Source organism: Sinohyriopsis cumingii, chromosome 6, assembly GCF_028554795.1.
Source record: "Sinohyriopsis cumingii isolate HCF-2022 chromosome 6, ASM2855479v2, whole genome shotgun sequence".
Taxonomy (NCBI): Eukaryota; Metazoa; Mollusca; class Bivalvia; order Unionida; family Unionidae; genus Sinohyriopsis; species Sinohyriopsis cumingii.
In genome coordinates, this window is record NC_142966.1 from 5793052 (window position 1) to 5865140 (window position 72089).

The 72089-nt window shown below is 36.5% G+C and overlaps 2 protein-coding genes across 2 annotated transcripts in view; both read left to right on the top strand.

Annotated features, from left to right (window-relative positions):
- LOC149796310 (cathepsin L-like peptidase) overlaps positions 1–5327 on the top strand; it is a 10409-nt gene extending 5082 nt beyond the window's left edge. The window contains exons 4-7 of the mRNA XM_089960959.1: positions 337–460; positions 2441–2541; positions 3633–3904; positions 5006–5327. Of these exons, the coding sequence (XP_089817085.1) occupies positions 337–460; positions 2441–2541; positions 3633–3904; positions 5006–5105 (597 nt within the window). The 3' untranslated portion in view covers positions 5106–5327. The remainder of the gene's footprint in view (positions 1–336; positions 461–2440; positions 2542–3632; positions 3905–5005) is intronic.
- Positions 5328–31796: 26469 nt separating this feature from the next.
- Positions 31797–44935, top strand: LOC149796311 (cathepsin L-like peptidase). The gene is made up of 8 exons (XM_089960957.1): positions 31797–31951; positions 35408–35538; positions 36141–36246; positions 37474–37632; positions 40565–40688; positions 41563–41663; positions 42818–43089; positions 44614–44935. Exons 2-8 carry the CDS (start codon positions 35408–35410, stop codon positions 44711–44713), a joined length of 993 nt encoding a protein of 330 aa, XP_089817083.1. The 5' UTR covers positions 31797–31951; the 3' UTR covers positions 44714–44935.
- Positions 44936–72089: the final 27154 nt, after the last annotated feature.

Sequence of the window (72089 nt, forward strand, 5' to 3'; positions counted from 1 at the left end):
AGAACTTGGTCCAGCAACCAAACTATGACACAACATTAGAGTGTTACCAGTTGTGCTACGTTGTATCATTCCAATTATTCATAGCCATACAATTTAGATTAAATTGTTCTGTTTTAAACGTAATAATTATAACGAATATACGTGACGTAATCTATAATGATATGTCAATTTAGAGAAGAATAACTTTGATTTGGAGTTATAGTCGTCACCAGATTCTGAGTGTAAAGCATACTGATTCGTAAAGGGGGGGTGGGGTAACTTGTCAAAGTGATCGAGAAGTCCATGCTCTGTACTGAGAGTGTGAATGACAAATATCTTGCTTTTGTGATATTATAGGGTCAATGTGGATCCTGTTGGGCCTTTTCAGCTGTTGGATCCCTTGAAGGACAGCATTTCAACAAGACTAAACAGCTGGTGTCCCTTTCGGAACAGAATCTCGTAGACTGTTCAGGAAAAGAAGGTACTTAATTTTAGTTATAACATGTAGGTGTATAATGCATTCTCAGTAGGTGTATGGGAAAGTGGACATACATACATGCATACATACCAACATACATACATACATACATACATACATACATACATACGTTGCCCCGAGTGGCCGAGTGGTCTAAAGCGCTTTCCGTTACGGATCACTGCCATCTCACCTCTGTCTGCGTGGGTTCGAGTCACGGATTCGGCCAATGTGGGTATGTGAGAAAGCTTGCCAGTAGCTTCTCGTGGGTCGGTGGTTCTTTCTGTGGTTTTCCCGGGTTTTTCCTCCACCATTAATACTGGCCGCCATGTATAGCCTATCGTGTGCTGAAAAATTGCGTCAAACCATACAACATACATACATACATACATACATACATTTGGATTTTTTAACTTAGCTTTAACAATTTTTCAGTCATGTCGCTACGATGTCTGCATTGTGGCAGATTATAGTGATGTCTAGCACTGGGACATCATGCCGCAGACATGTAGCATGATGTCCCACCGATTCACATTCTCCTGACACCAGGCCGAGCAGTCCTAACACTAACCTCTTAATGCTGAGAGGCAAGCGAGGCAGCTGTTAGTACCATTTTTGTAAGTCTTTGGTATGACTTGGCCTGGGATCGAACCCACGACCTCCCGCATCCGAGGGAGACGCTCTAACGACTAGGCCACCGGAGCGGCATACATACCTACATACATTTATACATACATACATACATACATACAATTTCTGACTAAATCTGTCTCAGCATCTGCTTTTAACGACAGTTCATTTGTCTCATAGTAAATTACTCGTATATTAAATTTTTTAACTTATGAATGGATAGCTGTCCAAACTGCTGTTATTTATCAGTGCTACCTTTTCAACTGATGTAGTTTGAAAATTTAGACTTGTTTGTCAGTCTCTGCAAAGACATAGCTGTGTTTCAGATGTTTCCGCTTTCTGCACACATATTTAAATATTAATCGACATTGTGCGTTATAATACAAATAGCCTACGTTACTAGCAGGGAATCAACAAACATTGAGTAACCTCACTTTCACTTCAAAAACTGTGTTTCTCAAATATCTTTAACCTTTTAATCCAAATGTCTCTGACAGATAGGCATTGCAAATTCTTTTCAGTTTGTTGTGAATACGTGAGAAATGTTTAACAGGAGCTGAGGTAGCTCAGTGTTAAGCGTGCCGGATTCACGACCGAAAGTTTGCAGGTTTCGGATCCTGCCATCGGACTAGCCTGGGTCAGCTACGGTGGTGTTGCCTTGGAAAAGGCACTTTACTTCACACATATCTTGTGTCCTAAAGCTTGTGTTTCTGTGTCCTAAAGCACTAAACCAAATAAAATTTTGACAACATAGCAGTTAGATGCTTTATTTCTGTGAATCCCACTATTGCAGATCGCTGATGTCTATGAAGCTACAATACAGAAAGCATCCACTGTCCTCGGGATAGTGTAATGATTCTGAGTAACACACTGTCTTCACACTTATGTGGTCGCCTGATTGATCACAGTGCGGCATATGCTTCTCCTGTTCTTCAGTTTTCATCGCTTTACGTCCGCGTTTAAATCTAAATAAAGACAAATTGTGCAATACGATATGTTGTAAACGAATTGGTTTTAAAGCGAATTATGAAGATCTTTGAAAGATTCGCCATTATCACGCCCGCTGCACACTTACAGTCATGAATCCGGCACGCTTAACACAGTGCCAGTTCTGCTCCTGTTAAACATTTCTCACCTTTTCACAACAAACTGAAAAGAATTTGTTTTAAATCTCCTTTTATTATACAAGTTGGGCTTCTTACATGATAAATCTACTAAGCCAGCAATGAGGCTGAGTTGTTCGGGGTAGTTAGGCATATAAATTATCGTTTCTTGTGATCTGCAGATAGAAACTCATCGCTTTAAAAAAAAAAAAAAAAAGATTTCTCAGAACATATGGTACATTTTCATGACCAGGTAATATGGGATGCCAGGGAGGCTTGATGGACCAGGCTTTTAAGTACATCATCGTCAATAAAGGCATCGATACTGAAGCATCTTATCCATATAAAGCACAGGTACACACACACACACACACACACACACACACACTTTCTCTTACATACATTTGTGTTTCTAATAAAACAATGATCCGTTAGTCGTTGATATCTCATCTTTATTTACAAAAAAAATATCAGACGTTAATGGAGAAGCCCCATTAATTACTAGTATCCAATAATAACCTAACCGAATTCCATTGGTTATTGGCTCAATTATGTGCGTAAAACTGGATGATAAGTAACTAAATTGCGTTAGTAAATATAGCTGGCAATTGCCTAAATGACATAAGTTAATATGGCTAGTATTTGGTTAAAGTACATACCGTAAGTAAATTTGGCTGCTTATTTACAAACTTACGTAAGTGAATATGGTTTGTAATTGCTTAACGAGTAAGGAAGTGATTTTTTGTTCTATTTTGTCCGCGTAAGCAAAAGGAAGATACAGCTATGACATTCGTGATGGTGACTGTGGTTGCGTCAAAACACTTAAAATGCATTCTATTTTAAGATTTTGAGTCATGTAACTTTCATCATATAGGGGTTATGTTGAGGTACAGTTTATCCTAAACTTTTAGGACATTTTCAGGTATTGATGAAACATCGAAAATGATTTTCCATTACATACTGTTCAAAAAGTAAAATAAACTAATCCTAAAATTTTGTTTTTCTTTACACCATGTTTCAATATTTTACTTTAAGACCATAATGCTTGTATATGCGTCAATCTGATCAACTCGAAATGACACGCATGTCCATCACCATGAGAACTCTCACTTCTTTATCCACCATTATTACTCCCACTAACCCCTTCCCCGAAACTTTCATTCACCTCCGGCTGGGTGTATTGAACAAAGTCACGTTCCCCGCATAAGGTAAAAACAACAGTAACTGCAGCCAGGATACATACTGGGAAATGTCCGTTTAATCTTTCAGGTAAGATAGAGTATACTCTTAGGGACAGTTAATATAGGACAGTGAATTCTATTACGGACTGAAACTATGGGATATATGGACAGGTGGATATGGTGTGGGCGGGCAACAGTTCTAAGTTCCATGCGATCTTGAGTAATTCGGCCTTAGAGTTTATGTCAATGTATTATATAATTCAGGATCAAAAGTGCAAGTTCACCCAAGCCAGTGTGGGAGCCACCGAAGTTAGCTGTATGGATATCAAATCAGGTAGTGAAGCTGACCTTCAGAAGGCTGTAGCAACAGTTGGTCCCATCTCAGTTGCTATAGATGCCAGCCACAATTCGTTCCAGTTGTACAAGCATGGAATCTACAGTGACCCACAATGTGATCCTCAAGCTCTGGACCATGGAGTCCTAGCTGTAGGATATGGAACTCAAGATGGCAAGGACTATTGGCTAGTTAAGAACAGGTCAGTCGGAATTATGTGATAGTTTGGTTTGCTTTTACTGTGTTTGCTGTTGTTTTGTTTTGTCTTCTATGCATTTTGCATGTCTCTCTGTCTGTCTGTCTGTTTGTATGTTCCTACGTACGAATATCACATTAATAAATGCACGAAGTTACTACGAGTTAACCAAATATTGCTCATATCTCAAAATATGCATGTAGATCAAACACTACAAATGAATAAAACCTTTACAAACGGTAATTCTACGTACTAACGATTCTAGTAATGAAGTATACATACTGCACATAATTAAAGTACAATATCTTGACGTAATAGATTGCGACAATCGGGCAAATAAGTCACTGACCCTTCCGAAGCTTCTTTTGTAATTCCCAGAATAACACTGTTTCCCGCCAATTTTGAATGACGTAGGAGTAGCTTATAACTTCCTTATGTAATCCCCGCAAGATGGTTTAGCGACTACTGACGCTTAGTTTCAAGACACTCGATTTAAACTTGCGATTTCAATGGTGACCACGCCTTGCTCGATTCCGAGTGGATGTCGATTCTTCCATGGTCTACATAATTATCAGACATTGCCCCCTCCCCGGCATTACATAATTATCAGACATTGCCCCCTCCCCGGCATTATGTTAAGGGTGGATTTACGACCCCCACCTGATATTGCTTTGAGCCAACTCCGAATTCATGCCACTTACCTGTGAATCTCACGCAGCAGAATAAGGCGCCAGTAACAACTTCATATGGCCATGTTATATATATATATATGGCTTCCCACCCGTCTTTTTGATGTCGGCTTACACTGGCAACATTGATGAAGCGAATAATTAGCCTTAGTGTCTAGCATATACATGTTACAATCTGGCTATTGTTCCGTACTCATAACGTGATGATATAATATGTGTGGAACACACAGGGACAGATACATACATACATTTCTAACCATATATCCATCCAAACATACACACATATGTACGGACGGACATACATACATACATACATACATACATACATACATACAATCATACATACATACATACATACATACATGCATACATACATACATGCATTGACTTAGTTTTGTGTATTTATTTTATTTTACAGCTGGGGTACAAGCTGGGGTATGCAGGGTTACATCATGATGGCCAGAAACAAACACAACATGTGCGGCATAGCCACCAAATCCAGTTTCCCCACAGTGTAGGACTGTTGACTCAGCAACTCATTCTGATGTGTTATATATGCAGCATAATAGAATTATATCGTGTTGTTTGTTTTTTTATTTAAAAAGGAAGACGACGTTCATTTCTCAAATTGCGTTGTACATGAACAAGAATAAGAGATGGAAGACCCGGTGCAGCAATAATTACATTTGTGAAATGACATATTTACAGGAAAATATTAAATAAAACTAATCCTGAAAACATTGTTATCTTTGTGACTTTGAGCTTAACTTAGTCATGTGAGGTGATTTTCTTGGTCCCATTACAAGTTCAATGTCTGATGAACAAACAGTAAAAGGTATTTATGATGAAATTTGTTGCAGCTTTATTTTTAAAAAGTGAATGACAACTAAATTTATTATAATTTGATTGGTTCAATGTAGTTTAAGTAATACACAGTGCATACTTCCCTGGCTCCTTGCTGGGTCCCTATTTGTCTACTATGGTTCTGTGCCCAGACATGATGTCATTGCAGCCAATATATGTTAAAAACCTAGTAACTAAATTTAGATACGATGTCATGTTGAATCAATCAGATGACAAGAGTTGAAGCATATGATCAAACATTGTCATTTAGGCGTCATTTATATAACTAATTCACCTGTAGAGATGCATTCCTTTCAGTGTACATGCTGAATTTACTTTTTAATTTTATTTGCGGAAAGAAACAGTCATTCTTCTGTTTGCTGATACCACTTATTAATCTCCATCGTTTGGGAATCATACGTATATTCAACTCACAATGACTTCTCGTATATCAAGACGAATTGTTAATTGCTTGACCAGCGTTCGTAATACAGAACTTGAGCAGGGCGTCATCGCTGCGAGAAATTCAACTTGGGCGGACATTCCAGAAAATTGGACTGCATCAAACATTGGTTAAACAGTTAGCTGAGAAGAACATCAAGGCCTTATCTACAGTTGGAAAGAAGCATCTTCTTCAACTGTACAGAGCTAATGTGCAGCTGACGGCTGGTTCTTCTTTGTGTTCAAGAGCATCATCATGTGACCAGACGGGTGTTTCGTGTATTCACGGCATCGTCACGTGTCTTGCAAGCAGCTGATACACCATGTGATGTAAAGATGTCGAACGTAGCAGCTGTCAAGCAAAAGTTAGCCGAATTACAATCATCTGTCGCCGCATTGACACAATCTTCCACAACGACTGCCATATCACCGCGAAGTACAATAGCTTCACAATCTTCATGGAGTCCGGGGGAGCGTTGTGGTTTGACGGGTACGTGGTGGTGTTGCTGCAAATTACGGCGGTTACGTTAGATGAAAGTAATCACTCCTTGATGGACCCTAAGTATATTGGCACGAGGGAAGCATGGATCCATCAGACGCACTATTCTTTTGGCATCCAGAATCATATCTCCTGGATGGCTCCGTCTTTGATAACAATGCAGCTCTAGAGGAAGACAACTTCCCTCCCTTCTGTGACGGTCGCAACATAATCGTTGACTTGTTTGGCGTTTGAGCTAATTGCAGACAATTTCGTTAAAACAATCAATGGATACGCGGCGGAGGACTTGCAGTTCATGGAGGTAGTGCGTCCTAATTGTCGCTAAAAAATTCAAGAGGTTTCATGGACTCTTCCAGGATGACGCCACTAGATTAGCGACCTACTTTCCGCCATATTGCGAGGTCACCTTGAATAATGGAGGCTGTTTTCACCACGACGGTCGTAACTAAGCATTGCAAATCGATTTAACTACGTGGAAACTCCACAGAACTTTCCTTTTTTCAAATATTTGGTACTTTTCATTTGCATCTTTTGCAAACCATTATGCACTATTTACATATGTCTTGTCTATTGGCTAGGCGCACAAACTGAACAATATCCTTGTTCCAACCAATTATTTTCTTATTCCAAACTAATGCAATTGCTTCGTATACTTTTACTGCACACAGATGCCAGACTACCAATTGACAATGTATTCTATAAAAAGTCCTGCTAGGATTCACTCACATTGAATTCTGTGTAGCTCTATTTCAGTCCATTGCTCAACTTCCATTTCGACCATTCCTGTGAGTTGGGGTATGACAGTAAGACAACTTGGTTGCAGAAACCCAAACTTAACTTCAGTTCTCTCAGTTTCAGATCAGTGACAATGGTTTAGTTTTCGAGTTTAAGTGCTAAAACACTCCAGGGGTACCCTTTATTTCCTTAAGTGTCATGAACACCCCCACCAAATTTACAAGACCACAGCCCAGGCCATGCACTGCTTCAATATTTAAAAATACTGGGGTGTATTTTTGGACCCACTCTCCCTTAATTGTGAAAGGGTTACCCATCCCTATGCAGGAGTTCAACCAATCCTTACCCACATTGCTCTTGGTGTGTGGTTTTAATCCTCAATTATTCAAGACTCATAGTTTTAGGAATGGGACAGCAACAGAGAGTGCTAAGCGGGGTCTATCAGACAGTCTCTATTCGGGTTTTAGGTAGGTGGCAGTCTGATGTCTTTATAATTACATCCGCCTGACCGATATAACTTCTTGTTTATAATTTAGTGCTGACTTCGTATTTCTACACATTAACATAGCACTTTCTACTGATTGGTTCTGCTTTCCAATTTTTGTGCACAAATCCATGCAGCCATCCAGATCATACAGGCACTGCACTTCGTTTGGGTTCATTGGAGAGCATTTCACTTCATGTGGGTTCATTGAAGACGTGACCTTCGTACAACATATTATTCCATTAGTGATCTGTGAGATGGAATACAAGCATTTCTGGATATTGTGTGAGCAGTTCGGCGGTCTCGTGGGTTCACTAGGTTTTAATACCTTAATGGTATTATGAATGTATTTTTGTATGCACATTGTCCAATTATTGTGTGCAGATTATTTGGAAACAGATACCACTTGTGAATTACTTCTTCCGTTCCTGAACGTATGCCACCCGCCCTCCGTTGTTTAGATCGCCATCTTCATCTCTAAATGTCAATATGAAACCTTGTTCTAGTCCTCGTCATGTCACACTGTTGTCATGAGTATTTTTGTATTCGTCAAGGAATTCATTTAAAGACATCAACAGTTCTACAAGCCCTGGGATATCAACATTAAGTGGAAAGAAGTTCGCATAATAGCAGTTATTGTGCCATATTCATTTTTATGTTGGACCATGCGTGTGTCGTGCTGGAATTTCACATCAATATCCTACGTAATGAATTATCTTAACTTCCATGAATTTGGAATATCAAAGCCAGAAATATGATGCTAGTCCATAAATTAGACTTCAAACCATCCAGTGGAGTTTATTACTGAAACAGCGGAGATGCAGGATAGTGATTAAAATCAAGTGCCTAGTCGTCACTTTTCTCTTGTCAGACATTTGTTGAAAAATACGTTAGAACTAGTGTCACTGTTCATTATTTTAAGTTCTTGGTTATGTAGAACTTGTTATTTTACTTTAACGTGCGAAATAGTATGCAGTTGATAGGACTATTTCTAACCGTATTACGACTCACTGCATCATCAGTACCTTATACTCTCGCTCGATATACATCAAAATTCACTTGTCCGTTTCGTTCATTTCGACTTAGTCATGCAAATAAGATTACAAGTAAAAACGCACACCACGGATATTGAGAACAACTTAATTCTGTCTAAATTTGTGTTCAGAGGGATTTTTCCATGCAGTTTCAATTGTCGACTTTGCTACCACCATGGCTAACCTTGAGAAGGACAAACATTGATTGGCTAACTGAGGTCATGTGATCTGAATATGATTCTATAAATACGAGTGCAGACAGTGCACTGGCAGATAGCTGTCAGAATGGCTAAATATGAACATGTAAGTATAAAAGAATTTTGGTCATGTATTCTAAATCCATCACTTATATATTTTTACATAACCGATACTAACTTTGGCACTTAAAAATCCAAAAACTGAATCAAATTGTTATGAGAAGTTTTAAATAGATTTGTTACACGATTGCTATTGAATTTAAATGCTTCATAATTATTAAATAATTATGTATAAAGCCGCGGCTATCTCCTACCACACTGCCTAAGTACACCAGTACCACAAACACAAAATTTATTGAGATCACGCTACTATGTCAGAATGTGTTACAGTCAATCTAGTAAATTTAGCTGGTAATACACGAATGAATTTAATAATATAATTAATTTCACTATAATATGGTGCATTGTAACGTAGTCTTTTGACATTTTCAGAAATTTAGTTGAGAAGCATGTTCTATCTGACTTTTATTACTTTTAATAAGGATTTTAAGTCTTAAACTCTGGTCTTTTCAATATATAACACGAGAAACGTTACAATATAATTCCCTCAATTTTATCATCAACAATTGATTTTAATTTTTTTCTGGTGTCTCTGATGGGGTGGTGCTTTAAGTTTGTACTTAGTGTGTTTAATGGGTAATCGGGCCCAGCATATAATTGGTCACTCAAGCATCTAGATTAAATGGATAATATTATTGTTTTGATAGAGAAATTAATCGAGACCTGGGCGATTAAATTTATATTCAAACTGTCTCTCTCCAGCCGAATTCTTCGTAACTTATGAGTGCCAACATGACATAGCACTTGACCTATTTGAATACAAAATGTGAGCGACCCTCTATGCTGTAGTCCACTGTTGTCTTGAAATGTGGAATTCGTTATATTATATACATATCTGGATATTGCATCGGACTTAATCGTGTTCTTCTTGCCAGCAAGAAAAGTTAATATTTTGACATTTATTCAAACTGTGTGAGATAAATTTTTCTACGACTGTCTTTCAAATTCTTTACAATTTTTTGTTATAAGCAACGCTTGTCCAACCTACCATAGCGTGTACTTCGCATTACGGAATGATGGGTTTAAGTCAAATTAGCTGTTCCTTTTATAAAACTGCGATGAAAGATTTGGGGGATATCTTCCTTATTTATTCATTACTTGTCGTAATAATTACTGTGGTATATAATACCTCTCTTATTAGTCAGAATAAAATTAACAATTATTATGATTGCATTTTGAATATACCAATAAAAAGTTTCAGTCATATCGCCACGACATCTGCAGTATGGCAGGTTATAGTGAAATCTCTCACTGGGCCATCATGCCGCAGACAGGTATTATCCTGCCCCACCCAGTCAAAATTATCCTGCCACAAGGTCGACCAGACCTAACACTAACCTCTTAATGCTGAGCGCATATCAAGGCTGCTATTAGTACCAATGTTATGTCTTTGAAATGACTCGGCTGGAGTTAGAACTCGCGACCTCCTGCACCCGAGGAGGATGTTCTAACAACGTAGGCCACCGGAGCTGTCAATTAAGATTGGAAGGAATCAATGCACACATTGAATGAAAGGCTTAAAAGGGACAGTGTTTATGTTTGCAATATTATATGGATCCAAAAGTCATCTGCTTGCGATTGGCAAGAAGAAATAAAGGCAAATACGAATAAATACTAGCGTGTTTCATCAGCAGGTTGTTGCTGATTGAATGGAATATTTTAGAGCTTCATTAAGTTTCTAACGATGACGACCTGAAATTAAAACTACCAATAATTAGAAAAACCGAAACTGAGGTCCATTTCATGACAGTGATATTAAATGTTAATCTAGTAAATCCTAGTCTACATTACGGAGTGAACGGTGGTCACGTAAAAAATAATTACCAACACATTGTCCGGGCTAGAGTGTAGAGTTTTGAGTCAGTTGGGTGTTTTCAAGCTGTGCATGGAAGAGCCCAAAATGCATGAATGTTTCACAAATGCACAAGTATTATCGTAAGTATATTGAGGAACAAGGAAATTACATTATTACTTTCTTTGTTCAAAATATGTCTGCCATGTATTCCTGATAATTAAATATTTTGAATCTATTCAGAAGAAATCAATTTAACATTATTTCAAGCTAGTAAAACATAATAATTACGGAAGTTTAATTTCAATACATACTATGTACTCCTGGTTTCATTTAACATTAATTCTATTGTTTTTTGGCAGTGCATTATGTTGTCTATGGGAGGTAACACGTTATTGGACATATGCGCACATAGTCTTCCAGAAAAGGACGCTGCCAAGACTATGATGTGACCTCTAGATCGTCCAAGACTTAGGCGGCCCATCCTCTCCGGTGATTAGTACCTGAAAGCTAAGACTGATTCCCACTTGTGTTGCAAATTTATTCAAGGTGGCACTCTCCCTTGCATGAACGGCGTTTGGGGATGGCAAGTGAGGCGACCACCCCAGGCCCCGCTCTTGAGGGGGCCCCATGCTTCAGGCCCACGGTCGTCCTTATGAGTTTGTCAGGCTATATTCTCTAGCAAATTAGAAACGCTGATACACGCCGCACGTAATGCAGGCAAAGTTACGAAGTCAACTTATTCAACTTCGTAACGCAATTAACAGGTGACACTACAGATGGAGACAGATGCAGCCATTTTCTCAACGCCACTAGCAGCCAACGGTTGTCCGATAACTTGGATTTCAGTTTTTCACTCTGGCCCTAAGCAGTCATGGTTGGCCCTAGGCCCCGCATACTCCTAACACCGTCTCTGCTCCCTTGCATGTGTCACTTTAGAGCAGTTCACTATTGTTCATTTTACATCCATTGAAATCGAAATAAAACGTAAATCTCGGTCGTAATTTCGGTTACCTACTGGACAGAGACCAGGCTACTTGAAGCAGCAGAGGGTGAACCCTACAAAGAGTACATATCCGCACTTTTTTATTTCGATGTCTCTTACGCCTACAGAGAGTACAGGTCCGCAATTTTTATTTAGATGTCTCTTACGTCAACAAAAAAGAACAGGTCCGCATTTTCTATTTCGAAGTCTCCTACTATCTGCGTTAAAAATGTTACTGGCATCACAGACCTTCATTGACCTTTAAACGGTCTTGTTTGAAGTTTATAATAAATTCTTGTTGAATTTTTCTGTTAATCATTACCACGCTGATGTTGTTTACACCGTCTATACCATTGTTTAGTTATCTCACGCACATACATTTTTATTTTATTTTTGTAGAGGTATTTTTCTACTTTTTTAATAATATCACGCATTGTGGAATTATAAAAACTGCGGAAGAGATGCAATATATATATAAGATGATTCTGCAAGATTGTCAGAACAAAAGAGCATAAAATGGTCATTGACAAACTGTGAAGAATTGTCAGAAACTCAAATACAAAAGTTACTGTAAAATGCCTTCCGAAGGACTCTGAGCACGAGCTTGTACAACGCCTACCCGTACCATATTCAGAAAGGTTAACCGCTCAACATTTTACCGACCATGAATGAGATTTCAGAGCATTCTATGAACAATACTAGACGAAGAAATACAATGACTTACAAGAGATTATCAACAAGCAGACAATGGAGATCTATAATGTTTACTCTGAGAAAGTACAATGACATCGAGGATAAATACACCGAGCTGAAAACATTTATAAAGATCAAGACACTAAGTGAAGAAAACTCAAAAGAAAATTATCATCTAACCACGGACAACAACAAACTAACCGCATACAACAACACACTGACAACTCAAGTAGACAAACTAGCTACAGACAGCAACACACTGACCATTTAAGTAGACAAACTAACTACTCCAAATATCACACTAACTGCTCTGAACTCGCTCAATGCTAAAACGAATACAACTCAAACCAACGTGATGAAAATATTCGTTTGCAAGAGGACAATAAGAGGTTAACGAATCGGAACTACGGACTGGAATATGATCTTAAGAAAAGCACAGGAAAAGGTAACACTCTCATTAACGATCTTAAACGACAAGGATAGTTTGTTAGCTAACGTTTATATCAACTCCAATACGATACCGGGACCAAGAATCATGTAGATGAATCGTTATAAACGCAGTCGCAGTTTTCTGCGCATGCACGAACAAGTTCTTAAACTTAACGATGTCCATGTCGACGGGTACCAGGTCTAATATGTGTGCGTGTGTGTGTGTGTTTCTACTCAGTTAAACACCATCAACAGGTCGCAGTCTTTTCTGATTACTTTAGGAGTTTGCGTGTATCGTTGCTTCATATCAATCACGTCTGTGTTCTTGTGTCTACCTCTGGAAACTATTTTTGCTGGAATTGTTTGTTTATCCAACATGACATCGTCACACACAACAACATTCGCAATAACATCATTGAGATTATCGACGACAGTTGCATCATTTATATCAGTGATAAATTCAATGACGTTATTATTTTCGTTGAAAACGACTATAGATTTCTGAATCGCTTGATCAAATTTGTATATCTCAGTATCGACCCATTCTTGATGCAAAGCATATGATCCTCGACATTCTATGTGTTTGTACCCTGTATTTTCCATTCTGCACCTATATAATCAAGTTATTTTAGTGAAGACTTTCAAGGTCTTGTCTATAAAATGACTAAAATTCCACCAATAAACTTCATCTCTGTTTTTTTCTTAAGCTACAAATTGGACAAACTGTCAAAAGATTCATTTTTCTTAAATGTTACTTTTCATTGTCAACCTCTGACTCTATATATCTTGTGTCACCCATTTCTAGACTGGTTCCCTTTTGTCCTTAGAATCGGTAACGTGAGTCCAGAAGACTCAGGAATATCGTCGTCATTTGTTCTATTACCATTCTCTTTATGGTGTGTCGGGGTGTTATGCCGTCACAGTGATAGGTGTTATGGTTGAGGTGGGTGCTCCCAATATACTATTTAAATTATCATAGAAGTCCCACCCAGGCTCGATTTTGGTTGGAAGTTAAATTAGTGAAAGATAGTTGTAAAGCTCTAAGCCCCCAGTCAGCAATCCCAAGGTTAAATGATTGAATATAATCAAAATTAAATGCAACGAATAACAATTAAATAACGAGTCAATAGTCAAATGTTTCAAATTTCCCAAGTACTCTCCTTCGACTCAACCCTATAATAGCCTATTGCACCATTTGATTAGTATTATGAGATAGCTTTCCACCTGTCCTTGTATTCTTCTCTCCTATTTCTCCAATTCCATCTCCTTTTCCTTCCGATATTCTCCAAATTCCTTCTCCAACTAGACTTCTCTATACTCCTCCTCCTTATCCACTTTCTCCTCCTCGACTCGTTTTCCTCCTACTCCTCGACTCTCTCTACCGACTAGACTTGTCCTCTCCGACTGCTTTTCTAGTTTCACTTCCGTCTCCCATCTTAGACATTCAAGACTAAACTGAACCGGAAGTTCTGTCCCCCCAAAAACTTTCTGTGAAAATACAAAGACGGTATAATATTTTCCTTAGGTGGCGCTCTGCAGTTTCCTATTTTGCATAGGGTTAGAATTTTAAAGAAAAATAATTTACCAGGATTTCTTCACTGGTTATACTGGCTATATAATAAAGACTTTGTTTATCTTTTAATTCCTTTTATTTTGATGTATGATTGATGGGTGTTATTTAGGTTCTAGAGTATACAGCTTGGGCTCACTTTAGATATGCTCGTATAAAATAAAAAAAACTGCTAGCTCTGCATACATTTTCACTTCCTGGACTTCAGAGGTAAATTGTAGGAAAAAGAGCCGATAACTTTTTTTACTTTTCAGATATTTTGTAATTGGTTCATTGGAATATCAGTAGCTGCTGTTGTCTACTTCAGCAAAATTCGTTTTCCCTATTTTAATAACTGCTACATTTAGTGTACTTTTGATTAATTCTGGTTAATTTGTCGAGCACATGTGAGCATACATTTTGTTATACCGTGTACTTAGATCATGTACAATTTACACAAGTACAGTATCCAAAGAAATGTCAGCCATATTACATAAATGTAGCATAGAGGTATATCAAAATTGTCTCTATTGTGCTTGTTACAAATGCAAACAACTTCACCTTACATACGTCACTCTCTGAAAAGTACACTCTCACACTACACATAGCGTAAAGGCTATTAAATTGCTTCGGTCACGCATTTATTCACATCGATATACTCATACGTTCTTGTATGGTAAAACAGCATCGTAATAAAAGCACGATATCAATTTCTTCTCGTATATACATCAGTAAATTGCGTCACATCAGTACATATTTCTAATTCCATTATACTATACAATATCACAGTAATCAGACGAATTTCTTTACATTACAACTCATACAAAGTACACAAATATTTAAATATCCAATTCTCTGATATATTCATACTCCTTATCAACTAAATTGACACACTTCAATCATTTTTCAAATTCGCAATTCAAGCATGTGTAAATTTTATAGGTGTTTATCCCTCGAGATGAAAGCCTGTACTCCAGACCAATAAAAACCTTACAAAGACTAAACAAACCTTACACGAATAAAGGTATTCGATTTGACATGTGATAAAGGAACATCTCCCGATTACAAATTTGTTACAAATTTATATTTGTCTCCTTAAACCCCAAGATATTTCGCCGGGAACTCTCCAAAAATTGAAATCTAGAAATAAAACAATTTGACAAAGTAACAGTCCAGAAGTTTATAACTCGTAAGCTATTGGTCGTTTCTATTTAAATTGCGTATCTGGCGTTTGAAAAATTATGAATTTCTTTTATCGTGTGCCAATCTTGGTCCAAAACATGATATAAATTAGCAGTGTTACATACTTTTGAGCCACGAGAATGACGTCAATAATTATCTTTACTATATCCGCCATCTTCCTGTTTGCATTATGTATTTGACAAACGTTATTCAAAACTATGAAAAGACGATAAAATACCGGTGCTAAAATCAGGAGAATATTAATTTTTAATTAGTATATTGGTTCTCCATACAGAAAGGTCGGACGAATTACGGTTACACCATATGACTGTAACACTATGTAAAGTATGTTATTGTTATTGTGGGGTTTAACACCATTTTTCAGCACAGGATAGGCTATACATGGCGGCCAGTATTAATGGTGGAGGAAGAACCCGGGAAATCCCGGAAAGAACCACCGACCCACGAGAAGCTACTGGCAAGCTTTCTCACATACCCACATTGGCTGAATCAGAGACTCGAACCGGCGCAGACAGAGGTGAGATGGCAGTGATCCGTAACGGAGAGCGCATTAGACCACTCGGCCACTCGGGGCCCCTGTAAAGTATGAACATTGTTACAAACTTTATGCATTTGATAGTAATAAGTATAAATAATAAAATAATAATGTACAAAATAAGAAAACATATTTACTACACAGGTAGCTAGCCAATATTATAAATCCTAGTGAGCGTCAAATTTCAGAGCGATAAACGACAAGATCTTCACACACAGGAGTTAAATCATGAATGAAACCCATTTCATTATCAAAGGAAAATCGCGGTTTTGAGTATGATTTGATTGGTTGTTTCGGTCTACCCTAGTCTCACTGAATTCTCGTTCTAAGAACAAGTATGCCCAGAGGAATGCTCAAAAACGAAAGGAAACAAAACAAAAAGAAAATTAAAAGCTAAAAGTTTTGTTCGCAAAAAAAAAAAAACGTAAAAAACATTTGTACGGCCGTAAACTGACGAAAAATGAAAATATTGTACAATTTACGGGTAAACGGTACAAGCTGACACATGAAATTCTAACACATCACATGAATAAATGCACTACTTTACTACGAGGTAACCTATCAGCAAATGACAAAAATTAATTTAGACCACAAGCTAACAATCTACATATTTCTCTACATAATACTCAAATACGCCTGTAAATGAACACTACAAAGGTAAATTCTACGTACTACACGATCCTATTAATTAAAGTATACATACTGGACATACTTACAATTACAATGTCGCAATATTCTGCAAAATTCTTTGGGCGGATTTTTGTTGCCCCCCGCACCAGAAGACAGATCCCTCCCCCCCTCCCATTTTTCACAAGAAATAAATTAAAGGCGTTTTATGTACGTATGTTGTCCCCGAAGTTATGCATGTTTGTCTTATTTTTAATAAAAGAATTTCGATCAAAAATTTGCTTAACTAGTAAAAATGTTGTGGAGGTATTATTTTTTTCTCGCCTAGTGTTATCTAAAGGGTTGTTCGTCCAGTTGTGGGCTTTGTCCCCCGTGTCGGAGTTTCTTCCCCTTTTTTGTGATCTGTGCCAAAGATATCCTAAGTCCCGTGTGTGCTAGATGTGGTTTGCTAAATATTGTGTGCATGCTATATATTTAGATGTCCGGGAGACAGTCTCAGTCAAATTATATCCCAGTTTTCTTATCATTCAAATCTTTTTGACTTATAAATTGTCCAAAATTTTGGATAATTTCTTTTTGCTTTTATTTAAATGTTTAAATTTTGTACAGGAAACGATGTATTTCAAGGTTTATAAAAGCAAAGATCCTAATGTTTCACATGCGTGATCATAGTGTGTCGTTTTCTCTTTGTATCTTAATTGCTGAGAAGGCTAACCCCGAGTAAGAAGCCGCATTTTCTTTATTCGTTGATGCATCCCTTATCTGCTACTAAGAGAAACCTCCATATGATAAATAGAACCAAACTAATGCACGACATCCAAGCTAACCTAACAACTTGCTAACCTCCTACCGCAGAACAACTCGATAACTGTCTGCGTTCATTACATAACAAACAGGCCCCAGCTACCAAGTGCAGAGTAACAATTCAGTAGTGTTCTCCATGGTATAGCAGTGTTAGGGACCAGCTTCGCACTGCTAAAAGAGACAGCCGTAAAGCTAAGAGGCTCTGGCTTTACATCAAACTCACCATTCAAAAGCAAATCTATGAAGTCGCCCAGAAGAATGTGACAAATATAGTTCATGCAGCGAAATCAGCCCACTACACTAATAAGCTCATGGAAAGTTTCAGCTGCAAAGAGCTCTTCGAGATTACTAACAAGCTAATATCAAGGAACAAATCAATCCCACTTCCAACTACCTTCTCTTCAGTCGACATTCCGGACATAATTGCAAATTTCTTCCATGACAAAGTACAAACCATTAGAGATAAGCTTGACACCACAATTTCAATTGACTTCTCGTCACCATACAGTTAGGATACAGAATTTGAGCGGCAACCATTAGCAGCATTTGAACCTGTCTCTATGGATTTTGTACGTACAATCGTGATGAAGAGTGCACCAAAGTCATGTAAACTTGATCCAATTCCAACATCGCTGCTGCTTGAGTGCTTAGATCCAGTATTGCCTTCACTAACTGATGTTATTAATACCTCTCTCTCAACTGGGGAATTCCCATCATTTTTTCAAAACTGCCATAGGAAAGCCTCTGCTGAACAAACCAACACTAGACCAATACGACTTAAAGAACTACCGCCCAGTTTCTAATCTCCCATTTATATAAACAAATGTTAGAAAAGGTTGTTATATCCCAGCTTGTATCTCATCTAAATTCAAACGGTCTTTTTAGCAATGTACAATCTGCATATCGCCCTTATCACAGTACTGAAACTACTCTTCTAAAAGTAGTTAATGACATTCTCTCTGCGTTGGAGGGCGGAAAGATTACGGTCCTCACACTCCTTGATTTGTTTGCAGCATTGGACAGAATAGACCATGATATATTACGTCACCTTTTCCAGTATGTATTTGGCATTCATAATACAGCCTTACTATGGTTCAAGTCCAACTTGGTCAACATGACACAAATTATATCTACAAATGGAATACACTCCAGCCCAGTTGATATATGTTGTTATGTTCCACAGTGGTCTGTCTTGGACCTGTTCTCTTCATTCTGTACACTCAGTCGCTCTCAAGTGCCATAGATCATCATCCAGTGTCTCACCACTTGCATGCTGTTGACACCCAAATATACAAATCTAGCCACCCAACTGAAGTTGATGTTACCATCCATGTTGTAGAGAGGTGCATTTCTGATGTGAAATCATGATGGACATGTAACAAGCTGCAGATGAATGATAATACAACTGAGGCCTTTCTGATCACAACACAAAGACTTTCTCATTCACATCCTTTACATCAAACAATAAATATCACCAACGCCAACATTAAATTCACACAATCAGTATGAAACCTATGTGTTACTCTGGACAGTACTCTCACATTGCACCAACATGTCATAAACATATGCAAGGCTGAATATCTTCAACTGTGACGCATCAGCTCAATTCGCAAATATCTTTCCGTTGATGCCAGTAAAACACTTGTGTGTTCATTGGTACTATCAAGACTGGACTATTGTAACTCAATTCTATATGGTTCATCTCAATATCTACTCCAGAAACTTCAAAAAGTTCAAAACACAGCCGCTCGGATCATCCTTAGAGTACCACGATCAGAGCACACTTCCCCACTGCTCTGTACCCTACACTGACTATCCATTCGATCCAGAATCAAACGCAAAATGTGTTCTCTGTGCTACGTTTCACTGTTGGACTCTAGTCCAACACTGTTGGACTCTAGTCCAACATACCTATCTGAATTCACCCATGTGTACACACCAGCAAGATACATACGCTCCTCTTCTGAAAATCGTATATTCATTATTCCCACTATGAAAACAAAGTCATATGGACAGCGTTCTTTTGGATATCAGGGCCCTGCAACGTTGAATGAATTACCCACTGAACGTAGACACAAAGACACAGTGATCATATTCAAGAGGGCTCTCAAAACTCACTTATTTCGACTGCAAGAACAAACTTAAAGACCTAATAATATTTGCTACCTGAAATATTCTCAGCATGTTTTTTTTATTATTATTTTTTAATGTTTTTCTAATTGCATGATGTTTGTTTTTGTCATATTGTTCTTATATGTTTTTTTTTTCACCTTGTATGTGTTGTCTAATGCTGTAAAGCGCATAGAGCTTCAAAAGAATAGGCGTTATACAAAGTCCTCATTATTATTATTATTATCTGCGGGATCTTAGCAGTCTCATTTATCATTAAAGATATAAAAGTTCCAAAAGGGCCTTATTTTTGGGTTAGTAAGGGTTACTCTTGGTTATTTTACTCAATTTATAGTTTGTCCCCGTATAGTTGTTCTGCTTGTCCATTTCCAAACATGTTGGGTTTTCTGACGATCTTTCGAAGGCCTATTCACTTCGCATGACGCCATGTCACATAGCCCTTCGGCGTCTGTTCGTCACACTACTCCCACATGGATGTTCCCTGTATCTCTTAGTTAGAAAAGAGTGCAAAGGACAGGGTACTGTATCGGTGCTTTATTAACATTATTTATTGCAAACAGTTACTTATTATTGCGTTGTTGGTTTGATTTTATTGTTTTCTCTAAATAGTCCGCGATAGTTTGGTTTCGTATATTGATACTGTGATATGAGAGATGAAGGCCGGGATGCAGCCCCTATTTGACGTTAATCGTCCCTAGTTGTACGCTTTACAGAAGCCCATCCCGCATCTCCCCTCACCCTCACCACGACAGACAACTTCGAAGAGTATATTTATTTTTAAAGAGAGTAGTCTTAGTACGGAGTAGATTTTTAAAAAAAATGTCATTTAATTATTTTTATTACTTGACCACAAGATAGTAGTTGCAATGTAATCAATTATTTTTAAAACCACTTTATTTTCAAAATTTACATCTAGATGTCAAATATTGTTTCTGTTATAGTTGTACTTTTTACATATTTCGATAATTAGCAAAATTCGAACAAATAACATACTGACCTGTTACGTAGCTTTGTCTTTTCTTAGAATCTCATCTCTAAGTTTTACCGCTAAATTACAAGGGGCTTTCTTGGAGTAACCATATATTGCTCAGCCAACTTCCAAGGGGAGACTAAAGTTCCGCTTGCTAGTTAGAAGTTATAATTCGGACCGAAATTGTTATCACATCCTTCGTCTCAATTCCGATTGGATGTTGCTTGGACCTGATCCAATCAAACTTAGCGGGCAATGTCCTTCTCGCTATCTGTCCAAATGGGGACGGATTTAGAACACTCTCAAGTTGCTCGCGGTTCCTCTGATCTTAATACTAAGCTGTAACACATAAGTGGGAAGTCGCTCGATCTATAAAAAAAAAACCTTGAATTTTAGTTCTGAAATAAAATTTAGCTGCGAAAATAATTTCTCTCAAATGGCAGGGACAAACCAAACTGGAAAGGGCGAAACAAAGTGAGTAAGTAAAGTGTTTTTTGTTTATCTTAATTCTTATACCTATAAATTTTTTAACTGACTTTTTGTGCGCGTACTCCGGCTGGGGAACGTAACACTAATTGTATTGTGTTATTTTTCATTATTGCATTGTTTGAACGTCAGTCGTAGCTAGGATTGGGAAAATGTATCGCTTAAGTGGATTAGTTTCACCTTATTTCAAGAGATTGAATAAGGCGTGACCGCCTATAATTGGATCTGGAATAATTTCATATACATTGAACTATTAATTAGTAGTGTGAGACCTGCATTCTGTACAAGGATTTACACTATATTAATACTACGCAACGAATTGGAATCTGCTCGACCAAAACGGAAACAATGGCCGCAAGAGAGATACCGTCACGGTCCAAGCTCAAGCAATATATCCAAACCAGTGTGGAAAACAGAAGATTGATTGTACTTCACCTGCCAGGTTGTCAGACGCTGGACTTTGGGGATGCCGTACAAGCACCAAGACAAGCGGAGGTTCTAACGGTTCTACATGTCAGAGGGGTTGATATAGTACAAATACATGGTGTTCAAAATGGAGGACGGAATAAGTATATAAACACCAAGCACCAAACTCCATTACTCAATATGGCATCAATAGAAATAAAGGGAATGGCAGCAGTAGTAAGAGAGACTGAACCCTTCATAAGACATATTGACCCTAAATTTACAGAAGCATACGTAGTGGGACTCCCACTCGAAATGGACACGGTACAGGTGGTTCAAAAAATAGAAAAGAAATTCCAGCCAAAAGTGTTCACGCACAAAATGGCCACTATCTGGTTATTCGCACCCATCAGATCCAAAATTAGGATAGTGTATGTGCAAAAAGAAGATGCGAAACAAATCCCTTTATTCTTTTATGTTATGGGATTTAAACTCAGGAGTTGGTACAGAGGGTCTAAACAAGTCCGGCAATGTCCAAGATGTCTCCTGACGGGGAATATACCAAGAGATTACCCAGGCCCAGGTCAAGCAGCACCAGCTGCACAACAAGAAACAACAGCAAACAGGGCAACATATGCAAACAGAGTAACAACACCATTTTACATACAAATGCAGGAACAAGCTGACCAGATATTAAAACTCATACAAGAAGTCAGAGCGGAAAAAGGGCAACAGGAGGAAGAAACAGCCAGCCCACTTCCAAACATGGACCTGACGGAAATAAGGATAGATGAACAGAACACGCATAAATGGCTACAAGAACTAAGTCCAAACAAAACGGAAAATTTGAAAACTCCAAATACACTGATTCTGAGTAACAGATTCGAATGCCTATCAGGGGAAGAACACATTCCAGAAGAAGAACAGGAGAAGGAAACAGAGAAGGACATAATAGGGTTCCAGCCTTTAACATCTACGCACATACCAAGGATGATGAGGATAACAAGGAAAGCGGTAGCAGGTCCGTAATCACCCATTGAGGGGGAAGGTAAAAGAAATGAAAACAACACATTAAAAAGGGAGAAACGAGACGGAGAAGAAGATGACTAAACCAAAAAATAAACGAGAGGAAGCAATTGAGGAAGAAAACATTGGACACGAAAAATTAAACCGGAAACGAACAGGACCACGAAGATGAAACTGAAGATGAAGAAGGATTTCAAACAGGAAATGAATACGAGAATGACACTGAAGATGTACAAGAGACAGAAATTAAAAATGACACGATATCAAACACAGTTGAACAAAAAAGTAACTAAAATGCCAACTCAGGAGAAGAAAACTCTCTCACCAGCATGGCCAGAGGGGGGTCCGAGACCAGTGCCCCCACTAACAAATATATCTCTAAATTTTTGGAAAATTTACAAAAATAAAAACTTAGACAATAACCATTAATGCCGCTACCTGGAGGAAATATAAATGGAGGGAAAGAACTTCCAAGTTTTTTCAATAAATGTAAATGGAGTAAATCAGGAAAAACTATCCAAATTCAGAAACGATCTAAACTATGACATTTTACTTTTACACGAAACCCATAACGGTTTTACAAAAGAAGTGATAGCATAATGTGAAAGCCATTTAAATGGAATTTTATTAAAAAACGATTTTGAAGGGAATAATGTGAAAGGGGGTGTTGCCACCTTAATTAAAAATAAATCGGGAATAAAATGGGAGAGGATAAATGAGAGTAAAGAATTTAAAGGTAGGCTACTTCATGTAAAAATTGAACAGTACATTTTATTAACTTATATATGCCTGCCAATAAATACCCAAAACAGGAATTCCTTAGAAAACTATCCAAATATTTAGAAAGATATACAGTGGAATATCTTATACTAGGAGGGGATTATAAATGGGTAGGGGCAAATATAGATAGGGAAGGGGAGTTAACAACCAACGATATAAGGTTCAGGCCAGAAGTGGAAAATTTTATTAATCTACATAAATCTACGTATGTATACAGACGATTAAATATACTTAGCAAAGAATATACTTATCAATATAAAATAAATAAATGAAGTAGATTTTATATATTTTTTTTTATATGTACAAACTATAACGAAGAAACATACAGAGAGGCAGGGATTATATATTTTAAGGTCTCAGATCATAAACTGATATATATTACAGTAAATTTTAAATTTAAAAACAACTGGGGTAAGGGGCACTGGAAACTAAATAATAAATTATTAGAGGATCAAAATTTTATTAAGGAGATAAAAAATGAACTAAAAATAATTATTGAAGGAGGGAATAGTGACATCATTAGTGTGCGTGATGAAATTAAAATAAAAAATGAAAATATAGCTATTAAATTTTCGAAAACAAGAAGTAAAAAACTAAAACTGGAACAAGAAGAGATTAAACTGCAACTACGGGGAAATAACACAGTAGAAATGAATAAAAAACTAAATGATAAACTGAGTAAAATAATATAATATAATACTACGGCAGACATATAAGAGCAGGAAAATACACATATATGTATAAAGAAACTGAAGGGCTATATAAGCAGGAGGAAATTAGGAGGGGGAAGGGATGGACAGTTTAAAAATAAAATGAAAATAAACGAACAAGTGATAAGCATTAAATCCTACAACATATACAAGATTACTACACCAAACTGTATACATCACAGGGAATTGAAAATTACAAAATAGAGAACTACCTGAAAAACATTCAGTGCGAGATGATATCATCAGAACATAAAGGCGGGCTACTTCATGTAAAAATTGAACAGTACATTTTATTAACTTATATATGCCTGCCAATAAATATCCAAAACAGGAATTCCTTAGAAAACTATCCAAATATTTAGAAAGATATACAATGGAATATGTTATACTAGGAGGGGATTATAACTGGGATGGGGAAAATATAGATAGGGAAGGGGAGTTAACAACCAACGATATAAGGTTCAGGCCAGAAGTGAAATATTTTATTAATATACATAAATCTACGTATGTATACAGACGATTAAATATACTGAGGAAAGAATATAATTACCAATATAAAATAAATAAATGAAGTAGACTTGATAAAAAAATTATGTACAAACTATAACGAAGAAACATTTAGAGAGGCATGGGATTATAGATTTTACTGTCTCAGACCATAAACTGATATATATTACAGTAAATTTTAAATTTAAAAACAACTGGGGTAAGGGGAACTGGAAACTAAATAATAAATTATTAGAGGAGCAAAATTTTATTAAGGAGTTAAAAAATGAAATAAAAATAAGTATGGAATTAGGGAATAGGGACATCATTACGGAATGGGATAAATTTAAAATAAAAAATAAAAATATAGCTATTAAATTTTCGAAAACAAGAAGTAAAAAACTAAAACTGGAACAAGAAGAGATTGAACTGCAACTACGGGGAAATAATACAGTAGAAATGAATAAAAAACTAAATAATAAACTGAGTAAAATAATAGAATATAATACTACGGGCAGACATATAAGAACAGGAGAATGCACATATATGTATTAAAAAACTGAAGGGCTATATAAGCAGGAGGAAATTAGAAGAGGGGAATGGATGAACAGTTCAAAAATAAATGAAAATAAACGAACAAGCGATAAGCATTAAGTCCTACAACATATACAAGAATACTACACCAAACTATACGTCACAGGGAATTGAAAATTACAAAATAGAGAACTACCTGAAAAACATTCAGTGCGAGATGATATCATCAGAACATAAAGACTTATGTGATGATTTCATCACTCAAGAAGAAATAGTTAAAACTATACAAAGCTTTACTAAAGGAAAATACCCGGGTGGAGATGGGCTAACTTCAGATTTTTACCTAAAATCATGTTGTGAGCTGTTACCCATTTTGGAATGGTTTTACAAAAATATTTTACATAGAGACGATGAAATGACTTAAAGTATGAGGGAAGGGATCATAACAATATTATATAAAGGGAAAGGGAGACAGAGAAGGTATAAAAAGACTGGAGGCCCATCTCCCTCCTAAACAATGACTTAAAAATATTAAGTAAAATTCTAGCGGAAAGAATGAAAAAGGGAATGGGGAATATGATAAATATAAATCAAACATGTGGTCCAAACGGTAGGGATATACAAAATAATATACTTGGTATTAAAACCATTATGTAATGTATTAACGAAAGTGGCTAAAAAGATGCCATGGTAATTTTTTATCAAGAGAAAGCTTTTGACAGATTAGAACACAACTACATACAAAAGTTCTAGAAAACTTTGGATTCGGAAACAATTTCCGGAAATGGACCAAAATCCTGTACAATAAAATAACTTCTAGAGTGCAGGTAAATGGAGCCAAAACAGGAAAATTTGACATTAAAAGATCGGTGAGGCAAGGTTGCCCACTATCCATGCTATTATACGTAATAGCAATTGAAATTCTAAGTATAAGCATTAAACTAAAAAATAACTTTGAAGATATTAGAATATCAAATATAAAAGAGGAAATAAAAATGCTGCAACTTGCAGATAATTGCACTAACGTTATAAAGGACCAAAATTCCTTTAAACACCTGATCAAGGAATTTGAAAAATTTGGAAACGCATCACGATCTCAAATTAATCATGAAAAAACTGAAATATTTAAATAGGAAACTGGAGAGGAAACCACCAATGTTCACCCCGCATCTAACTAAAAAAAAGGTCAAAGCACCAGGAATTTATTTTGGAGAAGGTGAAGAGAAGGACAACTGCAAACAAATAAGATAAGCCATTGATAAAATGTGAGAATCTGTTCACTAACGCCATTATGTCTTATGGAAAGAGCACAAGTAGCGAAAACGTATATGTATGCCCATATAAATTATATTTTAAAATCAATAGAAATTAGCAATATAGTACCAAACACAATTGATAAAACCATAATAGATTATATCTGAGATTTTTTTCACTACATTACGTAAATAAGGAAACACTATATAAGGCTAAAGAAGGGGGTATCACTCCCCAACCCCATACTACTTAAAACCTCTAACATTTTAAATAGGTTTAGAAGATTAAGTGCAGACCCAAGGAGTCCATGGGAAGGTATCTATATATACCATTATGGATTCACATTAAGAAATAGGGCTGATACATATATAAAAATAACAAATTACCTAAAAAATTGGAAATTCCTAGAAAAGTTAGAAACTTTAAAGAGCAATTATTAAAATACACAAATAAAAAAGAACTATGGGATAGGGACGAAAAATTAAGTTATAACTGGATAAGAGAAGAAATTACAAAAAAAACCTCAAAATTAAAGTAAAAAAGAAAATATATATGTAAATTGGAATAGAGCATGGGGGCACTGAAATAAACTAGGCTCCCTAAAAATCCAAAGCCTCTGCTTCAGATACATGCATAATGCGTGGTTGACAGGAGAGGTCGCAGTGAGACGGCATATGGTCAGAGTACAGCCGAAATGTCCACTGTGCAAAAAAGGACCATTTTCCAAATTCCATGTTATAACACAATGTCCAGTATCACAAAATAATAGGTTAAAAGTCATAACTGAAATTAAAACACAAAATCCATACAAACACCAAAATGTAATATATATAGACGGAGATTTTACAAAAAAAATACTCTGTATGAGATTACAAACTATATCTAAATACAATGAAGGTCTCTGGCCAAGTTATAGTTATTGAGAAATGACGCAATGAAAAAGAAGAGAACGGAGGCAATGATAACTACCAATAGTGGTTATTTACCCTAAAGGGACATTGCCTCTTGCTCCCTCATTAAAACTTTTAATACTAATATATTTTCATTTTATCTTTGAGAAAACCAAGGACAGGGACCACATGTGGCGAAAGTACGAGATGAGGATGCCATGGGGCTATGTCCCACGGCGCTACGCGAAGTGAACAGACCCAGGTTGAGTCCTGAAAAATATCCACATGGGGATTATCAGGACGTACATATCAGAGAAATATAGATAGTACCCTCTACAAATACTAACACCTGTACAGTCGCTAGACTGGACTACAAACCCCATTTAGAAAATAAAAATCTTTCGGCATCCTTTTTTGGAAATAAATTAATTTTATAAAAGGCAGCAAATTTTTATCAGGGTGATGTATACAAAAATAAAGAAAATACAGAGCCCTCAAGAACACTGGTGACCTTAGCCAAAAAATAGAAATGCGAAGAACGACTCACATATAGCATACACTGCAACAATAGGTTTTTTATCTTCAGAAAAGTATCGCACCGTTTGTTCGACAAAATTCCAAATTGATTAAAACAAAAAATTTTAAAAAAATTGATAAACAACATCCATTTATATGGATCAGAGGACAACTGGGGCACTAATTCGATTTAGAAGGCTATATCAACATGAATACAACTATAGCAATAACAACTATATAGCATAGTCACAAATAGCATACACGGGATAGAGGAGACCCCTAGCCAAGGTCATAAAAAGCAATTAGGAGAGGGACTCCGAGTCAGGTGATAGAAACTTACTCGGAAGAACAAACCTTTTGAAAACACTTGGAAAACACTTGGAATAAAATACCCGCCAAGAACTCATTTTAAATTTGTATTCGAAATTCTTTTCTTTAAGCTTAAAAAAAAACATAGAACATATCTGGGGGACTCAAAAATACATAAAACAATTTCTACTTTTCGGCTAGGTGGTGGTGGCACCAGAAAGAAGAAGAAGAAACAAAAGATCAAACGCCTGTGCCGGTCCGAGTTGCCGTGTCTCCTCTCTTGTCACAGTAACCTTGCGTATGAGATCAACTCTAGCCTGCGGAAATGTTTAGACATCAACATATGGCTTGTAATAATACCTAGTTTATACACGACTTACGAACTGGGGCTGTGCAAACGTGGCACTCTTTAATGAATCATCTTCTTCTGACTTCGTTTCTAACTGGTATGAGGCTACACAAAATTTATTAATTTTCTCATTAATAAAAATGGAAGAAAAACAAAAACAAACGTAGATAATTAAGCCATTGACATAATTTGATGCTGGTTTGAAGAACGAAAAGAAGACGCATGGAGTTAATCAAATTTCTGATTTGACTGAAAGTGTTCAAGCGTGTGTAAGAGCTATTTCACAAGGCAGATAATTGCAAATTATAAATGCAGAGTGGACAACTTCAAATGAATTGTCGCCAATGTTGAGTTAGGCAGTTTTTAAACTTGTGTGTTCACTGTATAGTAGACAGCAAGAGGTAATATATCAAAATATCATCGTCAGAATGTATAAGAGCCAATCTCTCAGACAAGTGACCCAATGGAAATTTTGCAGTCCATTTGAAGTTTAATCAAGAAAATAGTTGAAACCGCAGATGCAATATACATTATAATTAGACTTTGGCCCTCTTCCAGGCACCAAAGAATCAGAAGTAGAAAACTTCTCACAGATGACCGCAAGGGTAACATAACTAAAACTTTCGTTAATATCTATCCACGATATATGATGAGCTATAAAAATGGATAGACTGACGGGTGGATAGACAGAGTTATGGGTAATAAACTATCCCGACGCCTTTTAAATTATTAGGCTTGCGAAAAATAAAGAAAGAAAAAATATTTTTTGAAAGCCCTTGACGATTGCTATGTCTGTCGATCTGAGAATGGGACCTTGCTCTCGCATTTAAAAACTATTATGTCGAAATGCAACCGAAATTGTCAATTAATTTTAGGAATCTGCTCTACTGACAAGACTTTAGAAATTTAGATAATATTTGCAAATATATACACGGTAATAGACACAGAAAATAGCAACATAGACATGCACAATAATAGACACAGCCAATATTAGCATAGACATACACGGTAATAGACACAGACAATAGTAGGTTAAACATACACGTTAATAGACACGAGAATTGAATAACTTGCAAAAACGTTTATTTTCGACTTGACTTTTTGTGTGGATACAAAATGTTTTTACTGTCGAAAGTAAGCGTTAGTAATCTGAAAGAAAATTGATGTATGGGTGGATGAATGTCTCGTCATCTATACCGTTCAAAAACGTTCATGCATCTTTTTCAGTAAGCGAATCCGACCTATTCATATCGAACAGACATTGACATAATGGAAATAACACAATAATAAGGAAGCATGATTTGATGTGGTAATGTCGACATTAGCTAGAATGCGGTCTTATCTACTAGATAAATTAACGAACATGCAAACAATTTTTTACAGAAATAACAATATCTTAATGAAATGTTCGAAACGGCCACGGATGTTCACGATATTGCATGCGATGTTCAACATGGCCACGGATGTTCACAACGTTTCATGCGATGTTTAGCATGGCACAAGGAGCAGTTTTATTGAATTCACCGATTCAGTTGTTCTTATCTCCTGAATAGTCCTATTTTCTATCCGAGAACTAGTAACATACATATAATCATGGGGGCAAATATCAGAAGATGTCAACAAGTTGGGGGCAAATACCAGAAGATGTCAACAAGTTAAGACAGATAAGATGGCAAGATGTGTTGTCAACATGTGCATACATATGACTTGAAATGTTATATTTGGGAAAAGAGGAGAACTCCAGTTTGCAGCAAAACTGGCCACACATAATCATTTGAATCTGACCACGGTTGTTTAAGAAAACCTAACACTGTCTTAAATATCATGAGTAGTTATATTCATAAGGAAACTTGTGGTTTATACCAATCGTTATTTTGAAAACAAGGAAAGATACTCTGGTTTAAAACAAAGATAAAACATTATTGCTCTGGGTTAGTATTTAGGCTTTCTTTTGCTTGTATGGATGAGAATGGAAAATCACCCTATATGAACACTTCTGTAATAGAATAAGCAAATTCACAGTGATGAGCCTTAATTTCGCCCTATGTTGGACACACACACACACACACACAAGCGCGCACGCTCACTTACGCGAGTGCACAAGCAAGCACGCAACAGCAAACACACTCAAATATTTTACATAAAAACAACTGAGATATAGTGGATAACTTTTTTTAAAAAATGACCAGTACACTTGTGACTTTGTGTTACCTTGCATGGCAAAAACATGGAAAGGAGAGGGGATATTCTTTCAGCAACTGGGTACAGTATTCAGAACTTCTCGCGTAGATGGACACGTTGGTTTGTGTACAATATAATGCCTTACCGTAGAGTAATGAAAATAATTACACCACTAATTTCTGTGAAACTCATGATGTAACCCATTAAATCCGGATAGAATATTACAAAAAGACATCAAAGGCAACGTAGGTGTCAGATTTCTACTTTCAAAAACGTTTAACGAAATTATGTAATTAAAATAATTCTAAAATATGGAAACCTTGGAATGGCTAATGGTTTGAATTTGACTTATTTGGTTTGTCGACAACAGTTTAAAGGATCTTTTTTTTATCAGCATGCCTAAATAATGATTGATTCCTACCACAGCGCATCAGTGAAACGAGACTGTATTTAACAAAATCCTTGTTTCTAAAATGGCAGTATATATAAATATACAAAGTAGTAGAATAAATTTGTTTACTCTTCAGTCGTGTGTCAGTGCTGTAAATTTATTAAAACGATATTACTGATAGCTGTAGATATATGATTTTGATTTGGTTTGTTTTAGTGTTCAACGGCACAGCTACACGTTACACGGTGTTGATGCAGTTGGAAGTTGTAAACATAGGTATTGACTAATTTACATTGTATAAAGATTATATTCACACCGGTGATTCAATAGGTTCTAGTGAATTGAAAACGATGGATACGAAAGTGTTATTATCAAAAGAACTGACAGTCCACTATATGCATTTTGCAGCGAATTTTACCGTGTACGCCATATTAATTGAATAAGAGTGAGCAGGGACCTAATTTTGAAAGGAAGTATAATTAGGAAAAGAACGAAATATAGGGCTATTTTGTCAACATCAAGTTCTATCGGAATTTACTTTAGAAAGTCAAGAATACCGCCAGGTTTCTATGACAACAACATGCTCCTACTGCTCTCGGAACCGGACAGTTGAGGTATACAGCGTACGAATTACCGTTGCGCTGTCTGTGCCCCAAAGCGTTATCTATCAACCCAAGTAAATATCTACATTTCTTGGTAAAAGTCAAACACGATTGTGCTACAATAAACTAAATTAATCTCTTAAGTTATTTATCACTGAATATTTTATAGATGGACCTATTAATATGAAAAGTGGGGTACGTGTGAACTATCCATTCTCGTGACTTTATCTCGGCTGATGATAGGCAGCTGACACGCCTATCTGGAATGTGATGGGTAATATGACCATCACGTGCTGCGACTGGTTAAAAGCCGAGTAGCGCGCAACAGATTATTAGTTTGCTGTCCCTGTGCTGAGCAGTGATCTACAGAACAAGGTAAGGAGTCACACACAAACACACACACACACACACACACACACACATATATATATATATATATATATATATATATATATATATATATATATATATATATATATATATATATATATATATATATAATGTCAGTTCAAACAAATGTACAATAATCAAAATATTATAATATATATATTTAACCGGAGGTGGTGATAAAACCTTGTATTTGGACCAAAAACTTCAAACAACCACAGCACAAATTTGCATTGTAATTAATTTTACCTGATTTGAGTACTTACATGTCATTATAATTGCATTGTAATTGATTCTACCTGATTTGAGTACTTAGATGGCATTATAATTGAATTGTAATTAATTCTACCTGATTTTAATACTTAGATGTCATTATAATTGAATTGTAATTAATTTTACCTGATTTGAGTACTTAGATGGCATTATAATTGCATTGTAATTAATTTTACCTGAGTTGAGTACTTACATGGCATTGTAACTGCATTGTAATTAATTTTACCTGAGTTGAGTACTTACATGTCATTTTAATTGCTGATTTAAAAAAATTAATACACTGCCACTGCTACTACCAATTAAATATTTTGTTTGGTTTTAAATATTTAATAAAATACAAGGAAGTTAAACCAAGTTAACGCAACTTGAAACAGCCTATTGAAATGAGCATTGAAGTCGGATTACACATAATTAGATGTGTTTGGTGATTAGCCTCTGGCGGAATTCACCACATATGCTACGACAGGAAATGATAAAATTGTGTTGATTGTGATTGAGTCTCTTTCCGCCGCCATACTATTCCATGTGAATGAAAGTAGTTCAGAATATAGTTCTCGATGGCGACGAATTACATCCCCAATTGTATTTGCGACTTCACAGACATGGCCATATATTTTCCCATTGGTGTTATGAGACAGTAACCTCATCCTTACAAGTAGATGTTTAATGGGTCTATTCAAAGATAAATTCAAATTTTCTGGAAACATACATCGACATACTGTGTACTGCTCATTGAATTCCCACCACCACTGCTAGATATATTTTTAGCTTGCTTTAATTTAATCTCAGGTCTCCTAATTTTGAAGAAACTATGAAAACAATTAGTGCTGATCTAGTAAAAGGAGAGAGCTCATCGATTAGATGCCAAAGGGATTACATTAACCATAAGAATACCTCACGAAAATTGTATATATTTTGTTTCGTATTTTGCTGGGCTGTTCTGTTGTCAGACATTTTAGAAGCTATTTTCTTCACTGTTTCTTGTCAGAAGGAATGTGGAGATGAAAATGAACTCATCAGTAGTAAAGAAGCTTTATTTGATAACGCGAATGTCCTCACGTTGTGCAACAAACGATGAAACATTTCGTACAGGTCTCCCCTGACAACAATAAGTACACACATTTTCTAAATTCTATTCAGATAAAGGATAGAAGCAATACACAAAGTACAAAAGTATATTGTATTTATGATGATTATGTACAAAGTTTATATTATCGTTTTGGTTCTGAATCATGTCTAATTCGCTCCAAATGTGTGTGTGTGTGTGTGTGTGTGTGTGTGTGATTTGGATTTTTAACGTAGCTATAACACTTTTTCAGTCAAAACGCTACGATGTGTGACAGATTATAGCGATGTCTAGCATTAGGGCATCATGACGTAGACATGTAGCATGGTGTCCCACCTAGTCACATTATTCTGACACCAGGCCGACCAGTCCTAACACTAACCTCTTAATGCTGAGCACCTAGCAAGGCAGCTGTTAGTACCATTTTTGTCTTTGGTATAGCTCGGCGGCGATCGAACACACGACCTCCTGCATCCGAGGCAGACTCTCTAACCACTAGGCCACCGGAGCGGTCTGCCCCAAATAGTATAAATATCGTGTAAATATTGTGAACATGACAGCGAAAGGGGCGATTCCAATGTAAACAAAAAATATGGAAAATAAAGTTTCGAAGGAACCAACTCTATTGATTTGTGCAACTAAAATTTATACTGACGTTCATTCATAAGTTTTAAAAATAAGATTTGTTTATGTATACATATTTCCTTTTGTTTCACAAACGTAAGGTGGTATGCATTCCATCTTTCAATCGCATTACCTATATTTGTCTTTTTGCGATGGAATTGCCGAACCCAACATATCTTAACCGATGTGAGGTAAGTTTGGAAATATATTTAGTAATCATACAAATTGTTTGATTGTAACACTGTGATGGAAAAGTGATTCAGCGCGTTCTTGAATGCTCGGCAACCCCCCCCCCCATCAAAAATACACTAGGTGCTTACATCTATTGTCGCTGATCATTATATTCCTACATCTCTCTCCGAGATTATTTAACGACCCGACGGAATTGATTGTTAATGTATGTACAACGATATCTGAGGGCGCCAAGGATTGTGTAATTGATACGTCAGTTTTGTCTAACACTTATTTATAATAACGAGTTTTTACCTCGGCTTCTTTTATAGATAAATGTATGTATCGTATTATAATAAATCTACACTAACGTTTATTGCAAAAGATCTATTAGACGACTTCGGCGATTCTCAGAAATAAAATAAAAATAGCAAAGCAATCAGCAATATCTGTACATTCAATGTTGACATAATTTGAGTCGTACAATACGAATCGAAATGGTCTCGTTTTGATGTGATAAACGTGAACTGAGATTATTTACCAGCTCATTCATTTATTTATGTTGGACTTTTTGTTTGTTAAGACCCACTAAACCAAACGAGTAACTTCTTCCATCTGCGAGCGTGCGAAGTTTTTTAACATTACGCTTTAGTGTATTTCACCTGGCCAACCGACGCTTTATACCATACAGAAATTAAAACAAATTTCAACATTGATTAGGCCGTTTTCATAAACGGTTAAGCATATAATGAGTGAGAAAAAACCCACCAAGTTACATTAACTCTCAGTAAAAAGACGGGATGTGTTTTATTAATGGGCAAACGTGTATATTTCAATGTTAATGATAGACGTAGATGTGTGTAATAAAGTTGATAAAGATGATGCAAAGAATAAATGATTACAGCAATTTCAATAGTGTTGGAATAATGCATACTACTAATACAACTTAAGCTGTTGGCATTGATGATCATGAATGCTCTGTCTTTAATGTTTCTGCTTTGAAGTTCCAAACTAGAATCATTCTTTTGGCAAATCGGGTATAGGGTTCGAAGAAAGAAAAACGGATCAGTTCGACTTATAAATATTCTTGGACAGTTATATATGAAGTGAATAAAGGCTTTGCATCTAAATTGGCTACTCTACTTTGTTCATTTATTTATTCATTTATTTATTTATTTATTTATTTATTTATTTTAAATATTATTTTTTTATTTTTTATTTTTTTATTATTTATTTATCGTATGATTGTTAAACTAAAGAGTTAATGATCTTGCTTAACACACTCACTGTTTATTATTCTTCTCGTTTAGATGCTACGTGTTTTTCTATTGGTTGGGTTTCTGGCCCTTGGGCTATCATTCAACGTTGAGTTGGACGACGAGTGGGAGCTTTACAAGACAACGTACAACAAGAACTATGTACAAAAGGAAGGTCTTGTCAGGTAAGACATTTATAGACATAAATGTTTTCTTATAATTTCTCCAATAGTGTTGCTGTTTTCTTATGTAAGCAATGTTTGCATTAAGCTCCATATTCAGAATGTTTTTGTTTTTATACATTCGTGAAATCGATGATTTCTCTCCAGTAATTCCTACATTTTTGTCATAACAAGGTCAGCATGTACTATTTTAACGTTCTACCAATAACGCTGAGATACTGTACTTGAATTTCACTGATACCGTCGAGTTTACAACCATGTACAATTAGGAACGCATTCTCTTCCTGGATTAATATTTATATATATTTCAGTAGGTTGCAGTGACCGACTTTTCTTGTGCATGCGACTATAATAGGATTATAATCGTGTTTTGGGCGAGCAGACTAGACTCAACATTACGCTGGATTTGTTTTAAAATTATTTTGTTTCATCGTTTTGATTTTGATTACTTATATCGAAACTTTCAAAAGGGGGGAATTGGGGGGTTTGAAGAAACAATTTCAAAGCACATTTTAATTTTTATTGAAATGTTATAAATTTAACGCTTATGTTGAAAATCATGTACTATGATTAAATTCTTGACAACACTTTTGTTACGTTTTTAGGCGCTTTATTTGGGAAGATAACCTAAAGCGTGTCCAGCAACATAACCTGGAGGCGGACCGTGGCGTGCACACTTACTGGCTCGGAATGAACGAATATGCCGATATGGTCAGTTTTTTACAGATTAGGCGAATTCCGATAATTCATACAAGTAAATGATTCATAAGGTCTTTTAGAAATTGCATGAAATGAGAAAAGCAACGTACGCCACCATATTGTTTGTACTACAGAAATGAAGACCTGCTAATGCCATTTTTCTGAGTGCCATAATAATAAATATGTCTATCTCCTAATCAAAGTTCGTGTCATGATAAATTCAGGATCTCAAATGGGTAATGATTTATTACTGAGTTTAGGAAACGACTCGAAACATTACTTAACGCGTTTCATAAATTTAGTATTAAAACATTACCCATTTGAGATTCTTTCCGTCGCATAGTTTTTATTTCAGTATGAATTATTTAAATAGAAAGAAGAAGATGACTAGTTTCATTCATATTGACAAAATTAGTCGATGCGTACTATCTTCGCACCTGAGTGATGATGAAAAGCCTGTTTTTAAGTTGTTTTTTTTCTCTCACGATGTTTTCTATGCAACTTTTTTATAACGCTTGCATGGTTATGTATGTATGTATGTATGCATGTATGTATGTATGCATTTATGTATGTATGTATGCATGCTTGCATGTATGACTGACTGACTGGATTTCCTTATTTCCTCTTCAGTTAATTTTTCATTAGTACAAAAAAGAGACAGGAACATAGCTTGACATTAATGGATTTACAGTACACTAAACATGTAATATATATATATATATATATATATATATATATATATATATATATATATATATATATATATATATATATATACAAAAGTAAAGAAAAAGCAATATCAAAACACATGAGCGAGAGAACTCGTTGCAAACGTGATACATAAGTAACTGAGATTAAGAGAGTAAGTTAAAGGAATGGGAATTATTTACATTGGACTGGAATGATTTAAATGGATTATCCCATTGGCTCTCTCTTAGAACACCTGTAAATAATTGATAAGATAGAAATTAACCTAAATTATGAAATTGCACATTTCTACAAAATTTTGACTTCTTAATACAAAATCCAATGAAGATTTTATCTTGTTCTTTCTGATTACCAAACTGCAGATTAGTTCAATTGCCGCATAAACATACATTTTACTATTCTTCTTCTTCTTCTTCTTCTTATTATTATTATTATTATCATTATTGTTGTTGTTGTATTTGTTATTGTAATTATTATTATCTTTGTCATCATCAGTAGAGCACGCTAACATCTATCGTTATTAATATTCAGACTAACGAAGAGTTTGTCAGCACCATGAATGGATTCAAATACGATGCATCCAAGACAAATTGTGGAAAGTTCACATTCCCGAGTAGCTTACAGTTATCTGACCTTCCTGCATCGGTCGATTGGAGGACGAAGGGCTACGTCACGCCAATCAAAAACCAGGTAATTTCCACATATAACGTAGTATTTCATAGATTCGGAGAGATCTGATTGTCGAATAATCAATTTTTATGATAAATATCATTATCAATACTGTATTTGCCTTGCGGACTACATTTATGGTAAATGTACGATATTCTTTGTTCTGCAGCCGATTTACTGCTTGACAAATACATATTAGCATAACTAACTCTCAATATTTTACGAGCAGGCAAGTTACAAACTTTTAGGACGAAATTAGACTATGAATGTCACATGAAAATAATAAGTAATGGAGGAAAATATAATTTTATCCAACAGATCAAAATGGCAAATTCGGTCAACCAAGCTGGTAATTATGACCACAATAAATGGGTTATTATTACTGCTACAATATACATATTAACGAGTCACATCAAAATCATTCAGATTTTGTTTAAAAGCAAATAATCAGCTTTATAGTCACTCGAAAATAATCTCTCAAAGGGCTAAAAGCCATATTTAAACATGAACCAAGAGAGAGAGAGGGAGAGAGAGAAATTGTAGGGAAGAAGAGACAAAACGCTTTAATACTACTACTACTATTACTAGAGAGAGACAGACAGACAGACAGAGAGACAGACATACAGACAGAGACAGACAGACAGAGAATATGTGAAAAAGCATTAAATCTCTCAGTTCGTTTGGAGTTATAGAAAAATATAAATACAGCAGCGTATGAACTGATGAACTAACTGCTAAAGTTTAGCGATGATTGTTCAGCTTTGCTCGTGCTGCATTAGCATTTATGGATGGTCAGAGTTAACCAAACACTTTATATTAATCTATAAATCCGACCACAAATTGAAACTTTTGAAAACTAACAGGCTTTTTGTGTTCATGCTGTATTGTCTCGCGTATTTGAAAGAAATTAAGGAATTTAATAAAATGTACACACATGATGTAGAGGATGTGTAAAAGTATCCTCAGAATTGATAGATAATTTTACCCCAAGTACTGCCGGCCGCATGTTTCTATCGGATTCGACAGTGCCTGATGGCAAGAATAGTGCTTCTGTAGCTCATCTGGTAGAGCGTCGGACTCGTAACCCATATGCCAAGGGTTCGATACCAGCCCATGCCAGCCTGTCTTATTTGTCCCTGTGTGTGATTGGGAAAGGTGCTAAACTCCCATTTTCTCAGCAGGATATTACCAATGCTTTTAAACGCAGCGAAAGATCAACCTGATGACGAGAGAGAAGCGATGATATCATTGGTAATGGGAGTGCCTAGCGTTTAAATTGACCAGTAAATCGTTTAAATATTCATGTACACAAAATACGTGCTATTTTGCATTCATATTTGCAGAATAAGGCAATAGCACACAGTATGTGAATGGTCTAAATATCCACGTAATCGAAATTTGAACAGCTTACTCTATATGAGCACTAAATGTCAAATTCGAATCTAAGCTAAATGTTTTCCATATATTACTTCTGTGTATGACGTTTACGACTGTGAACAGCGTATACCCATGTTTTCTCTCGCATTATATGCCGGTATGTCAGGGTCAGCGTTTTTTCAAGCTATGTATGATTTTAAGCAAAATGGCGCCGACTCAGATACATCCGTAAATTAGATGTTCGAAGTTTGCTGCTTGTTATACGTGAATAAATAAGGTACTGCTAAGACGAATTCCATGAAGAAATTGTAATCACAAAATAATCATCCTTTATCATTATATAGTCAAATGAAAACGATATTTCTATGTACAATTATTATCATTATTATCATTATTATTATTATTATTATTATTATTATTATTATCATTATTATTATTATTATTATTATTATCCTGCCAAGTTTAACCTTTCACTATATTTATCATATCCAAAAGGTAATAGTTTTGTTTAGAAAAATGCTAATTGTGATATGAGATCAAGTAGAGGACGATATAATCTTGTTTTTATAGAAATTATGTATTCGTGTTTTAAAATCTGAGTTGAATAAATTGTATTATTGTTGTATCCAGTTGATTATTTGGGTTAAACATTTATTTATTCAAATTATTTATTCGCTGGAAATACAATGTGCTCATCAAAAATAACATTATTGGAAATAGCGACTTGAATTTATAGTGGAACTTCAAATAAGGTGAAATTCTTGATTTTCATTAATGTGATCCAACAGAAGAATGTTGGCACATCACCACGACATGCTCCACGACTGGTACATCAACACTTTCAGCGTTGAATTTAATTTGAATTTCCACTAAAATTTATTCTCAACTTTAAATATTAGGACTGAAGGTCTAGTATTATTGGGAATATTATTCGCAATACCGTAAGTTCCTTATTTTACATTTGCACTATGTATACTAGGGAAATAAATTATTTCTTAAATTGTAGAAAGCTTCTTGCTTCTTACTCTTTTCTATTGCTTGTTTTGAGACCATATAATCATAATAATTGTGTTACTTGAAATTAACTAAAACAAATGAGTTGGTAACGTGCTAAAAGTGTATTATTGAATGAGAGAAAAACAAAATTGAAGAAAGGTCAAAATATCATAGTTGTGTATAAAAGTTTGATTGGGGAAGATTGAAAGCGTTCTCTCTTTTACTCTCGTGTAGGAAACATCGTTTAGAACTTGGTCCAGCAACCAAACTATGACACAACATTAGAGTGTTACCAGTCGTGTTGCGTTGTCTCATTCCAGTTGTTCATAGCCATACAATTTAGATTAAATTGTTCTGTTTTAAACGTAATAATTATAACGAATATACGTGACGTAATCTATAATGATATGTCAATTTAGAGAAGAATAACTTTGATTTTAAAGTTATAGTCGTCACCAGATTTTGAGTGTAAAGCATACTGATTCGTAAAGGGGGGGGGGGTAACTTGTCAAAGTGATCGAGAAGTCCATACTCTGTATTAAGTGTGAATGACAAATATCTTGCTTTTGTGATATTATAGGGTCAGTGTGGATCCTGTTGGGCCTTTTCAGCTGTCGGATCCCTTGAAGGACAGCATTTCAACAAGACTAAACAGCTGGTGTCCCTTTCGGAACAGAATCTCGTAGACTGCTCAGGGAAAGAAGGTACTTAATTTTAGTTACAACAAGTAGGCGTATAATGCATTCTCAGTAGGTGTATGGGAAAGTAGACATACATACATACATACATACATACATACAATTTCTGACTAAACCTGTCTAAGCATCTACTTTTAACTACAGTTCATTTGTCTCATAGTAAATTACTCGTATATTAATTTGTTTAACTTATTAATGGATAATTGTCCAAACTGCTGTTAATTATCAGTGCTACCTTTTCAAATAAAAATTTAGACTTGTTTGTCAGTCTCTGCAAAGACATAGCTGTGTTGCAGATGTTTCCGCTTTCTACACACATATGCTCTGGTGTCTATGAAGCTACAATACAGAAAGCATCCACTGTCCTCGGAATAGTGTAATGATTCTGAGTTACACACTGTTTTCATACTTATGTTTTCGCCGGATTGATCACAGTGTAGCATGTATTTCTCCTGTTCTTCAGCTTTCTTCGCCTTGCCACCGCGTTTAAAGCTAAATATAGACAAGTGATGCAATACGATAGATTGTAAACGAATTAACGTTCAAACAAATTATCAAGATCTTTTAAAGATTCGTCATTATCACTCCGCTGCACACTTTCAGTCGTGAATTCGGCACGCTTAACACTGTGCTACCTCTGCTCCTGTTGAACATTTCTCACTTTATCACAACAAACTGAAAAGAATTTGTTTTAATTCTCATTTTAGTATACAAATTGGGCTTCTTACATGACAAATCTACTAACCCAGCAATGAGGCTTAGTTGTTCGGGATAGTTGTGCATATAAATTATCGTTTCTTGTCATCTGCAGATAGAAACTCATCGCCTTAAAAAAAAAAAAAATGATTTCTCAGTACATATTGTACATTTTCATGTCCAGGTAATATGGGATGCCAGGGAGGCTTGATGGACCAGGCTTTTAAGTACATCATCATCAATAAAGGCATCGATACTGAAGCATCTTATCCATACAAAGCGCAGGTACACACACACACACACACACACACACACACCCTTTCTCTTACATACATTTGTGTTTCTAATAAAGCAATGATCCGTGAGTCATTGATATCTCATCTTTGTTTACAAAATAAATATCAGAAGTTAATGGGGACTCCCCATTAACTACTAGTATCCAATAATAACGTAAGCAAATTCGAGTGGTTATTGGCTAAATTATGTGCGTAAATATGCTTGATAATTAAATAAATTGCGCTAGTAAATATAGTTGGCAATTGGCTAAATGACGTAAGTTAATATCGCTAGTATTTGGATAAAGTACAAACTGTAAGTAAATTTGGCTGCTTATTTACAAACTTACGTAAGTGAATATGGTTTGTAATTGCATAATGAGTAAGGAAGTGATGTTTTTGTTCTATTTTGTCTGCGTAAGCAAAAGGAAGATGCAGCTATGACATTCATGGTGGAGACTGTGGCTGCGTCAAAACACTTAAGATGCATTCTATTTAAAGATTTTGAGTCATGTAGCTTCCATCATATAGGGATTATTTTGAGGTACACCTATATAATTACAACAGTTTAAAAGTTGTTAATCTATAAAATAAACTTTTGGCAGTTTATCCTAAACTTTGAGGACATTTTCAGGTATTGATAAAACATCGAAAATGATTTTCCCTCACATACTGTTCGAAAAGTAAAATAAACTAATCCTAAAATTTTGTTTTTCTTTGCACCATGTTCCAATACTTTACTTTAAGACCATTACGTTTGTGTGTGCGTCAATCTGACCAACTCAAAATGGCACTCATGTCCTTCACCATGACAACACCCACCTGTTTATCCACCATTATTACTTCCACTAACCCCTTTCCCGAAACTTTCATTCACCTCTGGTTGGGAGTATTGAACAAAGTCAGTTCCCCGCATAAAGTAAAAACAACAGTAACTGCAGCCATGATGCATAATGTGACCTTGGGATCTGTCCATTTAATCTTTCAGGTAGGATAGAGTATATTCTTAGGGACAGTTACTATAGGACAGTGAATTGTATTAAGGACTGAAACTATGGGGTATATGGACAGGTGGACATGGTGTGGGCGGGCAACAGTTCTAAGTTCCATGCGATCTCGAGTAATCCGGCCTTAGAGTTTATGTCAGTATATTATATCATTCAGGATCAAAAGTGCAAGTTCTCACAAGCGAATGTGGGAGCCACCGAAGTTAGCTGTATGGATATCCAAACAGGCAGTGAAACTGACCTTCAGAAGGCTGTAGCAACCGTTGGTCCCATCTCAGTCGCTATAGATGCCAGCCACAATTCGTTCCAGTTGTACAAGCATGGAATCTACAGTGATCCACAATGTGATCCTCAAGCTCTAGACCATGGAGTCCTAGCTGTAGGATATGGAACTCAAGATGGCAAGGACTATTGGCTAGTTAAGAACAGGTCAGTCGGAATTATGTGATAGTTTGGTTTCTGTGTTTGTTGTTGTTTTGTTTTGGCTTCTATGCATTTTGCTTGTCTGTCTGTCTGTCTGTATGTATGTATGTATGTATGCATGCATGCATGTATGTATGTATGTATGTATGTATGTATGTATGTATGTATGATTGACTGGTTGGTGCTTTCTTTTATTTCTTGTCATTGAGATACTGGAGAATTTGGGCCACAAATATATAAATCTACTAGTACAATACATTTTCTTACTTTAGTTTCATATAGTAATTGTATATCCCTCCGTTTCGTCAACAAAGCAATTTTCTATAAAATAAAAAATCTAGCTTACGGATAACGTTAACATTAGGTAGTAGGTAATAACACTTTTCAATGATTACCACCAGACTTGGTGGTGATTTCCGTAAACTGCGATATAGTTCCTGTTGAAAACTTGTAAGATTATGATAAATATTACATATTTTTATAAAAATTTATAAATTTCAAACTCTGGTATGTTACATTTAATTAATCGCAATATCTATATCTGGTATATTAAAAAGTAATAAATCGCATTATCTCATATGTTTAAATCACAAAATCTGGTATGTTAAAATTAGTAAATCGGAATATCTGGTCAAAGATCTTCAATGTGAATCGAACAGCGAAATTCTAAAGATTTATAGGTAGCTTTATGGATTATTTACGACACGATTGGCCTTAATGTATGTAAAGGGGTCTCGTAGACTACCTTAGGTTGGGGTGGTGTGCTCCCAGTATTATTTTTAACTATTACAGAAGACCCACCCTTGCTCGCTTTTGTTAGAAATTGAAGTAGTGATAGAGATGCAAAGCTCCGAGTTCCGAGTCAGCGATGACGACAGTTAAATTACTGAATACACGAAAGGTGAAATTCAAATAAACAACAAATTTAATGCCATTCAATAACAGATAGTCTTTCCTCAAATGAAATTCAATATTCAAAACCCTATCATTCGTCTTACACTCGACCAAGTGACGGCTTATTTCATTGTCTGACTTAGTGGGATAGATTTTCCTCATGTTCTGTGTTTCTACTCATTTCATGATCTGTAGTATTTGTTGACTGGTACCCAGCACCCCTTCAGTCCAACAACCACGTCCTTCACCCTTCTACTTCCTCCACTTCCGTTCTCTCCTTTTCTTGTCTCCCAGAGACTTGGGACCAACTGTACCATAGTATTTCCCTCCTTTGTCTCCTACAGCTCCTTTGGTCATTAAAAGCTTCCTGTCCGAATACACACAAGGACATTAGTATATTCCTCTAGCTATCTAGTCTCACACTAAACAACAATCTATCATCAGATAAGCCATTACTTCTTTGGTCACGCATTCGTACACATCGAAATACCCATACTTTCTGGTATGGTATACACGCTATCAACTGCTTATCATGTGTGTGTGTGTGTATGATTTGGATTTTTAACGTAGCTTTAACAATTTTTCAGTCATATCGCATTACATTGACTTAGTTTCGCGTATTTATTTATTTTCCAGCTGGGGTACAAGCTGGGGTATGCAGGGTTACATCATGATGGCCAGGAACAAACACAACATGTGCGGCATAGCCACCAAATCCAGTTTCCCCACAGTGTAGGATTGTTGACTCAGCAACTCATCCTGATGTGTTAAATATGCAGCATAATAGAATTCTATCGTGTTGTTTGTTTTTTATTGTAAAAAGGAAAACGACGTTCATTTCTCAAATTACATAGTGCAAGAACAATAATATGGGATGAAAGACCCGGTGCAGCGATAATTACATTTGTGAGATTACTTATATTTACAGAAAAATAATAAATAAAAGTAATCTTGAAAACATTGTTATTTTTGTGACTTTGAACTTAACTTAGTCATGTGAGGTGATTTTCTTGGTCCCATTACAGGTTCAATGTCCGATGAACAAACAGTAAAATGTATTTATTATGAATATGTTGTATCTTTTTATAAAAAATCAATGAGAACTAAATTTATTATAATTTAATTGGTTAAATGTAGTTTAAGTAATACACAGTGCATCCTTCTCTGGCTAGTAGTTAAGTGGGGCACCCTAGGGACAATGGGACTTAGCATTAAAAAGACCCCTGGGCAACTCTAGGGACAATGGAAATTTAACATGGAGAAAAATCGTGGGCAACTCTAGGGACAATGGGAATTTAACACCGAGTTTGGGTCTGTCTAGGGACAAGGGGAAATTAACATGGGAATAGAGTTTGGGTCTGTCTAGGGACAAGGGGAATTGAACATATGGAAATTGAACATGGTGGGTCTGTATAGCGTCAAGGGGAATTGAACATGGTGGGATTGTCTAGGGACAATGATGGTAGAGGGTCAAACACAACAGGGACAGAAGCATACATACACTAGTACAAGCGTGAGATTTATATATAAAGCATTACCAATACCTGAAATCTTGCTGGGGTGTTCAAAAATTTGCATAATTGTAATGATGCTATAAATAGCTATAATCAAGGAAATGCTCAACGACAAAATGGATGTGACTAAAAGTAACGCTAAAATGACGAAATTGTCCCAGAATTTAAAGGAAAATAAACATATCCCCGAAAATTAAGTTACAATGGTTTAGACTAAAATAGATAAAATTAGTAACTACTTACAATATCAACTTCTGTGACGATCGTGAATAAATACCTATGTATCTATAATCAGCTGAAATTCCTATGAAATCCCACTATCTATTTATAGCTCCAACTTGTGGGTTTTTCCTTTGGAAAATCCCACTATCTTTTTATAGCCTCAGCTTGAGTGACGTTCCTGTTTATGAATTCTAGTATATATGTATAGCTACAAAATGTGGAAATCCCCAAGTCGATATTTATAGTCTCAAAATTTCCAGCGTCAGTGACGTCACTGTACTGAACACTAGGGGATAAATGGCAACAGTGTTGCAAGTGGCTGACCTGAATACGCGCTACTGTAGGTAGGTAGGTAGAGTGTATCTGATAGGGATAAAGTGAATTTTATAGGGACAAACAGAGACCAACACACACACACACACACACACACACACACAACATACGCGCGCAGACTCACACACACACACTCACACACACACACACACACACACACACACACACACAGAGGGAAGAGGAAAAAGCAAACCCCAAAATATACTATCCACACTCGGGAGGAAGAAAAAAAAAAAACAAATATACGATCTACACAACGTACGCGAACACACACACACACATACACACACACACACACACACACAACATACGCGCGCAGACTCACACAAACACACCCACACACACACAGAGGGAAGAGGAAAAAACAAACCCGAAATATACTATCCACACTCGGGAGGAAGATAAAAAACAACCAAATATACGATCTACACAACGTACGCGAACACACACACACACACACACACACACAACATACGCGCGCAGACTCACACACACACACACACACACACAGAGGGAAGAGGAAAAAACAAACCCCAAATATACTATCCACACTCGGGAGGAAGAAAAAAAACAACCAAATATACGATCTACACAACGTACGCGAACACACACATACACACACACACACACACGCACACACACACACAGAGGGAAGAGGAAAAAACAAACCCCAAATATACTATCAACACAGAAGGGAGATAATACAATCCCCAAATAAACTATCCACACAAACGTACGCGAACGCATACAAACCCCAAATATACTATCAACACAGAAGGAGATAATACAAACCCAAATAAACTATCCACACAAACGTACGCGAACGCATACAAACCCAAAACATACTATCCACACAACGTCGCTAACGCATACAAACTCCAAATATGCTATCCACACTCGGGAGGAAGAAGAAAAAAAAACAAATATACGATCTACACAACGTACGCGAACACACACACACACACACACACACACACACACACACACACACACACAGAGGGAAGAGGAAAAAACAAACCCCAAATATACTATCAACACAGAAGGGAGATAATACAAACCCCCAAATAAACTATCCACACAAACGTACGCGAACGCATACAAACCCAAAATACACTATCAACACAGAAGGGAGATAATACAATCCCCAAATAAACTATCCACACAAACGTACGCGAACGCATACAAACCCCAAATACACTATCAACACAGAAGGGAGATAATACAAACCCCAAATAAACTATCCACACAAACGTACGCGAACGCATACAAACCCCAAATATACTATCCACACAACGTCGCTAACGCATACAAACCGGAAATATACTATCCACACTCGGGAGGAAGAAGAAGAAAAACAACCAAATATGCGATCTACACAACGTACGCGAACACACACACACACACACACACACACACACACACACACACACGCACACCACAGAGGGAAGAAGAAGAAAACCATTATACACTATCCACACGCAGTGAAGAAATAACCCTTTATATATACTATCAACAGAGAGTGAAGAAAATAACCCATTATATTCCATCAACACAGAGTGAAGAAGAAAAAGTTTTTTGAAAGCACCTAAGCCCTCACCTGCAATGACCAACTCTGCCAAACACCTACACCCCACCCACCCCCACTCCCAACACTACAAAACCCATTTAACCCGTTATTTTATGGCATCAGTGTGTGATTTAGGAAACATCAAGACACAAAATGATGGACGAATAGACTGACTATTGTTTACGGACTTGCATGCCTAAAGAGCGTGCGTGAAGGAAAACATCCTTCCATTTCAATTCTAACTAAAACATGATCCAGAGGGATAGAGAGAGGTGAAAGAGCACAATTTCATAAAGTGTGAGTAAAAACAAAACACGCCATCCTTATTATACAATGTCAAGACCAAGAGACACTTACGTTTTCTTTCTGGTCTATTCTCTTTTAGAAGGTAGTATGAAATTTCACATCAGGGCCAACGCATCGGCTCACATTGTCAATTTTTCCATTTCCATGTTTTTACTGGCACAAGTTCTTCATCATCTTCAATTTCTTCTTCTTCTGAATCCCTCTTCTCTGTTTCGTCTTGTTTTTGTTTCTTCTCTTTTCTCGTAGGGCACTCTGAATTCCAGTGTCCTTTCTCCTGACAACGATATTAGGTATCTTGACTTTTGTCTCTCTTTCTTAGACGAAGCAGGTATTCTGGAGACAAATACCCATTTACCTTTGCAGATATAGCAAACTTCATTAGCACTTACACACTTTCGTATGACTCTCATCAAATCAACGACCAAAAGAGTAAGTTTTGTTGCCACTTTCGCATGTGAATTATGCTTTCGTATGACTTTTAGCAAATATTTGACCAGCAGGTCGATCTGTGCTGACTCTTCCATCTTCTTGATCGTTTGAGAGCGGAATGAATACTCTGACGCTAAGACACTCTCCTTATATACATGGACCTGCTGCGTATGAAACCTAGTCAAATGTAATTTTGCAATAAGATGAAACGATTTCATTGAGGAAGTAAAAAGCAATGATGTACCGTATCGCCTCACACAAAACCTGAAGTTTTAGTTCAAATCCGTGTCAGCGATTTCGAAGACGACATAACTGAGCTTTAATCAATGCTCTCCAATTATGACACAAAACCACGAGTCCTGATTCACGCCAAAAGAAATTTCGTTCGGTCCATAAAAAATAGTATCACATCTGAGAAACGCAAAAACGAACTTCCAGAAAACTGAGAACGACGGCTTATACCTACAACGTAAATGTGTGAGTTCAAGTAGTGCGTAAAACTTAGTCAAATTAGATTTTTATAGTCAAGACGAAACGATCTCTTTTTGAACAAGAAAGCAGACACCAAGCGACAATGGCGATCCGTGTCACACAACACTTTTCAAAATGTATATTATCAGAGGTTTGTTTAGCGATCTGCACGGTTAAATTAAATGTTGATGTATTTTGCAATAAGACGGACTCAATTTCCATGGGATCGCCCATGGTACGATTGTTCGTGCATTAGTTTAATTTTTAAAAATATTTTTTTATATAAATCACCTATAGGATAGACCCAGTAAAGCATGGCCATTCTCGTCACTGTCTGAATAGCTACTTAAGTCAATTCGAAGCGAACGCGGTAAGAAAATAAGTATAGCCAATGAAATGGCTTACAACGGGTGATGCATTGTTTTGTTCTAGGGCTGTGTGGCATAATAATCCCTATGTTCTTGCGTTGTTACCATTACAGTGCAGACAGACTGAAATGTGAACTTACAAGCCCTCTTTGTGTGTGTTGTACCATTTCCTCTTACCACATCAAAATACTGAGCGTCACAGTATTTGTTCGCGTTTTCAAGCTGACCATTTTTTTATATCTCACTTAAACATTTCGACATAAACACTCACATCGGTAGAGTCAGAACAGACGTGTTACAGTATTGAGGGGCATGTTATCTTTTCTTTTTCAAACTATTAAATTTGGGGTTTGTATGAAGTAAAGAACCGAAAGTACAGTGAAACTCAAGGATGATGACCCAATCTGTCTGTCTATTGATGCGTGTATTTACTTAAGAAGAAATATGACCTCTAAAACACAAATAGATACGGCAAGCATTATTAGATTAAACACAACGATGTTTTCCTTCACGCCCGTGTAATTTAGAGTTTCAATCGTCTTTGAAGACAAACTTGGTCTCCTTTTGTAGGGCTTGAAATAATAAAAAAACTGAAAAATCTTAAGCACTTTGCTATAGATAATTTCATCAACAGACCAAACAACATAAATACCGTTACAACAATAGAAAGCCTTAAATCTTCTATCAAAAAGAAATGCATGAAAAAAATTAAAGATTAACGATAACTAACCAATACAACCGAATTTAACAAAGGCAATAACATGTGAAGAAACGCCTCTCACTTTGGAAAGGTAGGCGAATGTACTCTGTCATGCACCGTCAACTTGAAAAAAATTATAAACAGAGAGAAACCTGAATTCAAAATTCAGTTGTTTCTTTTTCTTCAAAATTATTTCGTTTCTTTTGTCTTTTTTTTTTTTTTTTGGAACAAATCTAAGCACTAATATAGAGTGGAAAAGGGAAAAAGCACATACAAGCTTTGATATTTCTGAAAAAAGGAGGGGATATTCCTAACGTTCATAACCACCTATATATGCTTGGACTTGTCTGTGACTTATCCACAAAACAAGATATACATATTTGTGGTCAAGCTGCAAGTGTGTGCGTGTTTTTGAAAATGGTAAAAATTGGATATACAATTTTCTCGTGACACTTATAAAGTGAAGAGTCTGTGCAAGTGTCAAAAGCCAAAGTCATATAAGTTTTGTATTTTGTACGGCTTGTAAAGATTTCTACTTTAGAAAATGTGAAGTATCACAAGTTATTATCACAAACAGAAGTGGAACATAGGGGCTTGCAAGAAAGAAAATAACCCAGACAGTTGGTGTCATCAAGAGTGCTAGAGACGGTACCCGAACTTGCTTGCCTGCTTACTTGAATTAAAGTGATTTTCGCTCTAATGGAGCATGTATCACTGGTTTAATAACGCACCGCGTGATTTTTAATTACTCCTGGGGAAGGAAAGAGAGCCTCATCCCCCAGGCTTTTATGTACTCACAGACTACTTTTAAATTTAGCCACTCAGGTGTAGGACTAACTAGTCCTTAACAACCTGACTGAAAGACTTTAAACATGAGTGGGAATTGTCTCACCACACACTCATTTTTCTGTCCGAGCGTGGTAAAGGAGGAAAAAGGTGCTCAGCAAGACAGCCATGGATGTTAAGTACTCACCAAAACGCTAGCCCGTACTTATTTCAAATCAAGTCCCGTTTTTGCTAATGGACAATAAAAGGTACCAATAATGTGTTAACCACCTGTGCAATTAGTTCAAATCTAACGAGTCTGTTAAATTTCCTACTTCCTAACATATCTGTCTAATATTAGTACTTAGTGTACATAAAAATAGCCATGATGAGTGTGTGGTGAGACAATTCCCACTCATGTTTAAAGTCTTTCAGTCAGGTTGTTAAGGACTAGTTAGTCCTACACCTGAGTGGCTAAATTTAAAAATAGTCTGTGAGTACCTAAAAGCCTGGGGGATGAGGCTCTCTTTCCTTCCCCAGGAGTAATTAAAAATCACGCGGTGCGTTATTAAACCAGTGATACATGCTCCATTAGAGCGAAAATCACTTTAATTCAAGTAAGCAGGCAAGCAAGTTCGGGTACCGTCTCTAGCACTCTTGATGACACCAACTGTCTGGGTTATTTTCTTTCTTGCAAGCCCCTATGTTCCACTTCTGTTTGTGATAATAACTTGTGATACTTCACATTTTCTAAAGTAGAAATCTTTACAAGCCGTACAAAATACAAAACTTATATGACTTTGGCTTTTGACACTTGCACAGACTCTTCACTTTATAAGTGTCACGAGAAAATTGTATATCCAATTTTTACCATTTTCAAAAACACGCACACACTTGCAGCTTGACCAGAAATATGTATATCTTGTTTTGTGGATAAGTCACAGACAAGTCCAAGCATATATAGGTGGTTATGAACGTTAGGAATATCCCCTCCTTTTTTCAGAAATATCAAAGCTTGTATGTGCTTTTTCCCTTTTCCACTCTATATTAGTGCTTAGATTTGTTCCAAAAAAAAAAAAAAAAAAGACAAAAGAAACGAAATAATTTTGAAGAAAAAGAAACAACTGAATTTTGAATTCAGGTTTCTCTCTGTTTATAATTTTTTTTCAAGTTGACGGTGCATGACAGAGTACATTCGCCTACCTTTCCAAAGTGAGAGGCATTTCTTCACATGTTATTGCCTTTGTTAAATTCGGTTGTATTGGTTAGTTATCGTTAATCTTTAATTTTTTTCATGCATTTCTTTTTGATAGAAGATTTAAGGCTTTCTATTGTTGTAACGGTATTTATGTTGTTTGGTCTGTTGATGAAATTATCTATAGCAAAGTGCTTAAGATTTTTCAGTTTTTTTATTATTTCAAGCCCTACAAAAGGAGACCAAGTTTGTCTTCAAAGACGATTGAAACTCTAAATTACACGGGCGTGAAGGAAAACATCGTTGTGTTTAATCTAATCATGCTTGCCGTATCTCTTTGTGTTTTAGAGGTCATATTTCTTCTTAAGTAAATACACGCATCAATAGACAGACAGATTGGGTCATCATCCTTGAGTTTCACTGTACTTTCGGTTCTTTACTTCATACAAGCCCCAAATTTAATAGTTTGAAAAAGAAAAGATAACATGCCCCTCAATACTGTAACACGTCTGTTCTGACTCTACCGATGTGAGTGTTTATGTCGAAATGTTTAAGTGAGATATAAAAAAATGGTCAGCTTGAAAACGCGAACAAATACTGTGACGCTCAGTATTTTGATGTGGTAAGAGGAAATGGTACAACACACACAAAGAGGGCTTGTAAGTTCACATTTCAGTCTGTCTGCACTGTAATGGTAACAACGCAAGAACATAGGGATTATTATGCCACACAGCCCTAGAACAAAACAATGCATCACCCGTTGTAAGCCATTTCATTGGCTATACTTATTTTCTTACCGCGTTCGCTTCGAATTGACTTAAGTAGCTATTCAGACAGTGACGAAAATGGCCATGCTTTACTGGGTCTATCCTATAGGTGATTTATATAAAAAATATTTTTAAAAATTAAACTAATGCACGAACAATCGTACCATGGGCGATCCCATGGAAATTGTGTCCGTCTTATTGCAAAATACATCAACATTTAATTTAACCGTGCAGATCGCTAAAACAAACCTCTGATAATATACATTTTGAAAAGTGTTGTGTGACACGGATCGCCATTGTCGCTTGGTGTCTGCTTTCTTGTTCGAAAAGAGATCGTTTCGTCTTGACTATAAAAATCTAATTTGACTAAGTTTTACGCACTACTTGAACTCACACATTTACGTTGTAGGTATAAGCCGTCGTTCTCAGTTTTTTGGAAGTTCGTTTTTGCGTTTCTCAGATGTGATACTATTTTTTATGGACCGAACGAAATTTCTTTTGGCGTGAATCAGGACTCGTGGTTTTGTGTCATAATTGGAGAGCATTGATTAAAGCTCAGTTATGTCGTCTTCGAAATCGCTGACACGGATTTGAACTAAAACTTCAGGTTTTGTGTGAGGCGATACGGTACATCATTGCTTTTTACTTCCTCAATGAAATCGTTTCATCTTATTGCAAAATTACATTTGACTAGGTTTCATACGCAGCAGGTCCATGTATATAAGGAGAGTGTCTTAGCGTCAGAGTATTCATTCCGCTCTCAAACGATCAAGAAGATGGAAGAGTCAGCACAGATCGACCTGCTGGTCAAATATTTGCTAAAAGTCATACGAAAGCATAATTCACATGCGAAAGTGGCAACAAAACTTACTCTTTTGGTCGTTGATTTGATGAGAGTCATACGAAAGTGTGTAAGTGCTAATGAAGTTTGCTATATCTGCAAAGGTAAATGGGTATTTGTCTCCAGAATACCTGCTTCGTCTAAGAAAGAGAGACAAAAGTCAAGATACCTAATATCGTTGTCAGGAGAAAGGACACTGGAATTCAGAGTGCCCTACGAGAAAAGAGAAGAAACAAAAACAAGACGAAACAGAGAAGAGGGATTCAGAAGAAGAAGAAATTGAAGATGATGAAGAACTTGTGCCAGTAAAAACATGGAAATGGAAAAATTGACAATGTGAGCCGATGCGTTGGCCCTGATGTGAAATTTCATACTACCTTCTAAAAGAGAATAGACCAGAAAGAAAACGTAAGTGTCTCTTGGTCTTGACATTGTATAATAAGGATGGCGTGTTTTGTTTTTACTCACACTTTATGAAATTGTGCTCTTTCACCTCTCTCTATCCCTCTGGATCATGTTTTAGTTAGAATTGAAATGGAAGGATGTTTTCCTTCACGCACGCTCTTTAGGCATGCAAGTCCGTAAACAATAGTCAGTCTATTCGTCCATCATTTTGTGTCTTGATGTTTCCTAAATCACACACTGATGCCATAAAATAACGGGTTAAATGGGTTTTGTAGTGTTGGGAGTGGGGGTGGGTGGGGTGTAGGTGTTTGGCAGAGTTGGTCATTGCAGGTGAGGGCTTAGGTGCTTTCAAAAAACTTTTTCTTCTTCACTCTGTGTTGATGGAATATAATGGGTTATTTTCTTCACTCTCTGTTGATAGTATATATAAAGGGTTATTTCTTCACTGCGTGTGGATAGTGTATAATGGTTTTCTTCTTCTTCCCTCTGTGGTGTGCGTGTGTGTGTGTGTGTGTGTGTGTGTGTGTGTGTTCGCGTACGTTGTGTAGATCGCATATTTGGTTGTTTTTCTTCTTCTTCCTCCCGAGTGTGGATAGTATATTTCCGGTTTGTATGCGTTAGCGACGTTGTGTGGATAGTATATTTGGGGTTTGTATGCGTTCGCGTACGTTTGTGTGGATAGTTTATTTGGGGTTTGTATTATCTCCCTTCTGTGTTGATAGTGTATTTGGGGTTTGTATGCGTTCGCGTACGTTTGTGTGGATAGTTTATTTGGGGATTGTATTATCGCCCTTCTGTGTTGATAGTGTATTTGGGGTTTGTATGCGTTCGCGTACGTTTGTGTGGATAGTTTATTTGGGGGTTTGTATTATCTCCCTTCTGTGTTGATAGTATATTTGGGGTTTGTTTTTTCCTCTTCCCTCTGTGTGTGTGTGTGTGTGTGGGTGTGTGTGTGTGTGTGTTCGCGTACGTTGTGTAGATCGTATATTTGGTTGTTTTTTCTTCTTCCTTCCGAGTGTGGAAAGCATATTTGGAGTTTGTAGGCGTTAGCGACGTTGTCTGGATAGTATATTTTGGGTTTGTATGCGTTCGCGTACGTTTGTGTGGATAGTTTATTTGGGGTTTGTATTATCTCCCTTCTGTGTTGATAGTATATTTGGGGTTTGTATGCGTTCGTGTACGTTTGTGTGGATAGTTTATTTGGGGTTTGTATTATCTCCCTTCTGTGTTGATAGTATATTTGGGGTTTGTATGCGTTCGCGTACGTTTGTGTGGATAGTTTATTTGGGGTTTGTATTATCTCCCTTCCGTGTTGATAGTATATTTTGGGGTTTGTTTTTTCCTCTTCCCTCTGTGTGTGTGTGTGTGTGTGTGTGTGTGTGTGTGTGTGTGTATGTCTGTGTGTTCGCGTGCGTTGTGTAGATCGTATATTTGTTTGTTTTTGTTCTTCCTCCCGAGTGTGGATAGTATATTTGGGGTTTGTTTTTTCCTCTTCCCTCTGTGTGTGTGTGTGTGTGTGTGTGTGTGTGAGTCTGCGCGCGTATGTTGTGTGTGTGTGTATGTGTGTGTGTGTGTGTGTGTGTGTGTTTGTTCGCGTACGTTGTGTAGATCGTATATTTGGTTGTTTTTTTCTTCCTCCCGAGTGTGGATAGTATATTTGGGGTTTGTTTTTTCCTCTTCCCTCTGTGTGTGTGTGTGTGTGTGTGTGTGAGTCTGCGCGCGTATGTTGTGTGTGTGTGTGTGTGTGTGTTCGCGTGCGTTGTGTAGATCGTATATTTGGTTGTTTTTTTTTCCTTCCTCCCGAGTGTGGATAGTATATTTTGGGGTTTGTTTTTTCCTCTTCCCTCTGTGTGTGTGTGTGTGTGTGTGTGTGTGTGAGTGTGTGTGTGTGAGTCTGCGCGCGTATGTTGTGTGTGTGTGTGTGTGTGTGTATTTGTCTCTGTTTGTCCCTATAAAACTCACTTTATCCCTATCAGATACACTCTACCTACCTACCTACAGTAGCGCGTATTCAGGTCAGCCACTTGCAACACTGTTGCCATTTATCCCCTAGTGTTCAGTACAGTGACGTCACTGACGCTGGAAATTTTGAGACTATAAATATCGACTTGGGGATTTCCACATTTTGTAGCTATACATATATACTAGAATTCATAAACAGGAACGTCACTCAAGCTGAGGCTATAAAAAGATAGTGGGATTTTCCGAAGGAAAAACCCACAAGTTGGAGCTATAAATAGATAGTGGGATTTCATAGGAATTTCAGCTGATTATAGATACATAGGTATTTATTCACGATCGTAACAGAAGTTGATATTGTAAGTAGTTACTAATTTTATCCATTTTAGTCTAAACCATTGTAACTTAATTTTCGGGGATATGTTTATTTTCCTTTAAATTCTGGGACAATTTCGTCATTTTAGCGTTACTTTTAGTCACATCCATTTTGTCGTTGAGCATTTCCTTGATTATAGCTATTTATAGCATCATTACAATTATGCAAATTTTTGAACACCCCAGCAAGATTTCAGGAATTGGTAATGCTTTATATATAAATCTCACGCTTGTACTAGTGTATGCATGTTTCTGTCTCTGTTGTGCTTGACCCTCTACCATCATTGTCCCTAGACAATCCCACCATGTTCAATTCCCCTTGACGCTATACAGACCCACCATGTTCAATTTCCATATGTTCAATTCCCCTTGTCCCTAGACAGACCCAAACTCTATTCCCATGTTAATTTCCCCTTGTCCCTAGACAGACCCAAACTCTGTGTTAAATTCCCATTGTCCCTAGAGTTGCCCACGATTTTTTTCCATGTTAAATTTCCATTGTCCCTAGAGTTGCCCAGGGGTCTTTTTAATGCTAAGTCCCATTGTCCCTAGGGTGCCCCACTTAACTACTCTGGCTCCTTGCTGGGCCCCTCTTTGTCTACTATGGTTCTCTGCCCATGCATGATGTCATTGCAGCCAATATAAATTAATAAGTTAGTAACTAAATTTAGATACGTTGTTATGTTGAATCAATTAGATGACAAGAGTTGAAGCATATGATCAAACATTGTCAATTAGGTACCATTCATATAACTCATTCACCTGTAGAGATGCATTGCTTTCAGTGCAGATGCTGCATTTAATTTTTGACATTATTTGCGGAAAGAAACAGTCCTTCTTCTGTTTGCTGATACCACATATTAATTTCCATCTTTTGAGAATCATACGTTTATTCAACTCACAATGACTTCTCGTACATCAAGTCGAATTGTTAATTGTTTTACCAGCGTTAGCAACACAGACCTTAACCAGGGCGCCATCACTGCGACAAATTCAACTAGGGCGGACATTACGGAAAATTTGACTGCACCAAAAATTGGTTAAACAGTTAGCTGAGAAGAACATCAAGGTCTTACTTTCAAGTGGAAAGAAGCATCTTTTTCAACTGTACAGGGATAACGTGCAGCTGACGGCTGATTCTTCTTTGTGTTCAAGAGCATCATCACGTGACCAGACGGGTGTTTCGTGTATTCAAACGGCATCGTCACGTGACCTGCAAGCAGCTGATACACTACGTCATCTAAACATGTTGAACTTGACAGCTGTCAAGCAAAAGTTAGCCGAATTACAATCATATGTCGCCGCATTGACACAATCTTCCACAACGACTGCCATATCACCGCGAAGTACAATAGCTTCACAATCTTCATGGAGTCCGGGAGAGCCTCATGGTACGCGGTGGTGGTGCTGCAAAATACGGCGGTTACGTTAGCCGAAAGTAATCACTCCTTAATGGACTCTAAAAATATTGGCACGAGGGAAGCACGGATCCATCGGAAGTACTATTCTTTTGTCATGCAGAATCATTTCTGCCAGATGGCACCGTCTTTGATAACAATGCAGCGCTAGAGGAAGACAACTTCCCTCCCTTCTGTGACGGTCGCAACATAATCGCTCACCTGTTTGGCGTTTGAGCTAATTCAGCCAATTGTGTTAAAACAATCAGTGGATACGCGGCGGAGTCTTTGCAGTTCATGGAGATAGCGCGTCGAAATTGTCGCTAACAAATTCAAGAATGTTCACGGATTCTTCCAGGATGACGCCACTACGTTAGCGACCTATGTTCCGCCATATTCCGAGGTCACCTTGAATAACGGACGCTGTTTTCACCACGGCTGTCGTAACTATGCATTGCAAATCGATTTAACTAGCAGCAGAGGGGGCGAACAGACCACTTGTATGAAACGTCATTTGCTTAAAATATAAGCTTCTTCCGAAATAAAAAACAATAAGGTCACTGCTAACCTGACCGAGAGTTTTTATCGAAATTTGTGTTTACATACCGGAGGTCCCGCCCCCTCTGCTGCTATCAATTAAAAATTATGGTATTAATAATGACACCAGCTAAGGAATCTCACACTGCTAGATTAGCTCGAGAGAGACTAAAAGCAATCAAAACATTTCTTCCTGTTCATGATTCTGTTAGACAAAAATTGCAAGAACGTCAAGAAGCCCAAGTTGAATTTACAGAAGGCACAGAACAGTCATTTAAACCCATTACAACAATTACTAAAAAGCTGTAAGGGGAGATTTTAAGGATGATGAGGATTACGAGGATAACGAGGACGAGGACGAGGAGAAGGAAAAGAAAAAGAAAGGTATTCTTCAAGTATTAAAACAAACCGCTGCGCAGACTAAAAAAATAGCAGAAAGAACCAAGAAAACAAAAAGGATTTTACGAGACCTTCCAAGTGACATAGCTGCAACTCAATATCCACCTGTCGATGTAGGAATATCTGTGGATAGTACTAAAATAGGTGATAAGGGGGATCGTACACCAGAAACGGAGCAAGCAAGGGCTAAAGTTAACATAACCAGCAAATTTAACTACAGCAGTATTGATCAGATAAGAGGAGCTAGAAACGTAAGTGATCTAGCTGGTTTTGCTGTGAGAAGTTATGATAAACGAGATAACGTTTTAAAATCCCAGTATGCCAATGATCCGGTGAGTCGTGAAAATTGGTACAAATGGATTTTTCGCATACATTATGGAGCTGATCAAGCTAGAAGCAGCGCTACTAAATATATTGAATTTATTAACACAATAAATGAATATTCTACACAAGTACAACAATGACAATCTTCACCGTGGCGACTAACTCCTTAAAGACAATCTACTCAGCCATAATCTCCACCACAGCAGCAAACTACTCAACCGCAATCTCCAGAAGAAGAGTTTCATGATGATGCACCTGGAGTAACGGGAAGTGGTCTTATTGCCTGTCCTAACAATGTTATTTCTGCCGTAGAAGGACTAGAAATACTGATTGGAGGAAAACGAGCTGGAAACAATTCTTCAGAAATAATTAATGAAATATCTGATATTTGTCGAAGATTATTTCAAGGCGGTATTATGGATCGCAGCATTTATCGTTCCCTTATTGATGAAATTGCTGATGATTATGACAGCGACTAAACAATTAATTAATCAGTATATAAAAATGATTATACACACTGCTCGACGTGGAGCAATCATGGTCAGGATAGTTAACTCACGACTGCCAAATTACAAAAGAATTTATGAAGATGTACTTGGTGATGTTGTTCAGGGTCTGTTTAGAAGGATGGCTCCAAAAGCAATACCGATTGCAAAACAATTAGGGATGAAGGCTATTGAGGGTGTTCGTGATAAAAGGCCTGGCGCCATTGGTAATCTTGCCAGTAAAGCGTTTTCAACAGTCAAGGACAGACTATCTCGATTAGTACGAAGAAAACAGCAGCAACCAATGAAACTGGCCAGCACTGAAGTTATGGCCGCAAATGTCAGGAAAATAATAAATCAAGCCGCAAATAAAAAACTAGCGGAATTATCTGAAGAAGAAGAAAGAAATATAACTGCAAATTTAATGGCGGGAAGTGGTCTTCATGTCAGACAACAATAATTTAGATCACCATTTGGAAAATTGGTAATTATAATAAAATGTTCAAGCGTATATCCGACCCAGCATTTGACATGGATGCACTGGTCCTCATAGATGAATCAGTACGTGATTATCAATGTTATTCCTATGACGCTAGACAACCAAATCAGCGGGGGAGAATCGAATTACAGGTTCACGATACAAGTAGATATTTCTTTCCCGCTAAGGCGTTTATTGAAGTAGAAGGTGAACTTGTAACGAATGTTGCGGCTAGTACGCCATATGATGCCAATTTGCGAGTTGGTTTTGTCAACAACGGGATTATGGCGCTGTTTGATAGCGCCACATACATGACTGATGGAAAAAATATTGAATCAGTTCAGAAGGATGTCGATATTGCTACAACAATAATTGGTCTAGCGAGATATTCTGATGATTACACAAGATCAGCCGGTCCGACAATGATGTTTCCTAAGGATATTACCGACAACACTAATCATGTTCAATATACTAAAATACGGACACCACGATATGCTGCAGTTAATCCACAACCAGTTGATGATGTCCTGAATATGCAGCTAGACCAGCTGATGTTTTTGATATTTTAGGAAGTGTTAATGCAACTTACAACTTAAGATTTGCAACACGCCGAGCAGCGTTGTCAGGAAATAATAGAAACTTTTCATGTGCAATTCCATTGTCTCACATCTTTGGATTTTGCAGAAATGTTAGAAAGGTCATCTTTGGAGCTAAATACACAGTTGTGCTCGTAAGAAAAGGTGATGATAATGATGCAATCTGGTGAGGTGCTGGTATTGCTGATGGTGGTAAGGTGAATATAACGAACCTTTCATTGTGGATGCCTGTAATGATTCCATCTATTGATGAAGAACAAAAATTACTCTCTTTTACGGATCAAGACGGTAAATCATTGCTATCATGGTTAACAGTAACCACAGATGCTGTTCAAAGTAATGGTAATGGTTTATTCACATGAAATATTGCATCACAACTGGGTATTTCTGTGCCACGACATATTTTTATTGCGCTGCAAAATAATGATCGGACGAATAGTCAAGAACGTTCACATATGATATTTGACAAACTTGGAGTTGATGAAGTTTCCTTGCTGATAAATGGACATCAAGAACCAGCTGAAGATATATTGTTAAATTTTGGGCAAAATCGCGTAGCGCGTGCATATCTTCGTTTGATGTCATTTATGGGACGTGATCAAAACGTGGATACTGGGCTGCAAATATTACAGTTAGATTTTATATATCCGCCAATATGCGTCAGTGAAGTAATTAATGTACTCGACGCTATATCAAAGTCCTCCGCGGCACCTCATAAAGTCGTGCATGATTATACAAGTAACCGCTTCGTTTTGAACGGATCTTAAATTATAATGGTTGACATTTACGGAAGATCTTCTTCTACCAGTAAGAAAAAAAATCCGACATTGATTTGTCGAAGTACGCGACTAAAGATGAACTCGCTGATATTATGAACTGGCTGGAGTTGACCGAGATGAAGTTGTTGCTTTTCAGGACCGATACGGAAAACTAAAAACGAGCAATATCAAATGGAATGATATAGTTCGACGAGTACTCGGTGCGGTGGTTCTTGTGTTTACTGACGGCGGTAGAATCAGGGATTCAGGTATATCGTTTATAACCATCAGAGATGAAATTACAAAAAGTGTTGCTAATCGTGTAAGAAACACCGGCGACACAATGACAGCTGAACTCAGCACGCACGGAAAGAAGATAGTAGTTTTAAGAGATCCAACATCCGACGAAGATGCCGCGACGAAAAAATATGTAGATGTTAAATACAATACCGTAGATGGTAAATTATCCACGTTGCGGGCCGAGTATGATGTGCACGTAGGCGCTTTTGGAAGATTTCGAAGAAATTTTAAAAAAACCGATGAATCCATAGATAAATTCTTCGGAACTCCGCACGCCGTTGACATGAAACTTTCTGATATCAAAACTAACATAGACACAACTAAAAAAACACTCGAAGATGTCGTAAGTGGAATTCCTGATATCGTTAACAAAATTAGTCTGATTAAAATTTCAGCCGGAATAACTCGCGGGCATATTACCAATATCGTTCGCACATTATCATCTGGATTCGCAACATGGTCACAGCAAAATAAAACTATTAAATATACCGCAACAGTCACTGGCATGTACAGGCTGTCTGTGTTTAGTGCTGCAAAATTCGAGATTTTCACAACTAACCCATGGCGTCATTCTGGAGTTGTGTCTTTCATATTAAATAGCGGAAACGAAGAAATATTTATTCTGGAAGCAGCTGATAAAATATTAACCGCAACATCTTTCTGGTGGTGTCTAGAATTTGTAGCTGAAACACCTCAATTGGTTACTGTATAAAATATAATCAGTACCTCAGCATCGCAACATTACAGGTACAATCATGCACGTGAATGGCAAACGAACTTTAAAGATCGAGTCGAACAGTATACGGTAAAAATAAAGAAATATCGACGATGACTAGTTATCGTTTGACGTAATCGTTTATTCAGTATCCGCTGTTGTTGTGTCCACCGGCGTATTATTATCAACGATAACAATGATGGCGCCAGTAGCCGTAACAATCTGTATTTCAGCTACAACATCAATTGCACGTGTGCTCAATATCATTGCAAAAAAGATAAATATTTGCACGAACACCTGACTGGAACGTTGTTGGGATACCCTCTGGCAGTTATGAGATTGAGCAAATCAACGATGAATTTGCGCGTAGAATAAAATCAATAACCGGAAAAGAAGCAAAAATATCAATTAATATTCATGAACGGACGTTATCTTCTGCGGTTGAGATACATTCTCCTGATTACGCCGTTGATATTTATCAATCATCGATAAGATCCGTACTAGGTTGGCCTGATATTGCGCCAGAATATCATGGATCACCAGAACCACGTCGGGATGATTTTATAATAAACGAAAAGAAATTTATAACAACTCCTAAATACCGAAATTTTGTATCCGTGGAATGGAACCGGTACATATGAAGTTTATACTTTTAGCGGTGAAATAAGATATTTGGAGGTTTATGAAATGTATTCCGGCCCTATTAATTCTGAGGTCAAACAATCAATCGATAATATACAAAATTTGTCTTTGTCGTTATCGCAATATTATAATGATGAGATAAAACAACAGATCATTGAGTCAATAAAACATCTAAATCAATAGCAATCAGATTATAATTATGTTAATGAAACTTTAATTAGGGAAGTACTTAATCATGCAAGAGCAGAGATTTCTGCTAGTGTTCTTCCTTTCCCCCGCCCTAGAAAGCCATTTGTCAATTATTACAGAATAACAGAAAAAGAATATGAGGGGAAAGCGATTTTGAATTCAAAGTACCAACAATTAAAAAAGATTAACTAAAAAAAATATTGATACAAATTTTCCTAAAATCATCGAATCATGGAGAAAAATAGCCCCACCTCCGCTTGTTCCCAAACATGACAATGATCCATACGGCGGCGGCAGACATATTTCACCAGGAATCGTTAATATAACATCGACAATCACGGTTAATCTCGTTTATGATGTGATCGATGGCAGCTATCAAATAGATCTTGGAAAGTCGAATCAGGCTCAACAAGGATACATTTTATACAAGTTCACACCACAAGTACCCCCTGGGGATTTGATCGTGCAAGTACCGACCAATCCTGTATATCTGCGGTGTCATAATAATATGTTAACACGAATACATTTTAAACTAACTGGCCACCTTGGACACTTAATTGACCTGCAGGGAGAGGAATTGATTGTGAATCTGTATGTGAAATCTTAATGATTTCTGTCTTAAGATTTTTATCAGAAATTATTTAATTCAGAAATATTTTATTTATTCATTTATTGACGGGGTAAATAGTACTCAAAATCATGCAAATCGATCAGTTTGTTAATTCTGATGGGGTAAATGGTACTCAAAATCATGTAAATCAATCAGATTGTTGAATTTGATGGGGTAAATATTACTCAAAATCATGTAAATCAATCAGATTGTTGATTTTGATAGGGTAAATGATACTCAAATCAATCAGCGCTGTAAAATAATCTGAAAGAACTATTATAATCTGAAATATTTTATTCTGAAATAATTATTATAATCTGAAATATTTTATTCTGAAATATTTTATTTATTCAGAAATTGACGGGGTAAATGGTACTCAAAATCGTGCAAATCAATCAGATTGTTGATATTGATGGGGTAAATGTTATTCAAAATCTTGTAAGTCAATCAGTTTGTTGATTCTAATGGGTAAATGGTATTTAAAATTGTGCAAATCAATCAGTGCTGCAATAATTATTATAATCTGAAATATTTTATTCTGAAATAATTATTATAATCTGAAATATTTTATTTAGAAATATTTTATTTATTCAGAAATTGATGGGGTAAATGGTACTCAAAATCATGTAATCAGTCAGATTGTTAATTTTGACGGGTAAAATGGTACTTAAAATTGTGCAAATCAATCAGATTATCGATTTTGATGGGGTGGTTGGTACTACAAATTGTGCATAATCAATCAGTGCTTCACCTATTATGATAATCTGAAATATTTTATTCTGAAATAATTATTATAATCTGAAATATTTTATTCAGCAATATTTTATTATTGATGGGGTAAATGGTACTTAAAATCATGTAAATCAATCAGTTTGTTAATTCTTATGGGGTGGTGGTACATAAAATCATTTATTTCAATCAGTTTGTTAATTCTGATGGGGTGGTTGGTACTCAAATCGATCAGATTCTATGATAAATAAAAAATATTTCAGAATAAAAAAATATTTCAGAATAAAAAAATATATATATTTCAGAATAAATAAATTTTAACAAAAATAAACAGTAGCAATGATGAGCGGTTATCAATTTCATGGGTTTTCCTGCACTGGCCTGTGTGTCTCCATGGGATCCTTTGTTTGAGACTTTTGTCTTCATTTGAGACTTTCGTCTTCATTTGAGACTTTTGTCTTCATTTGAGACCTTTCTTATGGTCTTTTCTCGGCATTCCATGATCGTTTCTTTTAGCCAAACATTCTTACTAAATGTTTTTTTTGTGGGTACCCATGTGACGTAGAGCTTATACATCCACGCTACTGTTTATTTTGGGGGCGTCAAAGACATTTCTCCGGAGAATTTTTCTAACCGAAACGAAATGTTAGAATATTCAGAAGATTGTCTATGCGTCATGTACACACCCCAGGAGAAAACCCGGGGTTGCAAAACGCACCCTCCCTACGTGGTTTTAGTAGTGTGAGATGTACATGGGCTGCTGCTGCCCCCACTTTTATACAGGAAAAAACCTACCATAGGTACCGTCGACAGTATGTTCGTTACGAGATTCGAACCGCCTTTCCCCAGAATGAGAGTCAGCTGCGCTATCACTTGCGCCATGGTTCCTAATCTAATATAAACAACTGTATCAGAAATAGTCAGTCCTTGACAGATAAACCAGGAAAACCGAACGAATATAATAAAATAAAAAAAATAACTTGTTTGTGCTAAATACAGTCTCTGATAATGGAGATAACTGATACTCTTCCTGTAAGACAACGGAAAATAACTGATATTCTCCCAGTTAGCCAGCTCATGACGAATCAAAATTAAATAAGTACGGTTTACATCCAATAATTCCCATATACATTCAAATCAATGGTTAATTGATATACATGAATACATCGCAAATTTGAAATAGATGTATTGTATTACCAGGTCTTCCATTTCATTTAAAGTTTAAAGGGTACAACAATTTTCCGCTTACGATCGTAAATACGTCTGCGGATCAGTGACATGGTCAAAGAGAAATAACTCAATTACATGAGTCTGCTCAACGGAGTTATCCCCCTTCTTCAGGTAAGTAGTATACGAGTACACTACAGACCCAAATATTAAATAAATAGTTAATAAATATAATTCGAGGTAATTACTTACTGACTTGACGATTTATCTCCATGATTGATATTAGAAGATGATTCTTTGCTCATACTTTTTAGAGAAAGCGGATCTGGTTATATTTTCAGCGACAGAATGTATTGAAAACCTTTCAATATCAAAATATTTGCCAGCTGCATACATGATTGAAATATTCTCTCTTCATCCGTCTCTAAATTTATAGATAAGACTGCTTTGGCACTCTTATTATTACAGCCGGTGTTTCCAAGTCTACAATTCTGACTTTGCGTGACAACCCTCAGATTGGATAAATTATTATTAAGTTTGATTCCATCAATATGATCACTCACAAGACCATTTTTAATGATCCCAAAGAAACGAAATATTCGAAAATAAATCTATAAAAATAATATCTTCTCTTCCCATCAACAGTAAACTGGAGATAACCAGTATTACTAACAACACAAAGTAGTCTCTTCACCTTGCAATTTCTGATCACACCATTACGATTTGATTCATAATTCTTGATGATAGGATTCTTCAGAAACTCGTTCATATTTTGCTCCATTTATATAATAATAGTATTTGTTTAAATCATTATTTGCCTGAAAAGTTATTTAGACAGTCCTCTACGGATTTTATAGATCTGTCATGGTCATTATTTTTTTTTATCATAATATCTTTTAAGTTCCCTGTATCGCTTACAACCACAACGAGCACATAACTGTTTTTTTCCTCGTACTCCAACACCACATCGCAGGCACGGCATTGGTCACAAGCTTCCACGGTGAACGCACTGCAAGTGTTGTCCGCAGAATTCGTTTTTAAAGGATTTATTACAGCGAGTCAATGAACCGATCATCAACCATTTGCATCGAGACATTATATATAATATTTTTGTTTTAAATACTTGTTTGAAATATAATATGAGCGAGTTCGATAGATTGTCCCGAATCAAGCCCTGGAGCGCAGATAAATTTAATCTCGACAGAATATCACCCAACCTACTGATGCTACATCTGGTTGATCAGAAGAATAAAAGTTTCATTTATAAAATTCACGGCGCCAAGAAAGAATTTCACACAGATGGTGCATCTCATGTATGGTCAACGTTCAAGATTATACGCAATGGTGTCATCGACGCTACGATGAATGACAAACGAGCAGCAACTATTATTAACTACATTGATAATCGCAAATATCTTTTCAGAATAAAATTTGTCGTGCTAACAGAAACAGGTAATTGGATTATCCGTGACAAATATGATCCTGTACACAAGGGTGAAAAAAGATTCCAAAACCAGGTCTATTGACTGCCATCGACAAACCTTATTATGAGCGAGCGTATCCTGTGAAAGCGGTTATTTATGGAATCTATGTGATAAATGAAAATCCCAACGTTGATAAACTGGCGCCGATGAAATTTTCAAAAATAAACTGTGTGGCTGAACGAGTAACAGAACATTTTACCGTTTCGACTAGTGGAAACGGCTTAATGGATAAAAGACGTAAAATAATAAACACGTGGGGAGAAATGGTTAAAGACACCGGGGCGTCTATCAAAGATGTGGCTGAACTAGGGAAAAAACTAAAGTTCCCAATAACCGTAGCGACGATAACAGGAGAAATATTGTTTAAATCAAAATATAAATCAAAAGGAGATTCGATCGAAATTATTGATCATAACGCGATTGAATGGACCAGCGCAGTAACAGTGTTTCCACGAAATCGAACTGTTAAATTTTATTCTGGAAGCATGTTTGATTTTATTAACGAAACAAGTAAAACCGATCCTGTGTTAGTATGGCTGTTTCAGAGTTCTGAAACCGAAAATGAATTGGGAAGTATTTGTACCGAAGAGAAAAGTAAATTTGATCAGTTTGTACGACCTAATGGCGTTATTTATCGAAAACATCTTCTCCACGAGAAAATGAAAAATCTAGCACTGCAATATACTGATGATACAGACAAACTATTGAGCAACTGTTTTACTGTTCAATCAGTTGCGGATCATTTTGCTAGAAAGAAAAACTCGTGGAAACCAACTAGACTTGATTTTCTCAATGACATAATATCCAGTTGTGTCGAATACGGACACGGTGGACTATAGAATACTAAATACGATCACAGAGATGATATTTCGGTTGATATGGTCGCGTATTATCCCGGAAGTTTTCTCGGGTACGGAGAGTGTTCTGTTCTGTTTAACAGATTCGGTCATCCGACGCACGAAATGACAAAAGTATCAATAAATGGACCATTACCGGAGTTTGACCTCACTGGATTCGCTCGCATAGAGTCATTCGAGTCTGCTATGGGACTTCATCCAATTTGTTATATTTGGTTGGAAAACATTTTTCAGAAAAAATGTGGGTACCAGTAGTACTGTCACGGTATATGCTTGATTGTGCGTTGTTAATATCGTTGATTGTAAACGAAGCAATTATATCATATCGGAAACAAACCCAAGTTTGGTTACCACAACAAAAACAGTATTCTGATGATGAAAACCCGGATAAAACAGATTACGAGAATAAAATTATGAAAGATCTTGGCAGAAAAATAATTGGCAAGCTCACTCAAGGAGGATCATACGATCATAAACGACCTTGTACAAGATTGATCATGGACGATGCTGAGTTAGATTTTATAATCGCTGATACAACGAAGAAAAACACATTTATAAGTCGAGAAATAGCTTTCTTGTCAAATGGAACTAAACTAGGTGCAATTGTGAGCTACATGGACGGTGAGTCACCTCAGTATACTCATTTAAGATCATCGATGCTCGCATATGTTTCGATAAATCTGTTACCGTTGATAAATAAGGTTTCTAAGTTTGCTGTCAAAGTTGCCACGGACTCGTTTTATATCAATAAAGAATATTCAGGATTGTTAGAACAACTACATATCGATACTTGTGCACAGTGGGATTCGTGAAGACTAAAAAAATAAAACATACTCGATTATTTCGAATCCGGTGATGTTACGATTAAAGATATTTATTGTAAAAATTATCAAACATTAAACCTATCTTCTGCACCATCGGTGTAGGATCCAATAACCAGAAATAAAACGGTTTATCTGAACGGACCAGGGGTTCTGGTAAGACGACTCGAGCAATCGAATTATTTCAGAATTCAGATATGATTGTTTTAACGCCTACACATAGACTCGCGCGAGAGATGAAACAACGAGGAGTACAATTGTGTACTTATCACAGCTTCTTCCGATGGAAGGGTGATGCATGGACTTCTTCGAGGATGGGTGAAAAATATAATCCAAGGATTATATTTTGGGATGAAATATGTACAGTACCGTTAGAAACATTAAAAACATTTCTTGATTGGTTATTAACAAGAAATACTGCTGTGAGAATGTGTGGCGATCACGGTCAACCACCACCTTTTGTTGGACCATCTCCACATGATTGGCCGAAAGATTAAGTTGACCACATGGAAAAAGTGGCTGATGATCACAGAGCACTTGATCCAGAATTAAGGGAGTTTAAAAAATTAATCAGACTGCGACCAAATAAAATTCAATGTGAAGCAATGCCTGAACTGATTTCAGAAACACCCATGAACGACTTTTTGCGCGTGGAGACCAAACGATTTGATAGTTGCAAGTAGAAAGATAGTCAGAGACACACTTCAGCAGCAGTTGTTTCAGTTACAACGAGAAAAGTTTCCTACGTTGCCAGTTCCGTTATGTTATCGAGCAGCAGATACACGGCGGCAAAATATTGATGTTGATATACCAGGACAGATCGAGAAACAGAATTTAGTGTTGAATGATATTGTCGCAGTTGATGTCAATGTTGTTGAAGATGCGCTAAAAGCAAATAAATCCCCGTCGACACTAGGATACGCAATGACAATTCATTCATCTCAAGGATTAACTATCTCTGATACAGGTGTTGGATCGTTGATGATCGTATCGAGTGGTCAAATTTGTTTTATCTCGCAGTGTCTCGAGTCAGAAGAATATCTCAACTACGAAGGATTGTCCTCGACGAGTCAGTGATCATTGATGATGATGTTGACGGTTACATAATTAGAAAAAAATTAGCTGGTTTCAAACAGTGTGATAAAAAAAATAAACGTGATTTTGATCTTCACGTTGAATTTATTAATACGCTGAAACAGCAGCAGAATAATCACTGTGCGAGTTGTAATTGCATAATGCTATGGCGGTATCTGAAAAATGATCCAATACAATTTACCGTAGATAGGAAAGATAACCATCTTGGCCATACACGAGAAAATACGATGTTGACCTGTCTTGAGTGTAATTGACTTAGGGGTGCTAGTTAAGTGATCGCGGTGGTAATTGCGTATCCTCAGGAATTATTTGTAGTTGTTCACGTACAAATCCACTTTGAGGAGCAGTTGAATCTAGTCTGTAGATTGATGGTCTACCAGTGGATCTTGTTACCCTAGATATCTTGTGTGTCGTAATACTCCAAATAGGATCAGTCGCTCTTTTTTCTACCACCTTCAAGTTCACCTCGTTCATATAAATATCTTAAAGTCACATTACCTAATACTGGCTGTATTGCAAAATCACGTCGTTGTACGGGTATATGTTTTTTGGTAATTGCGTTTATAGGTTTCATATTGGTTGTTCGAGTAATCTCATTATTTAACGCGGCTATCACACTTGGTAATCTTGCAACCCATTCGCGAGATCTTTAATCTTGAATGAATTCCTTTCCGTATTGATATCCAAATAACCGCTCAGCAAGTGTTCGATTAAATCGTTCAACAATTGCCTGATCACGATGAATTGCAGTGTGTCCTCGTCGTATTTTGACATTATGTTGCTTCATCAACGATGATACTAGACAAAGAAATTCTTTGCCAGGATTAACCTGTAATAGTTGTGGTCATCGTAATGGTCCTCGTTGATAAATTCGTTCAAACGCATCGGCTACTTCAGATGATGTTTTCGTTGATAATGGTTCCGCTTCTTTATATCTACTTACAACGTCAATGACAGTTAATGCGTATTTGTATGTTATTTGACGTCTACGTACTTTAATCGTATCATAAGGTAAAAACAGAATATCTGCTTGATGAACTTCATTAGAAACACTAACATCGAAATACGCGTACTGAATTCGTTTCGGTGATGGTAGGTAAATGTGCCATATTGCTTGTTTGGATAACCAAGCTTTAGCAGTAGACTGTTTGACTTTTGCTGCATCAACGAGTTTACTAACTTATGCTTTACCCCTCCAGTATCCCCTTGGACTATAATAAATTGATTCCATTTATAATTAATTACCAGCTCCTAATACAAGTTTACCTTTTTATTGCAGATTTTACTAACCAATTAGCTAATAATTCTATGACATTTTTATTTTTTATGAATCTAGCGAATGAATCAGCTTCACATCTTCAATATGCCTATGTTGTAGATCTTTATTTTTATAAGCCACATCATGAACGTGACATGCTTTATCAATACCATTTATTGGATACTCATCTGGTTTTGATTAACCCTGATTGTCAAGCCTGATATCAAGTCAAGTACCAGGACCACAATAATTATATCCTGGTAGATGTTTTTCTCCAGGGTATTTAGCCCATGGGGTTCCTGGGAACTTTGACATTAATGCAGCAATATCACCACACTATTTTTTGGGTAGAAAAGAAAACTTTTTTTCTGTTACATACTGCACACCTTCGACCATATGCTATTCTCGCATTTTTTGTTGTAACCGTAGATAGATCATTAGTTGGAGTTTTAACTCTACAACGTAAACACTATAGATTCATATTATTTATATATGGATATAATTGATTTCTCAGCGACACGAAAACAAGAGCCAGTTAAACACCATCCTGCGTTGCCAAATTCGATCAGAATGATAATAATAGGTCCATCTGGATCGGGTAAGATGCAGTTATTACTTAATCTGATAATGAGATGGCTAAAATGGGATAAGTTATATTTAGTAGCACCATCAGTTGATGATCAACGATGTTATGATGTACTTAAAGATTTCAATGAAAACGCAAGATTGCTGGACGAAGATAACGATGTTATAGAGTTTATAACCAATATTGATGAAGGTCCGAGCTTTGATGTTTTAGACGGATTTATTAATAATTTAGTTGTATACGATGATTTGATGCTGACAAACAATCAAATCCTGCCAGAATTTTTTCACTTGGCAGACATAAAAACACTGATGTGATTTATGTTACTCAGAGATACGCACAAATACCAACAGTAATCAGAGATAACTGTAATATTTTAGTTATGTTTAATGGAGTTGATACGCATACGTTGCGAAATATTCATCAAACTGACATGGATATAGTGAAATCCAGAAATTTCTTTTCACA

Coding starts and splice junctions, on each gene's coding strand:
- LOC149796311 (XM_089960957.1), top strand. CDS start 35,408: ATGCTACGTGTTTTTCTATTGGTTGGGTTTCTGGCCCTTGGGCTATCA. Junction 36,247..37,473: donor TGAACGAATATGCCGATATG/GTCAGTTTTTTA, acceptor ATTAATATTCAG/ACTAACGAAGAGTTTGTCAG. Junction 37,633..40,564: donor TCACGCCAATCAAAAACCAG/GTAATTTCCACA, acceptor GTGATATTATAG/GGTCAGTGTGGATCCTGTTG.